Raw genomic sequence first — 72,089 nt, 5'->3', positions numbered from 1 at the left:
CCACCGCAGTTCCACAATGTTCAACGAGTCTTCCAATTGGCTGTGGGGGTGAGCGGTGCAGATTCTCTTTCTTGGTCAATCACAGGGAAGTTTCTGTAGAAAACCATGAAAAAAAACAAAAGAAGCACACATCTAAGAGGCCTTATGTAAACTGTCCAGTTCTTCTCAGATTGCCTACAATAGCAGCAAGTCCAACTCAGGCGCTACAGTCCAGTGCAGGCCTACTGACATCAGAGCAGCTAGGACCCCCACACAAGGCTGACTTGCCCCATTTTGAGTAGTCTGGAATGCAACAGGCATCAAGATATTCTTCTTCACTGTTGCTGGCACCCCTGTGCAGGCAGAAATGCATCTGGTTGTCCTTGCATCTCAAAGCAATCTTTGAGACAAAATGAGTTTTTGTATATTGGCTTGAATCATAGAATCATAGAATCACCAAGGTTGAAAAAGACCTACAAGATCACCCAGTCCAACCATCCACCCATCACCAATAGTTCTCTCTAAACCATGTCCCTCAACACAACGTCCAAACAGGGTTGGTGACTCCACCACCTCCCTCGGCAGCCCATTCCAGTGCCTGATCACTCTTTCAGAGAAGTAGTATTTCCTAACATCTAGCCTGAATCTCTCCTGGTGCAACTTGAGGCCATTCCCTTTAGTACTATCATCAGTTACGGCCAACCCCCCAGCTCACCACAACCTCCCTTCAGGTAGTTACAGAAGGCAATAAGCCCTCCCCTGAGCCTCCTCTTCTCCTAGCTCCCTCAGCTGCTCCCCATAAGACTTGTGCTCCAGACCCGCTGAGTACAGAGGAACAATTACTTCCCTGCTCCTGCTAGCAACACTATTTCTGATACATTTCTTATACAGCTGTACACCAAATTGGTCAGAAATAATCAATAGGATTCAGGCTAGTCTTGCCCTGCCTCTGGGCATGGGCATCCAACCTTAGCATGTTGGATAATGTTGAACTCCATTTCTTGAGCAGAACCACCAGCTGTCTCAAGCCATAGTCTTGTCCAAGTCTTTGAAGAGTATGTTTCTCAGATTTATTTTTTAAATAGTCTATTCTTACACTTCAAAGTTCAGTTCTTTTTTTCTCTATTGTAATTTTGCAGGAAAAAGAAAACAGCAACAAAATCAAAATGTTTTCAGCTTAAGAGCAAAATGATCCAGGCTGCAGGCATCCTGTGGTCTTCCATCTGAACTCTGATCTGCCATGGGAAGAGTGCTCCTCTTTTAATTTGGATTTTACTTGTTACACTGCAGCTTAATGCTGTCTAGCTGAAAGCTTAAGGGAATTTTCTCCAGTCTGTCCTAATTAAAGTGCTAGAACAGCATATTTTCAGAAGATGTGCCTTATTCTTGCTTTCAGTGTTGGTTGAACAGTCTGTTTGAATAATTTTTCCAACTTCTGTAACAGTGTTTGCTCAGAACTAGACAAGTAAATCATCAAACATGTTTGTGAATAATACATCTGATAACATTTGCAATACGTTAAAATTACATTGACAAATACTCAGATAATTGTTTCTTAAAAAATAGGAGGAATAGGATATTTATTTCACCTTTTTTAATAGATTTTAGTAACTTAGAAAGGACGGATAATTTTTTGAAAATCTCTCATATTTTGAAGTATAAGCACAGTGCTTATATTTATTTTAATCGATTTTGAGCTAATTATGTATTTTAAAAAAAATCAGAGCTGTAATCATTTAGCAGCACAAAAGTGGTTTGAACAATTTAACTAATTCTTTGGTTTTGTAGTTTCCAATGAGTGTTTGAAACTTTACACTTTAGAAGAAATTCTGAATCTTACCTACTGAGTCATTAAAACACAATTTCAAGCTGTGCAAAGCTAACTTCATGTTCTTATCTATATGACATTCAGCAGGTTTTTTCAGCCTAGAGAAAGACATTGTGTAGGGAAAGAGATTTACCAGCCACATCTGTTTCCCATCTTATATTGTTTTCTTTTTCTCTATTTTGCCTTTAAATTTCTACCACTGGAAGATAGACAGTGCAGAGTTACCGTGCCTTCTTATTTGCTGTTGTCAGCAGTGAGGAATGTAGAGGCAGTTGAACAGTAAGCATAAGTAACTACCAGGTGAGTCTCAGTTGGAAAGGAAGCAAATTATATTTAAGGCATCTTTAAGCCACTCAGTAAAATAACATCATCACTTTTTGTGGGAGTGTGGGAATAACTCTGGGCTATCTCAGTTAAGGGAAACGATGTGTTGTCTGCAGAAGATGAAGACCCTGGGTTCATTGGAAATGCTGCAGACAGATCTTTTCTCACTGAGACACTGAGGTGCTGCAAAGGGAGTGTGCATCCTCTCCTGCACCTTAGGACAACACATACTCTTTACTCAGTATGTGTCACATGCACAGATAGAAGGTGTCCATGTTCTAAACAGAGTGATTCAGCCACTGTTGATACTAGCAGCCTCCTTCAATGAGTGAGCCATAGTGCTCTCTGCATGCCTTCTCTATCTGATCTTCATGTCAAGGCTCAGGTGTCCACGTGAATGCAATAAACACTTGTAATCTCCTGCAATTCAGCCTTGATTCTTGTACTGGTATTTGTTTTCCATTTGTTTCATTCCTGTTGTTCAGAACAGATGTAGGGTTCAAATCTACACAGAACAGCCAGCAAATATTTGTCAGTGTTTACCTTTGCTCGCCAATCTTCTCCCTTGACTCCCTTTGGCCCTGTTATATCCAGCCTGCTTTTACAGTTGAGCACTGCTTCTCAGAATTTTTCACTATCTTGGAGACAAAAGGAAATCTCCATTGACTTCCTTTGCAAGAGCAGACAGTGGAATTATACAATCAGTTTCTAGTGCTTTTTCATCTTCTCTCTAATTCTCTAAAGAGAACCAGTTAATTTTCTCATCCTCTTTCAAGCACACCCACTCTTTGGAAAGCTTTTTCATATGAGTTGAGATACCGTATGTGTATTTTGCAACTTCAAGCCTTACTTCTTTCTCCCCATCTACCCATCATTCCAATCATCTCTGAAATTCAGAAAGGACTCATTTAGTGAGCACTTCCTTCCAACATACAAAGCTAAATATAAAGCTGGAGTATATTTTAGATTTACATCATTTACTACTATATCTTGATATCAATATTTAGCCTTTAGGCAATCTTTAGCTATAAACTGCTATATAGAAAGATATCTTTATTGTAATACACTTTTGTACAGGCAGATGGAGTAAGAGACTCACACCCAGAAAAAGCGGTGGTGAATGACTGTTAGACCTCCTGTTGCTGAGTTTCAGAAGAACAGAATGTAGAAAACAAAGGACAAAACTTAAAAGGTAAAAATTTACTGCAGGTTAAATTCTCCTTTGGGAAATGAACTTTTGTTAACAACTGAACCTTCTAAAACATCCACTGATTTTCATGAAATACTACAATGAAAAGAACTGCCAAGTGCTTTAATAAAATCAGTGTGATTAATTCTCATCCTTTATAGAATATATTTTCACTGTTTGAAACTCAAAACCATTTATTAGTTAATTATCTTAGGGAAATGCATTTGTTTTCCTGAAGCATCTTCTCCAGAAATTTACATTTTAGGAAATTATAAAAAGTTCCCATTCAGAATGAGAACAACTTTAGAATCAGAATTTTCTACGAGTTCTGATTATTGAGCAGCTGCAAATGATTGGAATGATGCTATCACAGAAGTAACTTGAGAGTTTCATTGGAGATTAAAAAGATGTTTAGAAATTAATTCTAAGACTGGAGAACAGTCACATTCTTCCATCACTTCTGTCAATTCCTCTGATGGGAATAATAATGCTAATGTTTTTTTGCTCTAGGTCTGATCACTGAATTGTAATGTCTTGATGTGAACTGATACAAATGTCCATGTTTCAAAGAGATGAGTGCATTTGAAACGTAGTTACAGGTTAATTTTTCTTTTGTTAACAAGCACAATGATACAACATTGGCCTTGAACAATGATAGAACAATGATACAAGCACAATGATACAACAGATGAAGTTAAAAAATAATTAAATGCAACAATTAATTAACTGCATGGAAAAATATTGCTATGCTCTGAAAATCTGAAAGGACTTTGTAGGAAAAAATGCATTGTGGGAAAATTTCATATAACAAATGCTGTCTTTGTAAACAAAATATTGTTGATAGGAATACTGACCTCCAAGAAGATGCCAACAGTTGTTCATCTCTCATTCTTTTGCTGATCTAGATTTAATATTGATGTTAATCCAGATCTTGTTGCAAGTGATGACTGAACCCAACTATTTTAATGCTAGGGACTTACACCCTGCAGAAATGTGTTATTTTACATCAGCACATTTCTATGAGGTGTAGGTCAAATATACCACTGGGACAAACATCAGGATCAGTATTTTGTATATCGTTGTATGTCATACATCTCACAGCTCACTTCTGTCTCCTGCATCATTATCTGCTAAAACGTCTGCACTTGGAAATCTGCTGATTCTGGGAACCTTACTAATAGCTCATGAGGCAGAGAAAATGTTGCCTCGCTCTGCTGCTTATACAGTTTTAACAAAGGAAGGTAAAGCTTTGTTTCCAAAACAAGCAAATTCAAACAAAGCTATACAGAAAAGCATGGTTAATCTCTGATGAGATTTGCACAAATTCAGTTGAGTTAGCACATCACCAGTTACATCAACGCTTACAGTACAACCATGTAAAAAATAAACATTTACTTTTTAATTATCAAGATGGTGATTATTCATTATTGAGCATTGTGTATAATATGAATTATATATGTACCGTAATATGTGTACATATACACATTATACATATTACAAACATTATACATTTTATACATTAAATTGCGTTTACTGTTGTCAGTGTGAATTGCATGTCAGGATAATGTTTTCCTATTGTTCTGCTCACTTTACCTCACTGTCTTTGAGATGACACGCCAGAACAGGTCTCCCCTCTTCTATGCATAGATTTCAAGTTGCTTTTGCCCCTGTGCTTGGCTCTATATTTTTCCTTCTCCAAAATTTTGCTAGTGTTACTCTTTCTCATAGGCACTTGGAGAAGAAAACAACAGTACATTGAAACTACTGTTTGCTAAAATGCTTTACCAAAACAGCCTTTTGTTTTGGCAGCAATTCTGGTTTCAGCCAGGCTTCTGGGTCTAAGTGCAGGTCTTGCTTTGTTTTTGTACATCAGAAATATGAAGTGGTTACAAAGTGCCTTCCGCAAACAAATTCTCTCTTCCCTTTCCACTTCCTCCTTCTCCTCCCCTCTTTCTTTCCCAGGTTCCACTGGCAAGTCCTTTGACTAATTATACACAGTATAATTAGTACTAATTAGTATTTCCATCTTTGCTTTGAAGGATCAGCATGGTTCTTCGTGACAGAAGGAAAACAATATGGAATACACTCATTTCATCTAGAAGATCAGGTCCAAGAGAGGGGCTGAGAGAACCTCTACACCTAGACATGAGGCAAGTGACTGAGTTTGTGTGGAAAAGCTAGGTCAGAGCTGAAGAGAGGGCATTTACTGGCACAATCCCTTGCAGGATTTTATACTTACTTAAAACAAGAATTCAGAAATTCCTTGCTGCGCAAATAATTTTTGCATCAAAGCAGGCAAGTGCTTTTTATGCCTCTCTTTCCTTTGCTTTTTTGTGTATATTGCAGGAATTAGAGCTTATAGATTCTCAAACGGTCTGTAAATTGTAGAAATTCTTCCTTGTGTGGTTTGGCAGAGGTTCTAAGAAGAAAAAGCAGCAGTAGAAAGGCACTTGATACACATTTGTTGGCGTAACAGTAAATATGAACAAAACTGTTCTAGGAAACAGTTCTCTGAGAGGGGAAACAACATCAAGACTGTCCACTTCACTGATAATTTTATACTTAGTGACAAACTTACAGATTTATTTGTTTTCTGCCATACAAAGGAATTTCTAAGGGCGTGAGCTTCCCCTTTCAGCTGTTCTGTGAGATTTGCTCTGCCAGTCATCCTCAGCTGAGCAGTTCCTGAATCCCACGTGCTTATTGGCCAGAAATCCTGGTCTCTTATAGGTTTCAGCTGCACCTGGAAAGGCCTAGAAACCCACTGCTGAGGATTCTGGGTATTGCTTTTTAGCTCTGAATATTCCTAGTCCCTAGCAATAAAGCTGGCTATCTAAGGTCTTCTATTCCATACAGTGCTATAATTCTGCTCAATTATAGACACTGAGCAAGCTTACATGGTCATAAACTTTCCCAAAAGTATGTAGAGATGGGTAAGAGACTGGTGATTTGTATCAAGGTCTCTTTCATAATTGTCTCTGCTCACACTGGCCAAAATCTCTCTTGATAAGGGAACTAAAGCTGTGCAAGCTCCTAAAAGCTTTTTTCAAGAGCACATCTGGCCCAATTCAGTGAGAAGTTGATTTCCATAAAGGGAAATAAGAGTTTTTGCACCGACTGCAGTGCATGTAACCAGCTGCAGGTCTGAAACTGGTTCAGTTTGTTGTATGCGAGGAGTGTAATCTATGCCATTTCCTTTTCTTTGTAGATACGAGCATTTGCCCTCTCCTCTTTCCTATATGATAAAGGAAATCACAAGGAACACTTCTTCCATCTCACAACCCAAGTTGCTGGCTTGTGGGAGATCCATAGAGGACATCGTTGATAGGACATCACTGATACTGTATAAAACACAGAGAAACTCAAGGCTCTATAAAGGGCAGAGATTAATAATATGCTCCCTGAGAAAATCTAATTGGCATGCTGATACACTGAACACCACATGAGGACTGCCAAACTAAATTATTGTGGAACACAACAGCTCTGGCAGATTAATTTCACTTTGAGACTCTTCTAAAAGGTATGCCAGCATCTTTTGATTGATTGACTTCTAATGCTTTTAAAGGAGTCATACTGCATGCTGAGGAGAGCCCATCATAAGGATTGCAAGGGAGCACTGCCTTTCAAATTTATCTCTTGACTTTTGACCAGTTGTTAAAGAAACAGTATTTTTTCAGGACCTGGTCTGCATTGGCTAGGAAGCAGAAGTAGCAGCACAGGAAGCAGCAAATAGTTTCCTGTTCTATTTTTAACCTGTCCCTTTATTTATTTAACAACTTAATGATATGTCATAAAATAATAATATCTTTTTCCTTTATTTTTGGTTTTATTTTAGCTATTTTAGTACTATAAAGTGAATGTCCAAAATAAGCACTGGGAAAAATCTGCTTTTGCTACCACTTTCTAGAGCTGTGCAAGCTGTACAGGCTCTCTTTTATGACTGCTAAGCAGTCTTGCAACCTCCAGCCATTTTTTACAAAACAAGTCATCTCCATATCTGGAGGCATTTGTTTAGGTACTAGATTTAGTTATCAGAGCAGAGTTTTGCTTACATGATCAAGTGATTCACTGTGTATTTGTTGACATCAGTGTTACCAAGGGATTAGGGATTCTAAGACACGGTGCTTTTGATCTTCCAAGAGACATCCTGTATAACAGTCCCTTGAGAAAGCAGAAGGGTCAGCTGTAAGTTTAAGCCACTTTGATGCAATAGTAAATTCTCATATCTTCTGCACTGAAACAGGACCTTGTAGTTCAGCTCAGAAGGCTGCTGAGATTACAGTAGGCTTCCTTCCTTTATAAGAGGTCCTTCTGTCTTGAAGCTATTATCAGGAAAAAAGTGATGCAGAACTATAAGGTGTAAATAACAGTGTAATCTCTATGATTTAGAAAACTCAAAATAAGTTTGACCATTTCTTTGTAAGTTTGAATTAACCCATTGTGGAAATGCAAGAAATAAAGTGTAACTGCTGCAATAGTAGCACTAGTTGTGCTAGTTCAAAGTAAGCTGAAATTTAATTAAAAAAAAAAAAGGAAAATGGAGAATCGTATTTGCTAATTTATACCTTAAATAACTTCAGTGGGACTGGATGTGGTACAGCTTCCCCTGTGAGGAAGCAGATGGTTCAGCCACTTCCTGATTTCGCCTGAAAGCCAAGGTCTGCTAGGGACAGGCTGGCCTCCCTCCAGCATTACACCTCCCTTGGGTGCATTTTTGCCTTGCTCAAGTTCTGAGATTGGAGACATCCCTTGACTCTGTAGTTTGTCCTCTCCATTGACCAGATTTTCCTTCTTTTCTCCTGTTAAAGTAGATATATTGGCCACACAGTTCATCGCAACAGACATACTGAATCTGCAAGGGTCTGATTACAGCTGGACAACTTTTGCACTCTTCTGCAGGATTGCAGGCGTAGCAGATCCATGCACGTTAAATGGTTCACTCATATTGTACTGCTTTGAAATCACAGCTTTCTTCCTTGGTTTGGTTCCCAAACCACAAGAGTAGTTACAGAGCAGGAAACAGGTGGGAAAATACTCCATGGCTTCTTAGACTTGCTTTGCACAAATCAAGATGCTGGCATGTGGAAGAGCAACTCATTGTCCAGTTATTGTCCACAGTATACATCCACTTTCTTCAACCACAAGTGACCTATTGTATGCTTTTCTTAGCAAACAGCTTGAAAACATTTTTTTTTTAATTGCCAAAAGAACATAAAGGTTACATATATGAGTCTGCATTCTTGGAAGCGATGGTGCATTGTGAATCCCTCACTTGTTTCCAAAGGTGGCAAGTGCAACCTGTTCCCTTTCACATAGAAAGAAGTGCTTTATAGGCTCTGAAAATTACCTTGCCAAAACTGTGCAGATCGAAGTATAACATGAAGGTGTTGGGTGCTTGTACCAAAAAGGAGAGGTGAAGAGTAAAGAGAAAGGAAAAGGAAAGAAGAAAAGATAATGTTCCTCTTTAAAACACTTATTTTGCTTGAGTTTCTCTCTTGTGTGCTTCCCTGGGACTTTTCCCACCTTTAGTCAGTCAGTGAAGCCAGCTCATCCACTATCCAGTGAACCAGCTCCTCCACTCATCTTCATCACCATGCAATTTTTCAACAAGATTAGAAAAGGCAGATTGCTTTTATGATAAATAATAAAACCAATCCTTTTATGATATTATTGTTGTTTATTTTCCCCAGTGGATATCAATAAAATAAAAAGAACTCCCCTGAGCAGCACATTCGAGAAGATGGAATGCTTTTAAGTGCAACAGGTTAGAAGGGGTGCTTAGACATAATGTCCAGCGCTCTTTAAAAATAACTCCTTGGGGGAAATTCTACATAATTCTTCATGATTAAAAACTTTACAATTTGCTGCAGTAAAATTAAAATTGCTTTATTACATCAGTTGTTGAAGCAGCCTTCTGTTATACTAAGCCATCTGACTGCTGCTGTTTCCCTTTTCTGCTCCACTGGCCCGAGGAGAACTTGTCCTAGAGCTGTTGTAACGCTCTAGTGAATAAGATCAAGTCTTCAGCTATGTAGCTACTTGTTGCAGAGACTTTTTATTAACCTCCTTTCTTCACTTTGTTTAGGGAAAGAATTCTCAGTGGGGAAACAACAGCCTGCAGTTAGTGATTACTGGGAGGAGCAGGATAGCAAAGAGAGAGGGGAGACAGCTTGTGTGGCTCTTGTCCTTCTCCAGCTGCTTTCCCATTCTCCTTTAGCTGGGCTCACACACAGTGTAGTCCCCAGATCTGGATAAGAGTTGGATCCAGCCCTGCTTGTGTTTGTTATGCACTGGTGACATTCATTATTCATAATTTATGCACTGTATCATGATAAATGTGGGGAGAAAAGTGTAGCAACAATAAAAATATATTCTGATTAAATGCTTTCTGTTACGTAAAAGGTACACAATGTAAACAAAGCCTTCTGGGAGCATGAAAGAGAAGGTGAATGTGAGCAGTCAGCATAGATTTACCAAAGGTAATCATGCATGACCAATGTGATTACCATCAATGGACTCCATTTGTGGTTTCTGAGGTAAAGGAATACCAACAAAGATTGAAAAGGGCTGCTCAAACTAAGCTAAATAGAACTCCCAATAGTCAAGACGAGAAAAAAATGAACAAATGAATAAATGTCTTATAGATTCCAAAGGTCAGTACAATTTGTTCCTGTATTAGGAATGTTTATGGAGGATAACTCTGTAAAAAGCTTCCTGTATCTCTCAGGAAGCTACTGAGATTGACAGCATCACTGCACACTGTGTTTATGACTAGTTGTCTTAATTCTCAAGCTATCTCCAAAGCTATTGCCTAAGTTATGTAGTCAGCTTTCTGCCAGCAACCTTTGGCCAAATGGGCAAGTGAGTATTCAAATAACAGTAAACATATGAGGGGCTGAAATTTTGAAGTGCAGGACAGATTTTAAAGGGAAGTAAAGATGGGAGCTCTTACACCTCCTCTATGAAGAAAAGTTTGGGTTAGGTTTATTTAGCTGGGAGAAAAGTAGGCTGTGGGAAGACCTCGTTGCAGCTTTCCAGTACTTGAAGAGAGAGCTCACAAGCAGGACAGGGACAAACTTTTTAGACAGTCTGATAGTGACAGGATAAGGGAGAATGGCTTAAAGCTAAATGAGGAGAGATTTAGGTTAGATGTTAGGAAGAAATGTTTTACTCAGAGGGTGGTGAGGCCCTGGCAAAGACTGCCCAGAGAGGCTGTAGATGCTCCCTCCCTGGAGGCAATCAAGGCCGGGTTGGATGGGGCCCTGGGCAGCCTGAACTGGTGGGTGGCAGCCCTGCCAACGGCAGGGAGTTTGGAACTGGATGATCCCCTCCAACCTAAGCCATTCTATGATTCTATTATTATGTAGACCTAAGATACCTAATCTCTGTTCTCAGCAGAAGTTCAATTCCTCATATCCAATTTTATTCATTTTTTCCAGAAACTGTTTCATCATACCTTCATTTCTACCTCCATGCAAGAAAAAAAGGAAAAAACAACAACAACAACAACAACAACAAAAACCAGGAAAAATAATAACAGCTACTGCAAAACAGAAACAAAGAAACAAACAAAAAGACTTTTTAAGGACATGCACGCAAATAAGAAAGACACAATCCTTCTCTACACTTGTTAACCTCTATTAGCACATGCATAATTCAGACAAGTAGTTTGTGTTTGTAATACAAATTCTCTGGGAATTAGCAAAACAAACAGCACTACCTATATTGAATTGGGTCTTGACACTTTGAGACATTTGCATGTGTGATGTCACTACTCCTGACAGCAACAGAGGTCTTGAGGAACAACAAACACAGTTTGCCCATGAGTTCAGATTAAAAGTAATTTATGTCTCTGTCATTGCTGGAGTGTCTCTAGATACAATCAATGAAGATGATCTAGGAGAAAACAGCTTACAACATATACTTTTGAGGAAGTAAAAGCTTCTGTGGCAATCTAGAAATTCTCTTTTGGTACCCTGGAAGACATACGATACAAAAAAAAAGAAGTTTAAAGCATAATAGGTCAAGAAAAAAGGAACCACAGCCTCTTTTTTATGATTGTAGCATATTATTGTGGAATGGAAAGACTCATAATAGAGCACGCCATGGTCTCATTCCAGCCATAATTAGCAAAGAGCATTTCAATTATTTCAATGCAATGTATTTTAGATTATCATGACAGTATCTATATTCAGTTTAGGAGTATAACTTGGTCTGCTTTTATACAGTGGGATAAAGTTGGCATCACATATAATAACTATTTGCTCAAATTATTAAACATTAAACTCAAGTTCAAATATATTTTAGTGATTTTTTAATTTTATTTTTTTCTAAACTAATGATTTTACAGGGTTGGGTTTTTTTTTTTTTTGGTGCATTTTAGATGAGGTGGTATAGACTGCTTTAAAATGTAACTATTTCATACCAAATATTTTTAAAATATTCTTTTACATTGTGCTAGATGTAACACTAATCTGGAAGGCTCTGATGCGTAAGTAAGAAAATTAGATATGCTTCAAATGAAGGCAAATTTTGTATTGAAGTGATGTGGATTTGCATTCAGGACCAATTAAGGAACCATGCGTACATGTCTATGCCATAACTCTTCAGTATTTCCTTTGGAACAAAATTAGTCCTGACTCACTGACAATTATTATTAACACACATAAGCAAGAGCAAAATGGGATTGTAATGAAAAAATGTATCTGATTAGGTTATCCAGTTTCCAGTGAGGAATTTAGTGGCGCCCCTGCAATAAAGATGGAATGGCATTTCAGCTGGCCCTGGCTCAGGACTGGTGCCTGCTGCCCATCTGGCAGAAAAGTGATAAAGCAGCAACAGCTGCTAAGGGCATGGAGAAATTAATTTGAAGAGGTATGCATGCCTGAAGTAACTGCTTAAAGAAGTAATACTTGCCTGCTACCCCATGGCCATAAGCAGAATGCCAGGAAGGAGACAGTGGAGGATGGAAAACAAATGGACCTCCTGGTGTTACTGACTGGAAAGAGGAAATAAAGGATGATGTTAAGTGTTACTATCAGGACCACACATAATAGTGAAAGCTAGTATTTTCCTACTGATGGAGTGGTATGAGATATCTCAATGTAAGTAAAGAATGTTATTTCAAGAAGGAATACAACCTTAGAACTATGATTTCAGGACATCGTAAACAAACTGTAAGAAATAAGAAGAAATTCTGGGGAAGTTCTCTTGCACAAACCTTCTTTTAAAGAAAAAACTTTTCATTTTTAAGTTGTTAATAGAGGAAAAGAACTCACAAAAATTTGAATTTTTATAATAGAAGAAAAGGGCTCCTAGGATTTCAAATCCCAGGTTTGGTATTAACTACCTATCATCTAATTGAACCCCTCTGCCTTATTTCTGATCACAAGAAGTAAACAATCCAAACACATTACCTCCTACAGAGAAGTTTTATAAAGATGGCCAGCTCAGTGTTGGGGAAAGTTTTTAAGGTGCTCTTTCAACAGAGAAGAAACTATCTACCTAAATTAGGACTTACTACAGTGGCTCATATAATAGTTTGTGTTATTTTGGGAGAAATAATGTGGACTGTATTTTGTAGCTGAGAACATTGTCCTGGGCTATCTTTGATATGCTGTAGATGGATTTATTTTCTAAGAGCAAAGCTGGATTTGCAGGGTGCTTGCTTGGTTTGGTGACTTGGAAAGCACTTCATAGCAGATTCATTCAAATGTATAATATGTTTGATTTAACGTGTGCATATTTTATAAAGGTAATTTTAAGTGCTCCAAGGGAACGATGGAGGCAACGAATCCAATCCAAAATGCTTACATAGTGTTTTGAGGATGCAAAGTACAGGAGCACCAGACAGTTGAAAGATTTGTTGTAGTCCAGTGAAAACTGCTGAAAGTTGAAATTGTTTAAATAAAGTTTGAGAAACAATGGTACAGGGGGCTTAAAACCCCAAAACAGCCACCTTCACAAAGTCCAAAGCCAAGTGAAGATTTGAGCTGAAGAAGAGATGAGCTGTAAAAACCTCTGGGTACTGTCAGGTTTTGTGGATGTCTATGCCTGAACATGTCTACCAGTGACATGTACCTTTTCTGTTTGTATACTATGTATATATGGAGAACATCTCCTGCTGTGTACAATATTCCTTTGAGTTTTATTCACTGCAGAAAGCAGAGTTTTGCCCAGGATATTGTAAAAAGAGGGCAAACCAAAATGCCTCCTTATATTACTAACATTCATGTGCTGATAAGCCTTTGCAAGATCAGGTTTAGTGTCCTTCTTTGTTTGTTTGTTTGTTTTATCTAATATCACTTTACTAAATAACCTTAGTTTGAACACATGCTGTGGGTTATCAGTGCAAGAGATGTTTAAGTCGATTTTGAAGTCAATAAGCAGTTTCAACATGTCTTAAGGTTGTTTGAACACAGCTATTCTGCCTCTGCTAACCCTGGTAAGAGATGCTGTTTGGTAACATTTGTTCCAAAAGTCCATGCACCTGGCCTCGCACTTGCATAAGCTGTGTGCCTTATAGTGATTCGCTCAGTATGCAAGTTTCATATTTAGCAAACACATTAATCTTAATTACTGCCTGCAAGAATGTCTCAGGCTTAGAGGTTCCCCCTCATTATGGGAAAGCTGCTCTCAAGACCAGAAAAGGGGATGTGGAGGTTACCCTGCACAGAGCACTACTTGGGCTGGAGAGAGAAACACAGCCCTATCCTTCTTATTCTTGTAGCCTCTCCTGTATAATTCCATTTAAGCAGTATTAACAGGCATTTCTGTGTTTACAGCACCTCTTGCGACTTGAGAGGGTAGAAAAAAAATCTTGAAAAGAATACATGGCCCTTTCTCTCATGCTTTTTTAATCAACATCTTCTCTTGAAGTCCTGTCATCTCTCATTCTCTCATCTATCCATCATATTTGTTTGTATTGTGCGTCTATCAACTATGCTGCTTGAAATGAAGCACTGCTCAGGAGTTCCTGAGTACCTGCTAAGCCTGCCGAGGACTTCTGAATCCTTCAGAAGAAAGAGAGGACACATCAAGTGCTTGGTAAAATCTTTATTGTGGGTCTCATGGTTGCATGCCATCTCTGCTCTCAGCTGCCAGAGCGCAGACAAAGCAGGAAAGAAGTGGAGTTTTCTGCAATTTCTATTTCTCAGTCTTAGCACTTAAGAGGTGAGATCAATTAGAAGAGACTGGCAACCATTTTCCAAACTCAGTCGTAATTTGCCACTGTTTTAAACAACACAGCTGCCTACCAGACCCTGACTTCTGGGGTACTAGTTCAGATGCTTGTTCACACGGGGATAGGATCATAATAATTAGAATGGGAAGCAAATTAGGTGTCAAATCATGTTTTCACTGGCATCTAATGGAGAATATAAATGTTCCCTCAGACAAAGTTTGAAACTTATTAGTTTGTCCATCTGGAATCTAAGAAAAGTAAATATTTTAATAGCTGTACTACAACCAGGCTTGTAAACATGTAGATTGATAACCGTGCTTTGTTGCAGCAATAGTGCCTGCTATAAGATTACACTTCAACAAGAATTCTGCTATTGATTTTAAAAGTTGGAATTCATTCAATTCTCGTTGTTCTTCAGAGGCATGAAAACAACTCAGTGTCTGCTGGCATTTACCACACTGTGATTTTTCAGATAAAGGAGTAATAACAAAAAAGGTGGGAAAGAGCTGCTCAAACTTTGCTTTGTAAAAGATAATTATGAATCAAGACAACATAATAAAAAAAAAAATTAATCCCCTGAGCTTCTTTCTGATCTTTGACTGCTGTAACTAAGATCAATAGCCTGCTTTATACCAACAAACTTTTAAATGTTTGTTTATCCAACCACAAACTCAAATACGATGTTCTGCTTCAGTGCTGTCTTGAAGCTAATGTTAAAGCTGCTTGACAGTGCTTAACAGCAAAACTCAGTCAAATATTACTGTGCTGTTAAGTCACTGGATCTTGAGTTAATTTTTAATGTCAAATACTTTAACTAAAACCACCAATCCAAAAACGTTCTGAGAAACTGACCTCCAGTTGATAATCTGCTAGAGCTCTACCCTTGCCATGGAAACAGCAAAAATGCAATCTGCTTTGCAGTGTAGCATGCTTTAAAGGGAGATAGATATATATTTCACACATGGGATTGGATTAAGTGTTCCAGATGTACCAAAATGAATGTGATAAGTTGTTGAAACAGATCAGCATATACTGCTTGAAAGCCACGAATGTGAGGGAACACAATACTAAGGATATGCTAACATTACTGTTTTCTTAAGCTCCTCCCATTTATGGCATCCTTATTATAGTATACATTTACATATGTTTCTTGTTTTAGTCACTTTTAAGTGGAGAATAGACTCCATGCAAACAACCTCACTAAATTACTTTACTGAAACAGTTCCCATTTCTTAAATATTCTTTGCTCACCGTGCATTATTTCATGACATCCAAAACCATTTTGAAAGAACACCTTCTGAACAAAATAGCATTTCTAAACAGTAGCGTTCTCAAAAACTGCATCAGATGTTCTGCTGCATGAAAACACAGATTCCCAATTTGTGGCCCCAGTAAAAGTAAGTAATCCCGTGGCTGTCATTTTGAGGTACATCCCACCTTTGCACAGTGCAATTTGGGAGAAGAATACAAATATAGTATGTGGCATTTTTTCTACAGCTTACCATTTCCTAGGGCTGCCCGTGCTCACCCAGTCCTCAAGATAAATTTTATGATTTTCAAACTTCAGGCTAGCTACACTACATTGCACCAATTGCCCCTGACTAATGGTTTTTTTTTTGGCAACAAAGCAATTCTGTCATGGAATGAAAAATACATGGAAATTTATTCTGTTAACATAAGGATATCATTTTGCAAGGAAAAATCCCACGTGAATCTTTTAGATGAATTACTATAAATTTTCCATTACTGAGACAGCTGAAAGGTGTACCAAACATAGAGCTGTATGTTTGTTTCACATGTAGGAAAGTATTTCTCATCTACTTTTCTGGGCTAGAACACTCTAAGGAGTATAATCCTGTAAACCATCACAAATTTCCATAGTTCCACTACAGTGGGCTTGTTTAAGGTGTGTCACTATCTGTCTATCATCTAACACCAGTGATATCTCAGAATCAATGTAAATGTTTCAGCACCTTGCTTAATGCATTGAATTTTCTTTCATGCCTCATATATGGTTCTAATAAAATGTGGTTTGCTTTTTTTTTTTTTTTTGGTAAAATTGTTGTATTAACCAAATCTTTTATGTTCAAACATGTACAAAAATAAACACATTAATTTTTTGAACTGTATGAGTTTTGACTACTGGAGTCCTAACATAAATTAGTCATTACTCCTAACATAAATTAGTCAATTTTGCAGCTCCTACGAAAAGACTTTCACATTAATTCTGACAGAATGAAGCAGCATAGAAGCTAATTGGAGCTATGGTGCTTAACACTATCTTCTTAGAAAACTCCTGCTTCCTTCTCACAAACTGTAATTCAGAGATAACTATGAGAAGTTCTTTGCAGTTCATAATTCAGAATTATGTTGGTTTGTGAGTTGTGGCTCAGTGTATCCTACTCCCCAGCTTCAGCAGCCCATTCAGCATGGACCAGACACATGGGCCTAATCAAGTCATTCCTTCATTTCAATACCATGACTCACACACTTTGCTGCTTGTACTTCTGTGCTAATATTCCTTGAAATGAAAAATGACATAGGAGAAGCGGACTTTCAGAATGCAGAAGAGCATTCCTTGGATCAAAGACATAGTCTAGCTCTATAACATGGACCTGACAGAGCCCCACATGATGAAAATTCCAGCACAACCTATCTCATCATGAGAGCACCTCCCTAGAGAAACATCTTTTCTTGAAGCAGAATAATCATCTGGCTGTCAGCCAGTGCTCCTCAGGCTTTAGACTGACTTGCTGGCAAATACCAAAATAAAATATAGAGACAGGGAGGAATTTAATTCAAATAAGTTTATAAAGAATCCAAGTACCTGAGAAAGGAGTAGTTCCAGTTGGTGCAAATATACACTTTTATATCAATTACTTATATAGAGGGCAAGAATTGTTCTTTTAAAGAACAGGTTAGACAGCATTTGCTGGAAATTACTAAATCAATTGACTTTCTTGGAAGAAAAAAAAAAAACCAAACAAAAAAGCACTATCTTTTGGAGCACAAAGTGTTCCTCCAGGAGCTCAAGAACTTGCCTTATTTTTCCAACATGTAATGATTGGTCTATTAAATTATAACTGTTTTTTTACTTACAGATCTTACCTTATCACCAGTGCACTGCCATTGCATCACCCACAGTATGGGAACACTTCATGATTCACTGACTACTACGTATGAAAGGTGGACCATTTTTTCCAGTTGCTGGCTGCTTTTCAAGGGCGCGGCTGCTTTTTGACCCCTGCAGATGATAAGCAGGCAGGCATGCTAGCAGAACTCACAGAAGCCAGCTGTGACCTTGCCTTTGTGGCTGTTGGCTCTGCTAGCAGGAAGTCTCTGCTGGATGCCTGCTGAATCCCTGTGGTCTCGCCAGAATGTTTATCCATGAAGCTGCAGCTCCTGCTTCATGACCATGCTCCATGTCACCCACAATCTGACTGTGTGTTGTCCTTGCTTCCCGAGCTGTTGCTCCAAGGATCTGTAAAACGACAGAATTAGCCTTTTGTGGGGGGAGCAGGTAATGGATGAGACAAATGAATTCCATCCTTCATCTTCCTAGGAACAGCAGAAGAATCTCCACTAAGGTACTAGATAAAATAATTTTGTAGGTTGGAATCTAATGTCAGCACTGTCACTTTGATGGACCGTTGTGTTCCTCATACCCTTTTGTGGAGCTTTTCAGATCTGCTTTTTGCAGTTACAAATACAGAACTCTGTAACATGGAGGAGTGGCAGCAATGGATCCACTCCAGCTCTGAGCAAAGGGTTATGCTCTTTACACAGAGAAAAGTGAGAAGCATAAAACATACAACTGTGATTGATTTCTCCACTCAGGCTTTGTCACTGTCCATGGAAGCAGCCATACTGAACAGAAATATGCACAATCTGAACCTACCTGTTATAAGCTATAAGTGTTCTTAGTATAAAAGCAAAAACTAGTATTTTGTCCTCTTGTTCTACCAAATGTACCTTATCATCTGCCCATCATTTGCTGAAATGCCCTGCTGAATGTGTAAGCAGGCCCATCATCCTGCACCAGCAGGGATGCTGAGCTTTCTTGCCATTATTATTATGGATGTACTGTGTTTGCATTGTGAATAAAGAGCTCACACAAAATCAAATAATTGCTTTCAGATACAGATAACAGAAACAAATAAACAAACAAACAAAAACAACCAGCACTGATTGTGCTGTAGGTATTCGTCTGCAGCTTCCCTGAAGCCAGGATGGCTTCACTCAGCTGTCACTTTCCTAGGTTGATTTGTGGGATTGTGCAGGCTATAGCATTTCTAGTGGCATAGTTTGCAAGTGAATGCATCCGTGGTATGTTCTTCAAGACACGTTCTTCATTTTGAGATCTGGGTGGTTTTTTTTATTTAATCATCCTTTAACCTTTACAACTCCCACACATTCTCATTGTATATGTGCTTGCAAATTTCCCAGCAGAAGAATAAAACTCCACCGGAGCATATTGTACTTTTAAATGCTGTGAAGAAAACAGAACCCTTTCTGCATTGTGCTGCTGCTATCATTAGTAACACCAGGACAACAGAGACCTGTGAGAAGAAGCATGGCTTCTAACACTCTCTGAAGAATGCCTCTGCTGCTTATTCAGACCTATCCATTCTTTCTAGCAGTGGCTCAAAATTCAAGCACAAATCATCCCAAAGCATGCCTGAGCCCAAGGGTGCAGGATGAGTGGCCAGGTGAGCCAGGCTGCCCCACTTTCTGTAAGCAGCATGCAGTGGCTGAGCAGAACATTGGAGTGCCCAGACCCGGGGCTGCCACCTGCACAGCCTGTCAATAGATCAACAGGTCAACAGGCCAACAGTCCCAGGTTGGGACTGTTGGGACTTCGCCATCACCCCCAGCCCCATGCCTAAGTGCTGACTAGCCGGGGTTTCTCTCGCTTCTGGAGATGCAAAAAAACGGGCCATTTGCGGAACAGCATTCAAGCACAGGAAGACGAGATGCCAACAAGCCACTGGGGACCGGAGACGGCCGGCCAGACAGCGTTGCCTCAGCCTCCGCTCTGGCGGAGCGGTATCAAGCACCACCGCTCACTCCCCGTCGGTTAAGCCGCTTCCCCAGATAAGACGCTCTGAGAGTAAGGCAGCAAAACGGCGCGGGCGGGCAACGCGGCGTCGTCCCACATAGCGTCGCCGCACGGAGGCACCACCCCGGCCCCCGCTGAGGCGTAACCCGCCCGCCAAGGAGCGGGGCGGGCCGGGGGCGGGCCGCGGGGCCGCATTGAGCCCCGCACCGGAGCAGGGCGCTGACGCCGCCGGAGCGCAGCCTCCTCCCCCATCCGCTGTGAGCGGCGCCCGCGCTGCCACATCGGCACGGCCGCTCCGCCAAGCGCTTCCCGGAGCAGAGCGGGAGCCCCCGCGCGCCGGGAGATGGAGCTCCGCTGCCGCGCTTGCTGCCGCCGCCGCTGCCGCCCGCCGGGACCCGCGCTCCGCCAGGGCCGCCGCTGCGTCTGCCGAGCCGGGCAGCGCGGCGCCGCCGCCTAACGCCGCAGCCGAGGGGGAGGCCCTCCGTCCGCAGAGCCCCCTCCTTCCCGCCCTCCCGCCGCCGCTTCCCCGCCCCCGCCCGGCGCTCGGCGCTCGGCCGGGCTCCGCCGCCCGGAGCGGGCCATGGCGGGGCGATGAGGGAGCGGCCGCCCCTGCCCGCAGGCTGCGAGGGGAGGCGGGGAGCGACGGGGCCGGGCGGCTCGGGGGGATGTGGGGCGCGGGGGCCGCGGCGCTGCAGCTGCTTTCCCGGGCCGTGAGGCAGGGCGCCCGGCAGGAGCTGGGCCGCTGGCTGTCCCGAGCGGCCGGCACGGCGGCGGGAGGCGGCGGCGACCCCGGTGGCTTCGTCCCGGCGGAGGCCGGCGGGCTGCTGCTGGGGCCCTACGCGGAGCAGGGCGGGCTGCCGTCGGCAGAGCTGCTGCTGTGCCCGCTGCCCGAGGCGGGCGGCGGCGGGCCCGGGCTGGCCGAGGCCCGCGGCTGGCGCTGCTCCTGCTGCCTGCTGGGCACCTGCTGGTGCAAGAGCTGCCTCAGCGTGTGCGTCCTAGCGGCCCTGTGCTTCGCCTCGCTGGCCCTGGTGCGCCAGTACCTGCGCGACCTGCTCCTGTGGGCGGAGAGCCTGGACAGCCTGGCCGGCGTGCTGCTCTTCACCATGGGCTTCATCGTCGTGTCCTTCCCCTGCGGCTGGGGCTACATCCTGCTCAACGTGGCCGCCGGCTACCTCTACGGCTTCGTGCTGGGCATGGGGCTGATGGTGCTGGGCGTCCTCGTCGGCACCTTCGTGGCGCACGTGGCCTGCCGACGGCTGCTGGCCCGCTGGGCGCTGGACAGGATCCAGGGCAGCACGACGCTCAGCGCCGTCGTCCGCGTGGTGGAAGGCGGCAGCGGGCTCAAGGTGGTGGCCCTGGCGCGCCTGACGCCCATCCCCTTCGGGCTGCAGAACGCCGTCTTCGCGGTGAGTCCCGGCTGCGGGGAGCCGCGGCCCTGGGTTTCTTTGGCGGCGGGGAAACGACCCCCTGCTCGCTTCTGGTGGCCGCCCGTCCCTGTCGAGGCAGGTTCTGAGGCATGTTTTTCAGTGGCATTAGTCTGCTCTCGGACTTTGAGGACTGTCAGAAAGATGCATCAGGATGCTCTGTAGCAAAATGCACGGGAGAGCTTAGTGATTTTAGAGCACCTATATTTCTGAAGCGATTAGAGTGGAGGACAGGTTGTATTTTCGGGCATCTTTTGCCTGAGCTGCTCTTTATAGTAGTTAGTACAAATGTTTGTATTGGAAAGAAGGTAGAGGACAAAGTCCTCCTATATGAAAGGGGCATCGTGTTTTGGGCAGAGAAGTCAGGTGCAGATTGGGAGCTGTGCAGTATACCACCAAAAGTAAGCTCAGTTTGAGGCTGGTGAGCACCTGTTTTTCTTTCCTACTTCTAGACAAATATACCTACGTAGTTTATTTTAGAGATACAGTATTACTGTTTTTCTTATCATCTTAAAGGAGAAAGTAAGGAAGGGCATGCAGTATACCATTTTGAGTTTATGCTGATGATGGGGTGATTTGTTACTTTACAACATAGTAAATAAAACACAGTGCTCAATTTTTAATTAAGAACGTGTAACATGAACTACTACGTTACCAAAAAATAAGGATGTTGCATCAAATCTAGGTGAATTCCTAGTTTCTCACAGAGAGTGAGGTTTCAGCTAAGTGTGGAATTCAGGGTTCTATCAGTGCAGACTTAGCTGTGCTGATTTTTTTGAAGTCTGACTTAATTTAAATCTTCAAATGCAAGGGGGTTTTGGGTATCCTAACCATCCACCCATTTCCTGTGTTCAGAGCTCACGCAATAATTTTGAGATGATTTGTTCTTAATAGTAAAAAACAGTAAACTGAAGTCTTGAGAAAATGTAAACATCTTGAATTTTCCAGCAGTCTAGTTTATGCTTGTTTTATTTGTGCATGTTCGTAAGTAAACTGAAAAGAAAATGAAAGGGAATATAGGAAGTGACAATTGAGGTCTAGGAACAAGGGGTAGACTTCAAGTGAGAGAGAATGGATGGGTTTCTCCAAGTCCTTGTTTCATGATGTGCATTTTGGGAATTGCAGGGGAATGTAGAGAGAGAAGGAGGGAAGGGAGTGTTCTGGCATTTGACTAGTGACAGGGTCACATATTTCCAAACTGCATTAAGAAGAAGATTTCTTTTTAAGAAACAGGAATTTGTTTGTTTCTCACCAGCCAGTCACCAAAGCCTTGCTTCTTTAGTCCATTCTGCAGCTGTTTGTGGAAGCACTAAGTGTTGGGAGCAGTGGAGTAATGTATTCACATGCCTTTCTAGAAGACCTAGAAACCTGCAAGGTGAAAGAATGTTTGTACATTTTTAAGTGGGTTTCACATATTTGTTGGTCCTCTAGCATGCTGCCAGCATGGCCAGGGCAGTGCTGATAGCCCCAACTGAAGAGTTTGTTCAGCCCTCTCCCCTTTGCAGCTCTGAATGTTTTGAAGGTAGGTCTGTAAGGAGGCACAGCGTGCAGGTTATCACCTCATCCAGCTAATGGATCTCTTCTGCTAGGTTTGTGCAGTCTGATTATCTCCAGTCCCTGGTGTAGCCTAGATCAGAATTTATAACTTACTTTTTCCTTTCTGAGAGGGCTATTGCGTGGCAGATATAAGTGTACTAGAAATTTTAGTACCTGAATGTATGCCTCTGCTTTCAGAAATAAGTGAAATATTGTATGAGTAAGTATTTCTGGAATACTGCTCGGTGAAGTAAGACTTCCAGAAGTGTTATGTGCTTTGCAGCAAGCTGCTTATTTTCTTTGTTGGGAAGTTGATAGCTATAATTCAGTTTCTTTTATTCTGCACTTTTTTTAATTTCTTGAGACCAGAAAACCATTGGAATTGTCTTTTGCTCTCAGTTTCCAAACCTACCTGATCTGAAACACGTGGATTCATAAATTCGGGATAGAGAATCCCCCAGAAGCATGTGACTCCCAAACAGCGTCCTGGCATGAAGTGTGCTTTTTGACAGAAATGAACCAAAGGGGTCAGCTGTAAAGAATGCACCAAAGTTTTATCAGACAAAGCCTATCCAAAGCTCGGTGGGGGAGTTTCTGGCTAATGCTCCCGTTACCACAGTAGTTAGTTCTTAGTTTATTTTAGTATATTGCTGTGGCCTGTTACACAGTTGTATTCATGTTTGCTTTGGGATTTCACTGTTATTTTTCCTGACATGAGCTCTCCCTAGATACAGAGTCCTGTTAGTCTGTGTCAGTTTCGCAGTGTGGACTGCAGTTAGAAAGACAGGTGAAGTTTTATAGAAGGAAAGATAAAGGAAGCTGTAGGTTTTACTGAAAATTTGTCGGGTTACTTAGCAATAGACACCATCTGTTTCCTGACCCTTCTGGGGGAAGGGTTACCAGCGTAGATTGAAAACCCACAAATAAAATCTTCCTCTCCTCTTCTTGGGTTTCATCTTAACGGAATGCAGAAGGCACCATCCAGCACGTTCACTGGCAGCCCCTCCTTCATTTGAAAGCAGTCTCTTTTGTGGACCAGTTACTTTAGGACAGATCAGAGTTGCAAACGTGTGCCTCTGCTGCTAGTGTGTCCTTAATATATATTCAGAAATGAAAGAGGTGCCTAGGAGTGTTAAAACGGTTTTTGGAAGTTTCCCAGTTCCATTAGATTTAATGACAGTGTCCTACTTAGGAAATCTTGTCCCGGTGCTAGCATTTCAGAGACTTTTAATAGCAGTTCCTTCATTCCCTTGGCAATAAGAGAAGTTTCAGTTGTGCATCCTTATTACATGGCCCAAATTACTATGTTTTTTTTTTTTAAAAAAAACAAATCTTTTGAAAGTATCAGTCAATTATGAAGTTCTGACATGATTGTGTAGTGCTTTTTCATTACAAATCTACATTAAGCTTGCACAGAGTGAGAAATCTATTATTTGTATTACTGTTATATATTTAAGTCCATGGGAGCTGTCATTTGCAAAGTGAAGATTGGAATCACCTTATTGGATCTTGTTCCAGTGAATTACTCTTGATCTTTATGCTTCATTGCATTTTCCTCTTCCACTGCCCTTCCTTCTCCCCGAAACTTTCCTCTGATAATGCTTAGAGCTGCAAGAATCCAACAGTGTGACTCTCACAGTAATCAAAGTTTATTTTAAGAATAGTATGATGAAGTCAGTAACTTTGCTGCTATTCTTTTGTCTTCAACATTGTATAAAACTTTCAAGGTCAGTAATCTTGTAGTCTCCCAGCGTTAGGAGCTGTTCTTAATTAGTACTTGTTTTACTATTATGTGATCAACTGAATTGTCTAGAAAATGCATCAGACCTTTTTCATAGTCATTTTGTTTTTAACCCATTGTCTCCTTCTGATTTCATTTTCCTTTATAAATGTGTTTTGAACTCCTGGATGTTGAATTTAAAATTTCTCAGTGGTTGCTGTACTGAATTAGCTATGTAAACTGTACAATGTAAACTGTCCCCATACCGATAAAGAAGAGAAATTTCTTGGAAAAGAGGGGAAAATATCTTAAAGTATTCGTCATCTTTTTTTCCAGAAAAGATTAAGAAAAGCTATCGTTGTGTGTATTGTTTTGTTCACTAATCAAATACCAAATACCTTTGGCCGAGAATCTTCATGATGCCTGTCTACATGGGTTGCTCTGAAAGTGATGTCTCCTGCTTATTTTCATGGAAACTACAACAGATACAAGAGCGCAATAACACAGTGTGATGAAGGAAATTCTCAGCTACAGTTCACTATTTTTCAGCACCACCATTAGGTACGCATTTTTGCCAGAGATAAACAAGGGCTTACATGCTGCAGTCATAAAAAATCTATGCCAACAGAGGTAACCTGCTGTTTCACAGCTACTGTGATGGCGTCATTGCTTGGAAAAGGTTGCCCGTGTAGTCCATCTTTAATCAGCCCAAACAGGTGGGAGTCAGAAGATGCCAAATCTGGATTATATGATGAGTGTGGTAAGATAGTCCAGCTAAGATTGGCCAAGTGTTCCATGGTCTTCAGACTGGTATGAGGCCTGTGTTACTGTGCTACAGTAGAAAAGTTGTCTCCTCCTCTGGCCTGACTCTGGAAGTTTGAGCTTTCAGCTAGGTCTATGTCATGATGTAATTATCAGATTTGATGGTCTGGGTTCCAGGAAATCCAGAAGGATCATCACTTTCCCATCCCAAAAGGCAGTACTCATCACTTCAACCACTGAGAGCTGCATTACGAACTTTTTCTTAGATGGGGAACTTGCATATCCTCAGTCTGTCATTTTGACTCAGGTTCAAAATGGGGACAACGTGTCTCATTACCAGTAATGATGCAATCCAGGAAACTGTCACTTTCAGCCTCCTATTGATTAAGTAGGTCTTGACAAACTTGCTTATGGTGTTCTTTCTGTTCTTGTGTGTGCACAAGAGGGACCCACCTGGTGCAAACTGTGCAGTATTCAAACATTGCTACCACCATTTCCAATGCACTGATGGTCATATTCAGTTCTGTACACAGTTTCCATGTTGTAGTCTTCCAATTTGTGTGGGTGAGCTGATGGAGATGCTCTTCATTTTGTGGTGTGACAGCAGTGTGTAACTGGAATGTGACTCGTCTTTCATGTCACTGTCGCTACTTCTGAAACACACCACCCACTGCCTCACTGTGCTCAGCACTTCTTGGTCCCCATAATGTTCAGTAAACATCAAATGTCAGTGGATGCCGTTTTTTCTGCATAGAGGAGTTCAGTGACACACCTTTGCTCTATGTGCACTTCTGTCTCAGATGCCATTTTGTCAGACTCTGCTGCCATCTGTCAAACAGCAACAACATGTAACAGAATATTGGTGGGAAGGTTCTGCCTCTACTGCCATACCACCACCATCTACCTCTCCTCTTGTGGGCCAACTAATAGGAGACATTACTTTCAGAGCAGCCATTGTATATCTCTGTATAATTGGTATATATCTTAATGAGCTATATAACTTCCTCTGCAGAGGCAAATTGTATCTGCCTGGCCTGCCACACTGCCATTCTGTTTACCTAGGTCATATTTAATACAGCAAAATTTTGAACGATTGCCTTTTGCTTCTGTATGTGCAAAACCCAAAGTAAACAGGTTATATTTGTATCAGTTTTTGTTTTAGGCTTTCACTTTTGATAAAATACTTTCTTCAAGAAATTCTCATGAATTGCAGGGCTCTGTTCACTATAAAGAAGTAAATATTTTAAATGAACATTGTGATTACATCCTTAGTTAAAGACTTGCGCAGAGATGCTGTATAATGTAAGATGAAGCAAAATAAAATACAGTAAATTTAAAAAGACAAAATGAAAACTAGCCACAATACCGTTCTGTTGTATCACTGTAGGTTCACTGACAGTGAAAAGTTTAAGTGAAGGAACAAATTATTTTTGTTTTCTGGCATAGATGCCCCATCCCTGAAGGTGTTCAAGGCCAGGTTGGATGGGGCCCTGGGCAACCTGGTCTAGTATTAAATGGGAGGCTGGTGGCCCTGCCCATGGCAGGGGGTTTGGAGATTCATGGTCTTTGAGGTCCATTCCAGCCCAGGCCAATCTGTGATTCTAGGGAAGGTAGTGTAGTTGGCTGTGCATGTGGGTTGTGTTGACACGGTATGGCTTCTTACGCATTTCTTTTTAACTTAGGTTACAGATCTGTCACTGCCCAACTACCTGATGGCTTCTTCAGTTGGGCTGCTTCCTACTCAGCTCCTGAACTCATACTTGGGAACTACCTTGCGCACCATGGAGGACGTGATTGCAGAACAAAGTGTTAGTGGCTATTTTATATTCAGTTTACAGGTATGTGAAAACAACGGTTTTCATAAACTTTGAGATCAGTAATGTTGCTATTATGACTCTCTTTATGACTTTTTTGGTAAGCAGTGAGTATAGGATACAGTCTTCAGTTTCAGTGTATATTTTGATCCCTTCATTTTTTTGCTCATCTTCTGTACCGATGAGATTTGAAGTAGAATTTTGCTTCTGGAGATAGTAGGGAAGCTTCACTCCTGTAGCATTGCCTCTTCAAGTAATTGAATCTTTACTTCGGAGAGTGTGTGCTCCTCGAAATGTGTATGAGGCGTACAAAGATTTAGCTTTGCAGTTTCTTCTTTTAGATTGTATCATTTCCACTCTAAAAGAAGTGGGCTGCAGGAGGTTTGAAGGGATGCTTGTTTAAGTGTTAAGAGCTGTCGCCTGGAGACATAATGACAACTTAGTCTGAGGCAGCCAACCTCTTGTAGTCTGAGAGCTAAGCAACTGTGGCCGAGTAGCAGGGGATTTAGAAGTGTTTGATTTATAATGTTGGTATTATCACTAGGTTATGTAAAGCCTATGATACTAATTTTTCATAGATTTGTGTGTAATGACCGCTTGATAACCCAGACAAATGAGTTTCCAATGTACTGTTTTGCTTCAGTTTTGTTTTCTTCTGTTTTTAATTCTTTCATACTTCATGTGATACAAAACAGAACTTACTTGGTGCTTTCCAAGTTCTGTCCCGTTACCCTCTGTAGTAATCTGTTGCTGAAGTTTAGACCGTTAAAGCACCCTTACACTGAAGAAAATGGGCTCTTAGCTGTAAAGCAGCGTGCTTTGGTTTCTTAAACTCAGAACCTGTGCCATGTTCACTGCTAACACTGAGCTCTCACAATTATGCTAGGTCTTTAGGTGCTGTAGAAATATAATATTACTAATGCCTCAATCAAAATATCCTATTTTTGCATGGAAACGAGTTTGTGAGATGCGTCTAGTACCTTTTCATGAGCTTTGCTGATGAAATAATTAGTCAGTAAATCCTGGGGACAAGCCTTAAGTTGAAGACTGTTGTAAGCATAAAGGTGAAGAATATATCAGAACAAGATTATATATTAAAACCTCATCTGACAGTGTTGTCATTTCCATGCTGTGTTTGACCAGCAGTTGATACGGTTTGCTGATTTCTAGTTCATTCTGCAGTCATTTATCTTCCTCAGTGTTTACAATCACAAAGCTGATGTTTAACAACACTGATATACAAAACTAACTCCTTTTAACCCATCACTCTCCTGTAACTTGAACATTCTTAAACATTTATATGTAATTAAAAGGTTTAATGAAAAAGGCTTGAGTATTAAAATGCCTTTGTGATTGTCAAGTAAGCAACCTCAATGCATATGGTTGAAAGTCAGTGTTTACTTGATCAACTTATGTTTTGGTTGTGAAATGTTATTTTATGTGTTAGAATCATAGAATCATTAAGGTTCAAAAAGACCTCTAGAATCATGTAGTCCATCTGTCAATCTACCACCACTATTGCCCACTAAACCTTGATGCTCCACAGCTGGCAACTGTATGTCAGCAGAGATGGCATAGAAAGCCACAGAGCTGAACGGTTTTGCAGGTTTTTTCAGCTGGAAATTGAGAGATTTGTGAAATTTGGAGACAGCAGAGACGAGTAGCAGTGTGGGAGCTAAAGCAAAGAACTGGGCTTTGTTCTGCCCAATTACAGACAATTCTAGTGAACAGTGAGGTTAGCAGTTTTTAGTGGTCTTTCCTCTTTTTTTTTTTTTTTTCCTTTTTTTTCCTTCCCCATTAAGATTTCTTAAAATGACACTGTAGTGTTAACTGTTGGTCAGGTAAGCACCAGCTAAAAGGGCTGAATGTCCAAATAGATGTACTTGCCACCTTGACAACTGTACATAAGAGCTGACTGAGTGAGTCCATTAGTGGAGAAATTGCTTGTGTTCTCCCAGTTTCTCCCAGGCATCTGTCTGGTGCTTTGCCTGGCTGTGTGGCTTTGACGGGACTTTGATTTAGTAAACAGCTGTAAAAATTAATCATACTTCATGGTTGCCAACATGTATATATTTTTAAATGATTTGTCTAGGGAATGTGAGCCTACTGCTAGTAGCATTTCTCAAACCTGTCAAGTTTAAATATTTGGGTAAGCTTTTAGAATAGGATTTTTCCTGTGTGCTCAGAACATGATGTCTGCAAGTGTATATTTGACTCTTACATCAGCAGCCTTTTGAGGCCTTTAACGAATAGCTTTTATCGCAGGCAGTGGAGCAGGCTGCTCAGAGACATGGTGAGATCTCATTCTTGGATGTTTTCAAGACTTGACTGTATAGAAGTCCTGAGCAGCCTGGTCTGATCTGTCAGCTGACACCATTTTGAGCAGCAGGTTGGGCTCAAGACCTCCCATATGCCTTCCAGCTGCAATTATACTGATCATACTTGTTGCTGATTCTGGTTGGTTTCCTAAAACATTTTTTAAAAAGGCAGAATAATTTACTTGCTTTTAAAGGGACTGTCATTATGAGACAGCTCTATTTTCTTTGAAGATTTTTTTTTTTTTTAAAGGAGGATCTGTGCTGAAAACAGTAACCGATGTTTTATTGAAACCAAAGGCTGCCTCTGGAGAATGTAGTCCGTGCTAATGTCCTTGAACATGTAACTTCTAAGCAAAATGTGTCCCAATTTATTCTTGTTAATTTTAGTGGTGAAACTTTAAAAATTCTTAGTAATACAATTCAGAGCAAAAAAAATAAAGTCCTACTTTTAGATAGTATTTCCTCCTTAAGAAAATAAAAAGCATCCCCAGAGCCATCCTCCAGAAACCAAGTACAAGCTGCTGTAAGTTGTTCAGAAATTGTGGTTCTGCCCTGTTTTGTCCTGACCTCTGAGAAGCACAACAACGCTGCTGCTTTCTGCTATCTTCCCTGCTAATGGGGGAAAGACAAGAGGTTTTATTTCCTTTTTTCTACATCATTCTGCCTCTGCTGTTTGGCAAATTGCTAATAACCATTAAAATGTTAACCTGTTATTCACTAGGGTACATGGAAACAGCTCTTGTGATTTCCACTGCCATCAATCCATTTCTGTGCGGAGTTATTTTTGCTAAGAGATGCAGCAAAGCGATTGCTTTCTTACAAGTACGTGAATGTCAGTGGGAAGAAACAAACTGTATTTTTAATTCAAATTCATATTTAAGTTCTATAGAATTTTTGTTCTTTTTGTTGGTATGCTAGTAGCAGTATGTGTTGACTTGTTTGTTAGCTCATTTCCCTTTTCAATATGTTGCCTTTGAAGCATTAAGTCAGTAGGTGCTTCCATGAGTCTTTACACTGATGACTTACTCTTTCATTAAAAACAGTTGCTTTGTATTCAGTTGATATGGCCTACATCACTCCTTTGTTTTATTTGCAGATTGTTATAAGCATAGGACTTATGTTTTATGTTGTTCACCGAGCTCAAGTGGAACTGAATGCAGCTATTGTAGCGTGTGAGATGGAGATGAAGACATCTCTTGTTAAAGACTGCCAGCCAAGCATCAGCGGTTCAACAACGTACTGCAACAAAAGGACAGTGGCGTTCTCTGGGGGAGGTGTCAATATTGTGTGATTTCAAGTATTAATAAAATAAGGTTTTTGTGAACCGAAGCTATTGCCTAGAAATGTCTATGGACAATTCAACTAGCTTTTAAAATAATATTTCAGATGGTTACAGGTTGTACTATGGCACAAACCAACTGACCAGCTCTTGAATTGCACACGGGGTGACTTCGAGCAAGAAAAGTAACACGGTGAAGTAACTTGAGATGTAAATGCAAGTTTGGCTGCACCTTTGGTCATTTATTATGCCTATCATGGCCTGTAGTCTGCACTTTAGTTTTTTTTTCTTTGTTCCTATAAACAGAAAAATGCTTCTATAAACTGAGAAAAGTAGCACAGAGGTAAATATTTTTCTGCTTAGCATTATTTATAAGGCTGAATAATTATATACAGTAGAACTTTATTACTGATAAAGATGAATGAGAAAGTATGCAGTTCTATGTACAGTATTCTTGAATGTGCTTTTGCTTCCAGTCCTTGGAGTGTATTATTTTGGTAACGGTGGGACCATTTGGCTTTTCCTTCATTTTTGATTTCAGGGGTTGAGGGTGGGGAGAGAACCCTATATAAATTTTTGGTTGAATGTATTTTTGTAAGTCACTGAAAATGTTGCAGAGCCATGCATATGTAGTCACACAAGCTTAAATCCTACATGGTGGGACTGAAGTGCTCTTAAATAACATTTTAAGTTACACTGTGTAATATGCAAAGGAAAAGGGAAAGTGCAGATGTTATAATAGATTGCAGTGAGGAGCTTCTGTTTGAAGGAAACTTCAAGAATTAACCAGCTGTTGCATTGGTTTTACCACCTTGGTGATTGTAACAAAGGGCTGTTCCATGTTAATCCTATTTATAAATAGTTTAATTGGAATGGTGTTTTTCAGCTCACATGCCTGCATATAATAAGGCTTCCAGACCAGGGAGCTAAATCTCTCCCTCAAATACAAAATGAGATAATAGCAGACTAATCTTACATGAAGGTGGCCTTTATTTTGTAAGTGAATCCCTCCCTCCCGTTAAGAAGCTTTAAAAATCAGTTGATATGTTTTTTTTCTACAAGTTTTACATTTTTTTAAAGATGCAATCTATTATAAATTTCATCAGAGTGAAGAAATGAGAACTAGGGGTTTTCTTTGGAAAAATAAATAGTAATGTCTCTGAGGCTCAGGAATTCTGACTCCATTTTTGCAAGACAACACTGTATTAGATAACGCTCCTTTTACATGTGCTATGGACTGTTTTTTCACTGCATTTGAACAGACTAGATAACCTGATAGTATTTTGTGTGTGTATGTGTGTGTATGTTTGTGCAGGTAAAAGGAAAACAACAGCACCTGAAGGTGACATCTTGTATGTGTGTTTTCTGTAGATACACATGCCAACATTCAATTGCTCAAACAACCACGAGTCATCTGATACAGAAACGATGCAATGTATTGCTTATTTTGTATTTATTTTGTGTAAGATTTATAGGATGCTTTCAGTCTTCAAGACTGTGTTATTTTCTAACAGAACACAACTGTGCCTCCTTCTTGTAAGGCTGTTTGTAGGGTCCAAGCATTCTTGCCTTGTGACGTATAGCAGGAGAGCAGCAAGTCTTCAAGGTAGTTGGGAAGCAGAGATTTGATAGCCTTTGGCAGTCTTACTGCGAGGATGTACGGTAACTCGACAGCTAAGCAGTCCTTGGTAGTGAAGTTCAGTTTTGCTCTTCAAATGCTTATCCTTTGTGGACAGCTGTTCATGGGTCTTGCGACCTAAGGAACCAAACAAGTTACGTAACAATGTTCAGATTGTCTCCTCTTTTATCATTTTTATTTCGTTTGTTTGTTCTTTTTAAAGGCAATCCGCATATACCTGGAAGTGTTCATTTACACATCTCTGCCTCTGACAGCTCCTGTGTGAAAACAAGAGAGCCAGATAACTTTTTGATGGCGTTATTGTCATCGTAGTATGATTGAGCCCTTCCTTAACTAAACATTTAAAATGTGTTTTATTTCTTGAAACAGAACGATCCTTGAATAAATGTTCCAAACTTTGCTCTATCTTGCTAAATCAACAATAGTGTTTTCAAGAGGTTATCTCTTCTTGTTTTGTTTTGTTTTGTTTTTTTTTTTTAAACTAACTTAAGGTCGTGTTGTTTATTAAAGAACATTTCCCAAATATGTATTTTGAAATGCTTTTATTTCCATGACACTTTGTAACAAGAGTAACTTCACTATATGAACACTTTTGTAGTATGGAAATAGTTCTTAAACCTTTTGCATTTTGCTTGATACTTGTAAAATTTGTGTACAAGTCAATGGGAAATGTGCATTAAAAGGAACTTTTCTGTACCATGCCAACCATAATTTTATACAATAAATTTACTCAAATTTCTTTAAAAAAATATGTATTAAATGTTCAGGTTGCTACACAGAAGTAGTTGGAAAGAAAATGCAATGAGGTGTCGTCTTTATACACAAACACAAAGATACTTGCCTACCTTGAAGAAGTAACAAGTTAGGTTTTCGGAATGGATTTGCAAATTGTGAGTTACTGACAAGGGGAAGACATTTTCTATGAAATGGAAAATACTTGCTTAATTCTGTTAAATACTTTTGAGATTGAAAGTCTCAGCTGCCTTTTTGCAGTGGAAGAATAAGAGCATACATGTGTCAGTGAGAAATGTGCCGACTAACCAAAAGATTGATGTTTAAGCATAAAAGTGATGATCTTTTTTTTGTTTTTTTTTAAGAGTCTTCCTACAGTTAAAAATGGTACGAACAGTTTGACTCATACGTAACAAGTCACATTCATGCATGCTTTTGTAGCTGCAGTGATGGAGAGATTACTGCTTTTTGTGCATGAAACACAGGCCTAGTCTAAATTGCAAGTCATGTAAAAGAGGAAATCTTAGCTATGTGGCAACACTTCTTCCTTACTGTGGGAAATGCAGCTGTGTAACAACTTTACCCAGATCTAACTTTATAGTAGCTGCCTGCAAGGAAAACATCTTTTTGCCCAACGGCTTTACATGCTGTTTTTATGTTTGTTTTCTGCATAACTGCAGCCAGCATTGAGAGGCCAAGTCTGAGGAACGGTAAGACTGCTCTTCTGTAGTAGTGCCACACAGCACTTTGTGTTCATTTTCAGTGTGCTGTGTGAGTTTCGGATTTTGAACTGACCAAGGTTTTTGGAATAGTTAGCAGCCTTGAAAATAACCTAGGATACGATGCTGAAGATGAAACACTCACTCACTCTGAGGTCATTCTTAATGACAGGAGCCAACAGCTGCTGTAGCTCTGTGCCAGGCTGCGTCATAGTAAATTCAAGATTGGTACAAGTCCCGTCCACACATTAAAATGCTTTGAACTGGAGAAAACAGGAAATGGAGTGCAGAGTAGAAGCTGATGGAAATTCCAGCCCTGATGGATAGCATGTAGCTGCAGAGGAAGGCAGCTGTCCCTGTCCTCTCCAGTCCTGCAGGGTGAGTGGTCTACCCAGCAGCATGAGATGGGTCCAGCACACAATCTCTCTTCATGGACATTAGCACTCATTTACTATTCTGCTGTATCAATTTATTTTTAATTTATATTAATTTGCTAGTGATAAGTTGAAGTAACTTGAGTACAACTGTTTTGGTCCTTCTGTCCCTCTCCTTCTTCATTAAGTTAATCTATTGCTAAATTTAAAACTAGATTTTAATCAAGTGTTGCGTTCACTACTGTAATCCAAGTCCTTCTTCCTGGTCATATGACTAACATGTGATTGGTTGTCTGGACTCTTGATTAATTTGGAAAATGATCAGGGCAGATTAGTTGAGGCGAGCAAGCCATCTTTTTCCTTCTAATTACTTAGATACATTGTCAGAGAAATTAGTAGGGTAGATTTCTGAGACAGGCATTTTTGTTTATTATTTTTTTTTTTGCTTTGTAAAAAAAGGAGTTAATAGCAAGAGCAGAAAAAAGATCTGAATTATGCTGGTCCTGGGATAAGAATATTGGGTGTCATTTTTTCGGGGGATACAAGAGAATTTTGCCTAGATGTAGCACAGTTAAGTTTGGGTGACACAAGGTAAATGAGTAAAGAGGCTGTAAAGCCTGCATCTCCAGGCCAGAATGGCAAGTCCAGTTTTTATTTTGCTTTGGCATTTCAGTTATATTTCTCTAATTAGAGCAGTTTAAATTTGTCCCAGTAACATTCCAAGATCAGCTGAACTTGGATGTGCTAAGTGATGTGAATGCAAGGGCACCTGGCCCAAGTGAGAGCCCGCATACAGCGAGCTGCTTGCTCTGCCTGCTGGGTCCCTGTTCCCAGTCAGCTGTAGCTGCTCCCTTCAAGACCGTGGGTGGGAGGAAGGAAGGGGAGGCCTGTGAACAAAAACTGCAAGTTTTTTGCTCACTGCCTTAGAAATTTGATTGCAAGTGTTCTCCATTAAATGTGAGAAATGGTGGGTGGTGAGGGAGCAGACTAATGAATTCTTTTTGACTCTGATTTCTGAGAGGGAGTAGCAATTTCCTTTAGCGCCAGATGAGATGCGCAAGTGGTAAAGGGGTGGGGGCTTACAACTAGAAGCAAATAATGCTGAAATGACAATGATGGGAATATAGTGAGGATTGTTTGGATCCTTGGCATAGTATGACTCTCAGATGTCTGTCATAGCTACTGGAAACAGCATCTCTAAAGCAGTTTGATGGCCTCAGCATGTTGGCTTCTGGAGAGCTGCTGACTGCATACCTCTGATACAAACATCTGTCTTACCATCTCGACTAGCAAAACCCAAGCCAGCAGCAATAGATAGTTCTTGTCCGAAGGGCAGAGAAACGTTTGTTGCTGCTCTTTGGATATCTTAGCAGAAGTCTATGGTAGGTGATTTGCCTGGCTTCCTTTTTAAAGCATTGCTCAAGAGCTGGTGGAGGGAAAGCTTTGAGCTTGCTGCTTCCTTTTCCTCCATCCAGAAACACCGGGAGAAACCAGAGGTTGCTTTAAAACAGACAAAACAATCAAACAAAAAAACCCACAAAGCACGCAAACCACACAACCTATTTCCAACTTACTTTCCACAGAAATTATAAATTCCTTTCTGTTCTGTCAGGAAGTGAAGATCCCCTATATTCTCCCACAGATGTAAACTGAAGTACAAGATGTGTGCTCCCCCTCTGCGGATCTTTCTGGGGTGTAGTTCTGTGGTAACCATGAGGGTACTTGCACTTACAGTTTGTGCTGTGAATTGTATTGGATCACTGACTTCCAGGCATCTTAATGTTGCACTGAGTTTTAGAGTTTGAGGTCTATGGGAACGATGCTCACACATGGAGCTCCAACATCGCAGAAGGTAGTACTTAACCAGGGGAACTGCTGTGTTTTGTGCAGCTTCAACATGATGTGTTTGTCTGGCACTGGTTTTGGTGAGGCTGCAGTTATTTGGTGTTTTGGGATAGTGAGCTGAACTATGTTTCATTGGATTGATTGTCCCCCTCCTGAGAGGGGCACCCCCACACCTCATTGCAGTAGTTTACCAGATGCTGTATGGTTATCAGTGAGTTTGCTGCCAAACCAACAGAAGGCTCAATGCTTGTATGGGTCTTTTTTGTGTATGGCTGAATTCTTCAAGCTGAGGAATCTGTCTTTTTTCCAGCCACATCTGCTAGCCTAATGAAAGATGCCTCTCCTTGCAAATTGTGGATCCCTAGAGAAGGTGGTTATGGTGGTAGAACTGTTTCTTTCAAGCAAGCTGTGAGGTGGGAAAATGGCACAGTCTGGAGGAAGAGAGCTGAGTTCCCCAAAGCTCCCAACGTTCACACTGGGGAAACCAGTCTTGTGGTAATGAGTTCTCAAAATCTTTCCATAAAGAAGCAATTTGAGAACTGGAATTGAAAACTTAAAGGAGGAGGGGAAAAGTTGCAATTAGTGAAAGAGTATTAGTATGCTTACCAGGAGGTAAAATCCTGGCTGCTATAATTAGACAAGGTTATTCGCCCCTTTTCAATGAGTCATTCCTCTGAGAATAGATTAAATGTATTTAAAAAAAAAAACACAACACTTTTCGCTTGTTAAAAGCCTAGCAGAAAAAGGAGAGAGTTACAGAAGAATGTATTAACAAGTTAATCTTAAGAAGGCCTGAAATTGCACTGAAATGCAGAAAATGCCGACTCATAAAGATTACTGAATATTAACCCAGGAGCAAGACAGGAATTTCCTTTTATGAGTGGCAGGTACGTTTAGTACAGATTTTCTACTTTTCTTCACTATACCCACTCTGATAAGCAGTAAAGGAAAGATAGCCATGTAGTTGATGTATAGCTAGTTTTATATGATATGATTTATATTCTCTCAGGGAAAAGTCTTGGGAGGATTCTATTTTTTGGGACTGTCTGCAGTACAGAAGCTACCTGGCTTCCTGCACTCCATGCTGACTGCATGTTGGCCAGTTCTATGCCTTGGGATCAGGCACATGGGTAGTTGAAGTTTCCTCTTCTCTATGCCTCTTATCAGATTGGATCTTGAATAACAGAAGGTTGGTTCTGCTACGGGGAGTACACCTGTGCTTTCTGATGAATATCATCAGCCTTAATGATATTTACATTATTTCAGGTATTTTTGGATGCCCTATGCAGATGGAAAGTGTGATTGTACTTGCCAAAAAGCTGGATTTTCTCCTAAAAACCTAATTTATCTAATATTTAAGCTGGCAACTTCTATTTCAAATGAAATCATGTTGGTCTGCTGAGGATCCAGTGTCTTCGTGGGTCATTGCATTGTAGAGTACTGAAGATTAGAAAGGAATGCTGGAGGCCACACAGCCCAGCCCCTGCACAGGTCAGGTCCAGCTTGATCAGGGTGCCCATTGCCACATCCAATTGGGGCCTCAGTTATCTTCAGGGCTGGAGTAACCACAAACTTGGCTGACCTCACTCAGTGCAGACCACCCTCATGATGAAAGATTTTTTCCTTATGCTGCATTGGGATTTCTTAAGTTGCAGTTTGCCATTTCCTCTCCTATCTCTGAGCACCTCCAGGGAAAGCCTGGCTCTATTCTCTTTGTCTCCATGGGGTAGCTGAAGACAGCTATTCACAATCTGCAGGGTGGGAGGTATGCAAGTGAAGGAGGACGCTGCCATAGGGATCGTCCTTGTGGGCATCTGGTACTGTGACAGGGACATGTGGCTGGGCTGGCTCCACAAGCTCAGAAGGTTGTATTCATGCACACAGCCCTGCAAGTCAGGGAAACAATTCCTCAGTTTTGTTTGTTACTTATTTTGTTCACTTATTTCCATTGCAAAGCAGTCATTTGTGGAAGAGCTTGGATGAGGAGAAAGGAATCTCCAGCACTGACCTGGCTGAGTTACAGCTAGAGAACAAAGAGGAAAGCAAAATCCCAAGTGACATCCCAGACTCATTTGGTTTTTTATGCTGCTGCTGAATATACATTTTTGCCATTTTATGGTGTAAGTCTTCAGACGTGCCCCCAAACCTTGAATTTTCAAGTTGCTTAAATTAAGTAACTGTATCATATTCTTTCATTTCTAAATTTTCTTGTAAATTTCACTGAATTTATTGAGATGTTCTTTTTAAAAGCAACATCAGTTTAAAATAATATCTAGTGCAAGTAATATCAGAATATTAGCTTTTCAGATCAGCATGCTTTTAACAGTTTCTACAGTATTTATACAGTTAATGCAAATGTCTAAAAATTTGCAAATATATATTTTAGGTAGCGCAAAGTTGCTGTGAGGCATTTGAAGCCTTGTGCAGTCCCAGCAACTGTTTCATCTAGAAAATTGTTTAGAGGTAGTGGAAGTTTAGCAGTGGCAGGGCAATAGTAGTTCTGCCAACCCAATGGGAAAAATATTGAAGTCTTGAACTTAAATAATAATGAAAATAAATGAAATAAATCTTCTCAAAGGATACTGGAAGTCCTGTTATGCATAATCAGTGTTAGATACTCAGATGTCATTTTTTCTACCCTATTGAGGAGCTGTGTGCCACAGGTCTTCAAAGCACTTCGGTGCCTCATAGCACCGAATGGTTCTGGGGTATGTTCACCAGAAACAGTGAAGTGATCCATGTCTTTGTCCTGCTGGATCCATGTCTCTGACCTGCTGTATTCCTCTATCACAGTGAGGCACAAGAGAGTCTGGTAGGAGTGTTATGGCATCTTCTGCAGAACAGCAGCTTCTGATTCTCACCGATTTCTGGACTTGAAGAGACTCAGGAATCTTTGCTCATGCTGAATCAAGATGCTGTGATAAAAGAGTCCATGTCTCTTTGAGAAGGACTGTGTTTTGCTTGGTTGCCGCAGGCACGCTCACCACTAGACTGGGAAAGGAAAATTAAAATTTGATAGACCTTCCTTGGAATTTTGCCAAACCCTGATGTACCTGGACGTCATTCAAATGCAAACTGCAGAACCAGCTGAAAATATTTAATTTATATTATATTTAATTTAACATCAGTCACAAGCAATGGATGTCAAACATCCTTTCCTTGTATTGAAACACTGGACTGTGAACCAGATCTGCTCCTCAGGAACATCTTAAACTGCCTGAGCCAAATCATGTGGGCTGTAGCATAATGCAAAGCAGAAGCGCTGTTTGCTATATATGGTCTCACTTGGCTCTAGAGATCTCTCAGCATATGTCTGAGATGATCTTGAAGGTAGGGCTGACACATTTTGCTTGTACTCTTTGTACCGTATGCAAGAAGAGAGAGGAGTGGTGGAACAAAGAGGTTAAGAAATGAGTTGTTCACATACACGGCTGCAGATTAAGTAGGCTAACAGCCTTGTGATCTCAGGCACGCAGGCATTTTGGATTTCAAAGTACATTTCTTCTTGATTTGACCAAGGAAACTTAGCAGCAGTGCAACTTTAATCTGTAAAGCAATTTTGCATAAGGGATCTGTCGGACACTGTGCCTGTGTGCACAGCCTGGAAGTCATAGACCTCTTCTGAGATTCATTCTGTCCTCAGAAAATCAGCCTGAAACTCTGGCCCTGGGACTGCTCTGAGATGCCGTCTGTGAGGGGAAGAACATCAGGAAGAAATACTGCTAAATCAGGCTTTGCAATTGTATTTGGCAGCACCCTGGTTTTACCCACCCTTCAGCACATTACTCTGATTCACAACAAGGGTGGAAGCACTCGCTGTTGAAAGCAATACCATTAGCTAGCAAAGGTTGTCTTGGAATAAAGTTTTATTTCATGTGGGTATCATTCTTTGCAGCAGACTGCAGCATGAAACATCAGACTTCAACTGCTATTTAGAAAGGCTGAAATTTTGCAGTGAGACAGTAGTATGCTTTATTATCTTGTGTCAGTATTCTTACAATATTAACTTCACGTGGATTTCAAGAATTCTGTGTTAGGTTTGGATTTGTGTCCTCTGGTGTATATTTAACAGTTTGGGGATTTAGTAATTAAAATACTGATGGTGCCCAACTAGTTTGGTGATCTCATTGTAATGGAAACACAGCAGATAAAAGTAAAACCAGTTGTATTTTATGACTTAAGTAAAATTGAATAATATACGTTTAAGATTACTTCATCAATATAGTCATATATAAACGCATGATAGCTCTAGCTTGCATTTAAAGGCTTCAAATATCCTTAGGTAAAAAATTAGTGTATTAAGTATACAAAATCATGGCGTGAGAGATAATTCCTCCACTGTATCTGCATTCTCTCTTGGTTCTGCCAATCCAAACCCCTTCATTTTCCATGTGTTCTCCACATGTTCAAGGAGTTTAGGTCTGACAGATCTATTAGGATACAGGAACGTTGATTAAAACATAAAATCATATCATAGATCATAGAATGGCCTGGGTTGAAAAGGACCACAGTGATCATCTAGTTTCAACCCCCCTGCTATGTGCAGGGTCACCAACCACCAGACCAGGCTGCCCAGAGCCACATCCAGCCTGGCCTTGGATGGCTCCAGGGATGGGGCATCCACAACCTCCTCGGGCAGCCTGTGCCAGTGCTGCAGAGGCTGTAAATAAATTCAAAACAAAAAGAATAAAAGAATAGGAACAATTGTCTTTCCCTTTGCCCCTCCTCTCCCTTCAGTATGGGGGTGATGCTCCCAACAGCACCTCTGGAAAAACCTCAGGGTTTTGACTTGCTGTAATAAAGATCTGAGCTGAGCACACAATCCTTTCAATATTGAAATACCGTCCTTTTAATAATCATAATAATATTAAGTGGAGAAAAGCTGCATAAGGAATAAGCAAAAGGTATGTTCGTTCACCATGAGCTACAGAAGGCAGATGCTTGTATCCACTTCTCAAGGAACAGTATAGTAGTTGAGGTCAGAGTGAAGGAAAAAATGCTTTGCTAAAAATATAGGGACATTTCTGGGTAGGAACACAGGTTCTTTTGGGCAGACTGACAGCCTTTCATGCAGCTCTCATTCCGACCAACTTTCTCCCTTCCCCCAGTTCCTACTCTCAGAATGGACTCCTTGTGCTGACAAGGCCAGTACTTGCTACAGATTTTTATTTATTTATCCATATATTTCTGGAAATGGGCTGGGATTTCAGGGCATTAGGAATCACTGAGACTCCCATGGCAGCAGGGCCTGCTTCCCTCTCCCTTGTGGAACTGCTGCTCTTTTGCAGTTCTTTCTGCCTGTGCAGTGCTTTCAGCCTAGCTTTTCACTCACAGCAGCAGAAAGACAAAGAGCTGGGCATCTGCAGCATACCCTACATTTGTCCTCAATAAGAGAACGGATGCAAGGCTGACCATGTTTTTTCCTTTCAGACGGATGCTTTGGGGTAGAAAACTGCTTCATCTTCTGTTAGTTTGACCCATTTTTGCTCATAGTGCTAATGATGTCTCTGGAGTTCAGCAACAACAACAAAAACAGTAAAAACTAACACAACCAACCCATCAAATAAATAAAAACACCTCTGGGTCCTATTAGGAGCTTCCTGGTGTTGATTAACAGTGCAGCTCATTAATGGCACACAGCCCCAGATCGATCGGTGCGGTCAGGAGGGGAGCTCAGTCCCACAGCCTGTAATCTCCTGCCCACCTCTTCTCAGGCAGGGATTTGCACAGGAAATCCAATGGTTATTGATTATAAAATCCTTGTGGGCTGTGGCAGATGAAAGAAGCAGAGAGAATCACAGCAAAAGATTTTTCCTCTCTTTGATCTCTTTTGCTAATGATTTATTTTTACCTCAGAATCACACAGAATCACAGAATGGTTTGAGTTGGAAGAGACCCTTAAAGGCCATCTGGTCCAACTCCCCTGCAATGAACAGGGACACCTACAGTTACATCAGGTTGCTCAGAGCCCCATCTAGGCTGACCTTGAATGTCTCCAGGGATGGGGCTTCACCACCTCTGTGGGCAGCCTGTTCCAGTGCCTCATTGTCCCCCCTTTAAGTTTGATACCATCTCTGTTTGTCTTATCACAGCAGAACCTGCTGAGGAGTCTGTCCCCCTTTTTCTTATAAATTCCCTTTAGATACTGAAAGGCCAGTGTTATATAAAGAGGAGTGATATGGATCAGGGCTGTGTGGCACTGAGACATGGTGTCATGAAACAGCCTATGTCCATGCAATTCAACCCTTCTCTTAAAGAGGACAAAGACCTCCAAACTGCACGTGGGATGGGTTCACCAGCCAACACTGTCTATAACTGGGAACCTTTCAAAGGCTGCTCAGCCTGGAGCCCTGCTGATCCTGCTTTGCTTCTGCTTGTAGAATGCAGATCTGGTGCAGGGTTCGGCCAAACCACTGATGCACTGATGCAGTGTGCTGTGCTGAGTGAGGAAAGCAGTCTCCTCTGGCAGCCGTTGAGGGAAAGCAGTGTGGGCTGCAGCACTGTTGCCGCAATCTCAGCTCAGTGGTGCTGTCCCCGTGATGACTCTCACATTAAAGCCACATTCAGATACAAGTTCTCCTGCTGACATACTCTCTGCACCTCAAACAGTCTCACTGCATGGTGAGCTTGCAAAATTCAGGTCACCACAAACCTAAGATATGTTTAAAAACAGAAAAGCAGGAAGGAAAGGCTGACCTGTGGCAACAGCACTGTATGGGGAGCAGGAAATCTGAGGATGAGTCCCCTGTGGTCTGGGGGAAGTGTCTCCATGCTCTGTTTCTTATCTGTAAATAGAAATGGTTTCAGTTTTTGTGTGTGCTGGGGCTGTGGCAGCACAGCTTGCTTGTGGTGCAGGCTGATACAGACAGACTGCAGAGGGGTCCTGCAGCTGCCTGACACCTCCAGACTTGTCTGCAATAGTGGAACACATAACCGGGTTGTATAGGGCTCTCCGTGGTGATGATGGAGATTTCCATTCCTTAGAATATACAGAAAAACCTCCCTGGAGTGTAAGGGCTGTGTTCAGTTTTCATTCCTCCATTGTGCAAGAATCCTTCTCAGGGTTTGAAATTAAGAAGGGGATGATGGTGGAAGTATTGCTTGAATACAAGTAGAAGGATGGGGGAGGTCTACAGCTATGCACTGGAATCCTGCAGGCATACATAGCTGTATCCAAAAAAAATGAGATGCCATTTCTAAGTGTGCTATGAAATATTCAGCACTGCCTTCCTGCTGCACTTTGAGGCATGCTGCTGATGCTGGGTAGCAGTATCTTGTCTGGCTTTACACCCAGTGCAGCTTGTGCTGGATGAGGTGCCAGCAGACAGCTGATGACTGTCAGTAGCTGGCTTGGGGACTGGGTGGTGAGGAAAGGTAATTGAAAGAGTAATTAGATTCCAATTAGTAGCTGTTAAAGCATCTGCCTTCCTGAGCTTGTTTTCCCTCACAGCATAATGCAGTCTTCCTAAGTGACAACCCACAGGCAGATTTAATAAGCACTGGGTGTTTCAGATGACTTGAAGTTTCATGCTTCCATGTTTTGTTGACTTTCTGCAAACTAAAGCATCCGGAATTTTGGCTGTGACACAAGAAGCACATAATGAGTAATGTCAGCCATGTGTAAAGCAGAATACACTTTTAATGATAGCAGCATTGCCTTTCAGATTGTGATATTGTCTGAAATAGCCACAGGTATACAAAGGGAACAAACAGCTGCTCCAGCTTCTTCTGATGAAATGTGAATATTTCTTATTTTCCAAATGTTTGAAACTGCATGAGGTTGCCACACTGATCGGTAGAGTATCCTGAAGCCCTCATGAGCATAGATCTACCAGTCAAATGCCTCATGTGACTGCAAGTTTGAACCTTCAGATCAGTCCCAATTAAACCAGATCTGCGCAGAGGCACGATCTGCCAAATCTTTACTTTCCTTCTCGTTAGCATAAAGCATGCATTTGTTACCTGACTGGTGACTCAGTTGAGCTCATGTATATACATTGGCCTTCTCCAGGCACTAGCTGCAGTGATCCTCCAGCTACTGTGGCTGAGCTCACCTTCCTTTATGCCTCTAGTTGTTTGGGTTCCCAGATGGAAATTAAGATGCGATTTGTCTGACCAGATGAAAATATCTTCCTCGGGATTGAATGAAGAAATCCCAGAGCTCTCCCTGCTGTAAGCAAAAAGCTTCTGGCTCTCTACAGCACTGCTGAAGGAGCTTGTGGCAACCTGGTTCATGCATGCTAGACATGACACACATCTGATCCAACAAGTCCCATCCCTTGCTGTCTGGAGCTTCAAGAGAATAAGCTCAATAATCACTATCAAAGCAATGATTTAAAGTTTCTGAGCTTAGCTAGTGACTGCCCAGGGCAAACACGAAACTAGAAGTAAAACTGCTCCTTTTCCCTCTTTGATCTATGTTGATTCAACTCAATTTCTACCTACATTTCTGAACCCTGTCTTTACTGTTCATGAGGCACTTATGAAGGTCTTCAGTGAGCCAAAATATTAGGCTTTGCCATCATCATAAGCAGGAACTCTTTAATGTTCTAAGTAAATGCACTGTGTTGTTTGCGTTTAACTAGTCTCAACTCTAAATTGCAAGCTCTGAACTCTAAATATCCCTAACAGAGCAAACTGTCCTGAAACTTTGCTGCTACAGCTACATTGCTAGCTTGGCAACAAATTCTTTCATGTGCTCAGACTCCAGTCACTCAGAAATTGCCCAAGAGTTAAACAGGCATGGGACAAAAACTCTCAGATGTAATGAGAGCAGCAAGAATAGTAACATAATTATTTAACAAAAATTATACTTTTGTAAGCACTTGCTTAGAGGATTGTAACGCTTTTCCTTAACATGGTAAGAACTAAATTCCTTTTTTAGTCATTTTGTCTTTATATTTGCAACAATGCAGTCTTCGTCTGCTGGTTCTTAAGTTGCTGGAGTGACAAAATAAGAAGTTGCAGCTAAATGTGTGGTTACACAAGGAAGTCGTTCTTGCAGCAGAAAACTCTTTCTGGAATCTCTCAGAGCTCCTCCATCTGCATGGACAATTTATCAGTTCGTATGCTGCTTGTGTTTGCCAACTGCTCTTAAAGCTCTGCAGCTTGCATTCTTGTAATAGTTCTAGCTTCAAGTGCCTGGAACATCTGACTATGTCAGTATTCGTCGCCTCAACATATCTGGGAATATCCTCCCGCACAGAAACCAGCTGACCCAGAATAGCCCATGTCCAATTGTTGGACTTTTTCGGCCCCCAGAAAAGGATGCCTGCGTCCAAATTGCCTGCAGAGAATAATCACTATGTAAGCTGCCTCCTGATTTGTACCCCTATGTTGTTTGTGAATGTCCTTGTTGATCCAAGTCAAAATAACCTTAGGGGCTCAGAAACCACTGAAAATTTATTTCTGCTGCCTGGGAATTTTTCTTAGAACTGTTTGATTTACCTCTACAGATACAGCCTTAGTTACTGTTGGATTTATTGGCTGCATTCTAACCACAGCAGTTTTTCTGACCATTAGCAAGGTGGTATTGAATCTAATCTCAGAATTTATCTTCATTGATAAGATGATAGGCCTTGGTTTGGCCTGGAATTTATTTATTTATTTATTATCTTAACTCTGGACTCCTTTCCTAAAGTTATGGATAGCACTGTGAGAGCCCTTCCCAGTGAAGTCAACAAAATAAACTGCTCTGATTTTTCTTTCAAGGTCGCTTTCATCACTTCTGATTTGAACTGTTGTAGGTTAAGTCAATACCAAGCCTTTACAGTATCTTGCTTTTGTATACAACACTACTTATTACTTTTAAAAGCATGAGATAACTTTGTGTATAATACCACTGTATCAGATCTTAAGTTCAAATTCATTGCACTTACTCCCTCAAAATCCTTAACCATGAATAAGTTAACTCATTGTAGAACTTCAGTTCCCTCTTTAGGCATTTCACCTTTTCTTCATGTAAATGATTTAACTTTTGTTGAAGTTCAGTCTTTAGGAAGACAACTTTTATCCCTGCTCTTTTGCTTCAAGATATGACTTTGTAATTCTTTTCATTCACTAAGTCTCTTCGGTTCCAATGTTGTGAAACTCCAGCAACTACGGCTTCACTGTCTGCATGTGCCAGCCAGCATGAATTTCACTGAAGCCATTGAAGTGTTCTTAAGACAAAAGTCAAAAATGGAGAAGCTTGGCACAGAGTGCTGAAACAAAGTGCTGTTTCTGTCTTGTTTTTGATAACTGGCGGTGGCTTTCAAGTCCAAATATCTATGAGTACTTTTCAGTATGGATATGCCAAATGGTTGGGAGAAGGAATAGTTTTTTGAAGGGTTGCACCTGAAGACTGTTTCCATCTTGGTATTTGTTTTTAAAAAATTGTTTAAAAAAAATCTATTTATGAAAATAGCTTGTTTTGTATAAAAAGCAGTAAGAACCCAAGGCTCAGACCATCAAAGCTATCAAGTTTCCTACATCTGCCTCAATTTTTTTTGAGTCGGGAGCCAAAGTACCTGTAAGTATGTGGATGGATGAGGATGAAGGAGCTCTGATCATTATTGCAACATGATATTTCTTTATATTCTCTGTATGTAAAAGTTTGTGTGCTTGTAATGGACTCCATAAATTCTTGACAACACAGGGGAAAAAGAAAACATGAAACTTGTTTGATTTATTTATTTTTTATCTCTTTTTATGGAACAGTGAAATCTGGCGTTGCGGTCTTCTCAGTGCCCCAATGTTGTCATCCAGGGAACAAATAAGGAATGTGACAGCTTCTTTTATTATCTTTTATAATAATCCTCTGGGAGTCTAAATCATGAAGGCTCGAGAGGAAATCACAATAGATTTACACAGACTGGGAGGGATTAGGCAGCTCAATGACAAAGCAAGATGCATTTGTATCAAGGTAAGTCAGACAAGTTAAGAGAAAAAAAAAATCGTACATAGACACTGGTTCAACTTTCATAGTCAGATCTAGGTCAAAACATGAACTTCTTTCAAGTAGTGATTCAGAGATCTGTTGTTTCTCTCAAACTCTGAACCTATAATGGATTTTTTTTCCTGCATATTTTCAGAGTAGATGGGTCCATTGATTTTTGGTTTTTTGATTTTCAGGCTGAAAATATTTGGACTTCAGTGTAGTACATTTAAGCCTAATTTGTTTTCTCATAATTAAAGGTCATGCTTCTTTTTAAATAGTTTCTGGATGTTGTAGAATGAAAAACATTGTTCCAGCTCATTGCCTCCTGGCACTCCTGGTATCAGGATGTTGGTACAGATGTATTGTTATCTGATCGTTCCGGTACAATCTATTTAAACTAAAGGCTGTACAACCTGTTAAAGTAGCTCCAGTCTGAAAGAGAACTCTTCAGGCGCAAGCGTTACTCATTTTCCTCAGGGTTTGTGGAATATGGGTCAATTTAAGACATACAGGGAGACGTGGGACTCGGTAGCTTCTTATTTCATAATCTGGAATAAGCCTTTGGGGGTGTCTAAAATAGGAATGAGTTATACTCCAGTTTTTACACAGGAAAGCAGACTTTTCTTTCTCCAACTCCAGTGGGACTGTGCTGACTTTGTGTTTGGTTTTATCCCATCTGAGTATCAAGGCCTGAAAGAATACTGAGATGAACAATTGGCAAGACAAATTTCCTACTGTGAGATTTCATACATGGAACTAAATTAACAAACTAATGGGACAAATCACCCACACAGAATTAAACACGGTCTCATAGAGGCATAGAATATCCAAGGCTGGACCGGACCCACAAGGATTATTACAACACAATGCAAGTGTTTGCAAGATCACAGCCAAATACTGATTTCTGGAATGCACTATTTCATTAAAGAGTAGAAAATAACAAGCAAAACAGAAGAATATTTTTCTCTTAAGATTGTGAGCACTTTTTAAAATTACACATCTCCACTGACTTATGTTTATGCAGGTGTCTGTGTAGCTACATTCTCTTTTCTGATGCATGAACATACATATGGGCAAAGTCACACTTGATACCACCCACTGATATCTCTTCTCACAGAATAGCTGCATATTTGAGGATTATGTGCGTTAGATATACGCTCTGTGGAGTTAAAATTATTTTCCAAATATTAATACCTAAAAAGTGGAAAAATAAATCTAAAATGAATTGAGAGAATTAAGATGTACAGGAAGCTGTCAATAAGAATTATTTTGTCATTGTTTTTGTTTTTTTCTTCTGTACTTGCCTTTGTTTCAGAACTTCAATGTACAATTGTTGTTCTCAGAAAGAGATGGCAAATTCAATTATAAGGAGGAAGGTTACGTAAGCAAAATTTCAAGGTTTGCTTTCAAACCGTTTTCACAGTTCAGTGAATTGAGGAAGAACATTTACAATGCATGGCACTTAACACTGATGTTAGAGAAATGTGCTGGAGCAATACCTAGCTGACAGTTCTACGAATTGTGTTCTTCCATTTTACAGGTAGAGTTATCTGTTGTTAGCTCAAAGAAATAAACAAAAAATGGAAAGTGAATTTTGATAAACATGTTTCTTCACCCTTGGAATCAACAAAAATGAGACCCTGGAGGTCACTGTGCAGTGCTAGCGGTCTGTGTTGGACCACACAAACTGGCAGTAATTAGTACAATAATGTCATGGAAATCCTCTGGGCCATCTGCTCCAGCAGGGACACCCAGAGCAGGGGCCCCAGGCCCATGGCCAGGCACCTTCTGAAGGTCTCCAAGGAGGAGATCACACAGCTTCTGGCAATCTGTGCCAGTGCTTTGGCACCGCACAGCACAACAGTGCTGCCTGGTGCTCAGAGAGATCCCCTGTGCTCCAGTTTGTACCACAGCCTCTTGTCCTGGTACTGGGTACCACTGGAAAATTGGAGTACAACTTGCTTTTTAAGTGCTGCATTCAATCTGACTTGCCTATGCACGTATTCTATAATAAGCAAAATCTCACCTGGAATTAAGTGTTCATTTTAGGACATCTCTTTGATTCTATTCACGTGTTTCATGAATATCTGTAATAGAGAAAGTCTTACAAATTCATGTCAAAGGCAGTTCCTCTGCTGAAAACCAGGAGCCAGTTTGAAGTACTGAAGTGTCAGCAAAATAGACTAGGTGACCTCTAATTTTTTTTTTTTTCCATGTGTACTTTCGAGTTCTCTATTAATGATTCCTCATTTCTTTAATGCTTCGATTATTTTTGATTTAAAAAAATGTTCCTCTCATTCCCACAAGAAGTCTGGTCCTTCTTTCATCTTCCAGAATACTATTATTTTACTTGCAAGTTTTGCTGTTTTCTAGGAACTGTTACCTGATTTATTTTTTTCTCCAGAGTCCCACATGCTTCTTCTGAGATGTTTCTTCCTAATCCAAAATGCAATTCATTTTGCATTTCCTGTCGAGTTGCTATGGAATTCCCATGATGTTTTTGTTGACTGCGTGGACAGCATCCATCAGAGAAATGGAGCAAGGATATGCTTTTACAGGTAGCTCTACGAGCTTCTCTTCATAACAAATTAAATTACTTCTTGGGGGAGAAAATCTTACCTTACATTTGCCATTGGAAATGAAGTGGCAGACTTTCTGAGGAATAACGTTAAATTCTCTGCCCAGCCTCTGCAGTTCAGCTGCTGTTGTTATACAGGTGCAGTTGATAACGTGGGACCTGGACATTTGTGAGAGAAATTGAGAGAACAGAATCAAACTCTGCATGTTAAGATTAATGTGTTTTGCTCTCTCTCTCTTTAACCACCCTCATGAGTCATATTTCACAACCACAAGGTTTATTTGTTCCACTGTGTTCTGTCCTTGGCTGTTTTTTATGGTCAGTAAACACCTTGGATAAGATTTTCATCACCACTTCTTCAGGCTTTTAAGACACGTAAAACAAAAAAAGCATGAAGGTGCTCTCAAAACCTTGGTTCCAGGTTGTAGAGGGGGGGAGGGAGGAATTTCTCTTCTGTAAGCACACAGAGGGCAGTGCTATCGCTTGTCTTTCAGGAATGCCCTGTGGGTCCTGTGTCTGTGGGGTGCAGATCTCAGGCACAGCACACCCTTCTCATCACCTGTGCAGTGCATCCTGGCCATCACCACTCAGAAAGGCCCAAACAGACTTAAGATACTCAGCAAAGCTTTGCACAGCTTATCATGGAGGCATTAGTGTTGAAACAGATCTGTTTGGAAGGATTTCCTGCGTGGAAACAGGGCAGATGTGCTTGTGTGAAGTGCCCTCCAGGAGCAGCCTGAGGATGGGAATCACCAGCTGACAGCAGCAATGCCATGGCACCCACTGGAGCTTCTGCCCTAATGACTATGATCAGTAAAAAAAATGGCTCATTACAAGCCACATGGATACTGTAACATTACTACACAAATGTTGTCTATATTTCTATTCACTAATTGCATTCAACTTACAGAAACTCTCCATGCAGCTGTCACTAGATATGACTGTGCATCCCGATAGATACTGCTACGTAACTTAGTCACTCTGTAAATGAGTGCTGGGGCTGTCACTCAATTGAGTGACTTGACAATGAAAATAGAATGCCAAAAACCCATTAACACTACAAAGGATAGTGTACAATAACACTGAGTTATATAACTGAGTACATCTCTGCATATTATAGTTCTGATAAATTGTTCTTTAAGTCAGTCACTATAATAGAAATAATCCCATCAAAAGGAGAACCTACTCTTGTAGCGGCTGAAGAGTGAACTTGAAGACTGACTGGGAAACTGTTTTCACAAAATCAGTATTTCTCTTTGTATTTTCTTAATGCTCATGAGGGCTTTTGCACTTTATCTGTGGCAGTGTTTTTGCTCTTGAGTTATTTGTGAGTACACTACCTCATCTTCCAGGGAAAGAAAATATATGAGTAAATTGGAGGTGCTGGCTTCTCTAAATTCTTGCAGGTATGTAGATGTTTAAAATCTTGTTTTTGACTGCTGTCTGTCTCTGATATGGGTGTGCTTTGTACATATGCTGTATTTATATCAATGGTTTCCTAATGGTATGGCAGCTGGCTTCAGACAGAGCCTTGATGTGCCAGATAGAGATGGAATGGGGCTGGCCATAAGCTGTGTGGTCTGGGTTTGAGGGAGGGTAAAACAGGTGGATGAAATAAAAGGAAGGATCATAACATGAAAAATACATAGGGTAATGATTAAATGAGATGTTTTTGGTTAATGGTCTCTGAGTTTCCTGCTTGCCCGACTCCTGAGACTTTCTGAGCATTGCCACTGAGGCTTGTTACTGAACCTGGACTGTATGTGTAATGGTAGGTTAGGTTTACTTTGTAGAGTGCCTGACTAATATTAAACCAAAATAGCTATTCTGTAGTTTTCTATTGCTCATCTGCCATTTGTAGGCAGCAAAGGAATCTCTGTTTTCCTCTAAAATTGCTTTACTTTCAGTGAAAATGAATATATATTTGAATATCCGAATGTTCATTCAAATATACATTCTCATTTCTTCTTCAATGCAGATACAACTTCCTGTATACATGCTCTATAGTTGCAGGGAGCAATCACCTTGCCACTAAGAAGACTTCTCTCTGCAGTTTGTGGACATCTGACACAACTTTGCTTCTCAAAAGCTCACCCCAAACTACTTAAAACAGGTAATAGAAAACAATTAATGCAGAAAGTATGAAGTGCTGTAAGATTACCTTTACTGCTCTGCTTTCACAATACTACTTTTTTACCCCAAAAAGTGCATTTGTGGAGATATTTGACTGTTGGTGAAGCTCATCCAAGAAGCATATTGCTCACTGGCTCCGTTTAGGTAGGTTGGTAGGTTGGTCCACTGGTCCATTGGTTGGTCTGTTGGTTGATCAGTTGTTCAGTAGGTACATAGGTAGGTACACAGGTTGGTAGGTAGGTTGGTAGATGGGTGTTTGGTTTCCGGCTGCAAAGCCACTATGCTCAGTACATTGCTCAAAATGCCCAGGTCACGGCAACAGATAAATGCCAAATCTGCAATCAAAAACAATTGCTTCCTGGTGTTCAGGTTTCTGACAGCTGGAGCAGAAATAAAGGCAATAGTCCCGTACTTAACAAGTGATTCATTTGGTGGTCTGACAGGTCTTCTCCAGCACTTACCTCAATTAAATGAAGGCAGTTCCTCTGCTCCTTTAAAGGAACAAAAGTTTCCTGTTAACCAATCTGAGGAAGAGCCTGCTGTAAAGCCATAAACAGAGTTAATTAACAGATAACAACAAATAACAAAAGAGAGCCATTGAAAAGCCAAATTAATGCTTTCTAGTTTAGCAAATTAAAGCAATGCAAATTACTGAGAGGACTGAAACAACAGAGAGCAGCAGTCAGCATGCAACATTCTGGCAAGGGTGACAACAAAAGGATATTCTAATTTGATACCAGCAACAAAGGACGTCAAGCTTCCTACTATGGCAGAGAGGAAAATAGCAGAGAATCAGCAGAAATTCAAATAGCAGCTAGAGAATGGGTCAAAAGGTGAGGGTACTATTGCTCAGTCAACTGCAGAGAAATAGTGAATTAAGCAGTATTAAAAATAAAAATTACAGAAATCGAAGTGTTTTTTTTTCCTTGGTCATTGTATTGGAAAATGTCACTATTTTGCCACAGAACTATGGCTGTTTGGTTTTCTTTGGTTGAATTTTAGCTGCGGGGAGAAACTGTGAAGTTGATTTAAGTGAAGTTTATGTACGTTATCTCACAGAATGGCATATCTCTGGAGTAAAGTATTAATCAAAATAAAACTATTTTGCCATCTTCCATAACCAAGGAATGTTAATGTGTATTCCAGAGAGGCACTGACTGCATATGAAAAAGTAGTTTAACATTTCAGCTCAAATTCTGAATCTTCAGGTGACTTTTTCTCTGTGTTAATATTCATGAGAAAATCCAAATACCTGGATGTTTTTCATCCAGCTGAAGTTTGGCAGTATTTCAGAGTTGCCACAGTAAAGATATATTGGTAAAGATAGAACAAAATTACTCGTGATGCTGCTGAGCTCTCTGGTAGAGCTTGAACATTTAGGGTTGGAGAAGTTGTCTGTGAGCTGGGAGAGTGCTTAGGAGATGTTTAGGGGATTTCTACAGGTCAAAGAAGGAAAAGACATGTAATGATTTCTCCAGCAGAGGCACTGCACTATGTAAGGGTCTCCACTCTCAATCGTTATGCTAAATTCAGTGAATTTGGTCGGAAATTGGTAAGAATAGAAATGGGCTGTTAAAATGCCTTCAAATAAGGAGAAACACTTCACACTTTAAGAATTAAATGGTGATACACCAAAGCAGAATGCAGTGAAAGAATAAACAACCCACTAACTTACAGAGATTTTTTTAGACAGTATGAAATAGTTCTTGTAAATAATAAAGTAAGAACTGTGAGGCGCTGTTTAAGGGGTGATGCGTAGTCCCCATGGCTAGTAAACTCTATTTAGAACAAGCTTGACAAACAACTGATGATGTGGATGTCATCTAAAGCCTGTATCCAGGCAGTGATCCTGCTTTGGCCATTTTGTAGTCCAAATGACCTCTTGAGATCTCTACCAGCACTATTTTTCAAAGCTGACAAAGTTCTCTCTTTACCACCCACCCCATTATTGGCCAATGGAGTCATCGCTCAGATTTATAGATTCAGCTTATGTCTGTGTTACGGTATTGGCTGGTTGTGTAACAGCCCACTGAGGCACTTTTGGTTTAGCACCAATTCTTTACCAAAATTGACTGCAGGAGGCAGGAGGCGGTTGCTCACCTGGTCTGTGCCGGTCCCATGAGCAGCATGAGCCTGTGGGGCTGCCCAGAATATGAGTGCAGGGCTGCATTTCTCCCTTTTGTCTGTCCTAAAGTCCTATTTTGCCTGTAGCATTATATCCAATTAGTCTATTGTACAACACATCACAAATACATGAAACCTTCCCTTTTTTGCTTATTTCTAATGGTAGGAAAAAGCCCTTCTGTGCTGGAAGGCAGCAGAAACATTCATCACTGAGGGAGGCCTCTGCTGGAAGATGGCAGCGGGGCAGGAGGAGATAGAAGCAGCTTGCAAACGTAATAACCTGGAACAAGAAGCACTGCCAGGTTAATTATGTATGTTTGATACAGTTCCAGGGTTATGCAGGTCGTGCAGCAGTGCCTTGATGTTTGCCCTGTAAGTTGACTTGCTTTCATTCCTCATCAGCTGCTTGAACAGCTGAGCAATGGCAACAGCACACACACAGCCAAAGGAGGGCACCCTGAAAACCTGTGGAATTCACTTCTGCTGCAATCAATAGCAGTATGTATGTGAACAATGGTTTGCAGAAATTGTATCTTTAGTGTCGGAGCAGAGACACCAAAATCCATCACTTTGTCACAGAGAGGGAGAAGGCTGGGCTGATCGTCTCTGACAGCTCCATCATTCGTGACAGTCTTTAATCTCATTTCTGATCACAACAGGAAATAGAGTAGAAGATTAAATGAGGAAAGGGAACAGCTTTGGAAACTGTGATATAATCTGTTATAAATGGAGTCCCAAGCAGTTTTGTGAGAAAACTTTGTTGGGAGAGGTTGCAAAGGGGTTGGGTGCCACCAGGAGAACACAAGCACTGCAGTAAGGGGATGGCAGCAGATTGAAAACTCTGTTGCCCCAGTGGTAAACCACTCTGCTCTGAAGGCTGATTCCCTTTTGTGAGTTATCTCATTGGATAACATGGATGGCTCACAGCGACAGCCCATCTCACCTGGAACAGGGATGTTTCTGAATGATTTGTCCGTTGCTCTGTGTTCCAACATAGTGGCTGGAATTCAAGCTGAGTGGTGGTTGCTGTAGACAGATTGGTCCTCTGGCTGCTTAGAAGTACAAAGAGGGAAAAAGATGTGCTGATTTATGGGGATTCAAGGAAAGGGCAGTGAGGGCTGCTGGTGGCTGCACAGGCTCCGGTGAGAGCTGGCAGTTGGCTGGTTTATGCACTCAAACACTGAAGGAGATTTTGGTTTCTGTAGCCTACATGGTCCAAAAGCAGCTTTCTCCCCTTTTCCCACCTTGTGCCCTTAGCTTGCTGAGGCTGGGTAATCTTATACGGCATAACTAACTGTTATACCTGGTTTAGTGTAGTAATAGGGAGGGGTGATTTTCTACACAGCCTGGAATTGAATGAGACAGAGACAGGGGAGGAACGTACAGGAATACAGTAATTACTCATTTATTTTCAAGTAAAATGGTAATGCACCAAACATCATCACCTTATTTGATGGTATCCCAAGCTATCTGGTACTATAGAGCACTGCCTCAAAACTAACAAAAACAGTCAGTGCATCTCATTTCTATATACATTTATTGATTATTCTCATTCAGCATGAGACTGTATTAATAACTGAACTTGCTTAGAAAATGGTTTTTATATTGCAACATCTATTTCTTAATGACAGATAGAAATGGCAGAGTTTTAAAACTGGACCAACATTTCAATATTAAGGACAGCTCGTTGGAGCAGTACCTCAAATTGACACACGATGGCAGGAGGATAACATCTTTAAGCAGATTTCCATGAGAGCGTTGTAACCATAGCAACAGTTTGAAATGTAGTCTTTAAAGTATGTTTTGCAGAGGAAATTTATTTATTTCACTTTCCATTTAGAAGTGCAAATGGTATTTCGTTAGCATTTAGGTCAGCTACATCATCACGGCTAACTTCCTAAAATTTGATTGGAATGAAAAATTAACTCAGTACCTGGAGTTTCTTTAAGAAAAACTCAGTGCAAATAACTGAATGTTTGGGCAGTGGTGGGTTTTTGTTTGCTTGTTTGGGATTTTTTTTCTTCCCTTTTTTTTCCCTTCCTTCCTTCTTCCTTCCTTCCTTCCTTCCTCCCTTCCTTCCTTCCTTCCTTCCTTCCTTCCTTCCTTCCTTCCTTCCTTCCTCCCTCCCTCCCTCCCTCCCTCCCTCCCTCCCTCCTTCCTTCCTTTTCTTTCCACCCTCCCTCCCTCTTTTCTTTCCTCTCTTCCTCCATTTCTCCCTCTCCCTCCCTTTCTTTCGTTTGTTTCAGGTCCTTCCATTCAGAGAGCATTGTCTTATTACATCACAGAGGACTTTTGCTTCTTCCCAGGAAACTGAGTTCCACATCTGTAAGGAGGAGGCTGTGGGCAGCAGAAAGGGAATACTTTTCATTTGCTCCTACTGAAACTCTCCTACAAATCCCAAAAGTTTTGAGCTAGATGTCAATCAAAAGGCAGCAGCTCTATGCCACTTATATGATTTCTGAAAGAAATGTATGTTTCTTACAGTGGGAAAACAAACAAACAAAAAAACAACAACCTGAAATGGATTTGGGAATTTTGAAAGGCTGAATTTAATATGTAGCCTGTGCTACATATTGAATATGTGCTACAATATGAAGCCTGTGCTGTTTGTTAGCATTCAGATAATGTACAATTTCTTCCAGAAATCAGTGCTTAAAGCAATACAAGAAGCTGTAACAAACCTTTGTATTATGTTTTATTGTTTTCCTCTATTTGACAGAATAAAGTGATATGGAATGTCCTTCTGTCACAGCACAAAGCCAAGAGCAACTCTTCATCTTTCCTCGGGCCGATAAAAGGGAATAGGATTTTCAGTGAAACCTAGATATTGCTGTGGGTAAATGTGTGCATTTATTAACATAGATAATGCTGGAGGACTGCAATTTATACCTGCAGAAGCTGAAATAATTAAGGAAGGTTGGAGATTTTTCGGTATTTATAGATATATGTTTTGAACAATCTCAAAAACTTCTTTGTGTGGAAAATTAAAATGCTTAATGATATTGAAATATCTCAGATCATTGCAAACCTCATGTTTCTAACATTTTAACTGGGAATCACTTTCATAGTCTGGCACTGCTGATGCTGCCCCTTCAGAAGCCAGAAAATGTCAGATATCTCTGTATTTTCAGGATTCTTTTGTTCCCATTCAGCCTGACAGAAAAAAAGGAAGGTTCTGAGGGAAGCTCTTATTTCCTCCCTTCCCATCTCCCTTTGCTCTTGCAATAGCACCACTGTACAGAACCATTATGCCAAAATTCATGCATAGAGACAAATTAGCCTATCCCACACTGTCATTTTGACAGTGTTTTTAACAAAGATGTATTTTCTGAAGATTGTGTTTGAAAACAAATGGCTTTGGCTCTAGCACTAGTAAAAGAAGAAATGCAAATCCAAAGAATCCACTCATTGAGTTCAGAGTGGCTACAGGGGAATGCTGCATCTTGCTTTTTAAGCAAGATCTCCAATTTTGTTTATCCAGAACAGTCTGTAACAGCTCTATGGTAAAGCTGCTTTGAGGTTTAGTTTTGAAGTTTACTGCTCCCAGTTTTCATTTATTCCATCACACACATGCATAAAACATTTTTATTATTTGGATAGTAATTTGCATGAGCACCAGGACTTTATCTCAAATGCTCATGAACAAGACCGTTCTTCAGTTGGATCAACTGAAAGTTATTCTGCTTTACTACAGGGCTTTCAGTTAATTAAATTCAAAAAATCTGTTCAACTGCTAAGGCCTGTTATACTCCAGATAAGGAAAAAAATTACATTTTTCATCAGTTTATGGGGACAGGCACTGCTGATGCTCCTCCTGAGCTGTAGCCACAATACACAGTGAAAAGGAAGAAGAATGGCCTGCCCAAAGTGTTTCAGTGGGACATAGACATCTGTGATGAACACAGAAAGGACATCTGAATACAGATGGATTTGTTATATGGAATGAACTACATTTCTGATCTTCTAATGCAGTGAATATTGTGCTCTGCGAATAATATAATTAACATAGGAAAAAAGAAGAGTGAACTGCAGTTACAGTAGAAGAGAACTTTACCTGAAATTATAATTTCAGAAAATGTTATAAATGTTGGTAATTATTTTTTCTTTTTTCCTTGATTTCTCCTTTATTTGGATAAGTAATAAAATTAGTTTTGATTCTGCACTTTGAAGGAGAAACCCTATTGGCCACATTCTGACTTTATTTGAACTAGTGTAGGAGCTCATATGGAAAATTATGTGGAAATCAATTAACAGTTGCCCCAGGCATTTGAAACTGATACCAACCAGGAATCCCTTAGTTCTGTATGATCAGAATGGTCAGAGATAAAGAATACAATAAAATCAAGAGACTTTTCTTAAAAGAGAAGGTAGAACAGAGATGTACTTCATAGGCTATGCTGTTGGATTAAAGAAGGCCTGAAATGAAAAGGTATGTGTAACAAAGGCGTGAGACAGGTGGAAGGCTTCTCTTTTCTCAAGGCTGAGAGCTTCCAGTCCTTTTTGCATTTGGCTGATTGCAAAATCTGAAATCTCGAAGGATCACAATCATCTTCAGCTTTTGTTGGTGAGAGACACAAAGCAAACCACAGTGCATGTTGCTCCTGCTATAATAAGATGTCACTCCATCAGAAAGAGTAGATAGAAGGATAGATCTTTCCTCTTTTCCTCTGTTTTCCCTTGGCATATAATGTTCATAATGTTCAGTTTCTCTTTTCTGTTTTCTACAACATCACAGGACCAGTTCTTGCTTTGAATGTCAGTAATATCAAGTACCTTCCATGTAAATGGTGCTTGAGACATAGGCCTCTGAGAAACCAAGACCACATGGAAACTGTTTTCCCTCAGTTCTGCCACTAACATTAGACTGTGCATTGCTTTCCCAAAAAGAACTGCTCTGTATCAGAAGCCAGCTTTGTGCAGGGGTGATGGTTCCATGTAGTCTGTGTTTAAGGCTTTGACTGGGAGAGAGCAGTGCCTCTAGCAAAACACAGAGTTGCCTATCTTCTAAAACACGAGGGCCTCTTTACGATGAAGGAAACCTTAAATCTGTGCCCATATAATTGCAAGCTGTACTTTACTAAGAAACTTTGTTCAGCTCTTCATCTTTTCACTTTAATAGCTTGTAAGGCCCTTTCTGGGGTACTGCGTCCAGGTCTGGAGCACCCAGTACAAGAAAGACAGAGAGCTGTTGGAGAGGGTCCAGAGGAGAGCCACAAAGATGATCAGGGGTCTGGAGCATCTTCCCTACGAAGACAGGCTGAGGGAGCTGGTCTTGTTCAGCCTAGAGAACAGAAGGCTGTAGGGTGACCTCATTGCAGCCTTTCAGTACCTGAAGGGAGCCTACAGACAGGAGGGGAGTCAACTCTTTGAAAGGGTAGATAATAGCAGGACAAGGGGAAATGCTTTTAAGTTGAGGGAGGGAAGATTTAGGTTGGATGTCAGGAGGAAGTTCTTTACAGAGAGAGTGGTGAGGTGCAGGAACAGGCTGCCCAGAGAGGTGTCCCTTGGAGGTGTTCAAGGCCAGATTGGATGGGGCCCTGGGCAGCCTGGTCTAGTATTAAATGGGGAGGTCCCCTGTATGTGGCAGGGAATTTGGAGATTCATGATCCTTGAGGTCCCTTCCAACCCTGGCCATTCTGTGATTCTGTGATTCTGTAACATCTCTTCACCTTGGTTTCTAGCTTCTCCCTTTCCCCACGCCAACAATTTGCACAGAAGTTGTTTTTTCCACGGTCAGAGCCTCTTTTGACATTTTTGCATATTACCTCCATCTTATTTCTGAACTTCTCTTTCTATCCTTGTCCCTCAGTGACTGTGTTTTTGCATACTGTAGAGGTACTCAATGCTTTTTTTTTCCTACTCGCATGTCCTCATTCTGTTCTATGACCTCTTTTGTGCTGCCCTGTACTCCAGGAGTGCTGAGACAAACAGGCTGGGACAGAACACATCTATGTGCTCTTACTGGGAGAACATTTTATTCCAGAAAATTTGTTCTGCTGGTCTCACCTATATTTCTTCAATTGTTTAATATTAAGCACTTATCCAGCAGTGTGAATTACAATTAGCATGAATTATACAACATAGCAGTTTCTGCACTGCTTTTCTCTCATTTACATAACTGCTAGACTGTAATCACATTTTGTCTTCCAGACAGAAGTCTTCCAGACTTCTCCCAGGTTTAATTGGAGGTGTTTTGTAAACCTTTGATGGTTAAGGACACCAGATTTTGGAGTGAGATGCTGGTGTACGTATATAATCTTCAGTTTTATAAGATCTAGAACTGACTTCATGGCCACTTGTTGCATCTTCCTGTTGGTGAGGATGGTTGATAAGGTGTGGGTAGTTAAAGAAGAGCAAATGAAGCATGCTAGTTCATAGAGCCGAAACCCTTTGTGCTGGGGAAAGAAGCTGGTGCAATTGTGACTTTTCTTTCTGCAAGCATCATAGAGGCTGACTTTCAGATAATGTAAATGTGTGAGGACATGTTTTGTCTCAGGAATCAAGCTGGAGTCTAAGTCTGACATCCATTACTGTGCTATGCATTGCCACAACACCAGAAAATACTCTTCCAGCAATTTAATATTTCACTTTCACTTTCAAACATCATAATGCTGGGTCAGTACTTTCCTTTTCATTTTTAGGTGGTAAAATTTTTATTTTCTCCTCTACCTAATAAAACACATGCTGCACTCAAAAATCTCTCTTGCAAAGATGATGTAGTAATGCTGTACATATACCACTCTTGATATCAACGTCATTACTGACATGTCAGCCCTTGCCTGTGTGATGCTGCTGTTTCATCTGGAGGCATCCTTCTCCAAGCCATATAAACACACTGGAAGAGAACACAGTGCTGTGCTCTCTTCAGCCCTTAGTTGATTGTATAACATTTTTGAATGAGATGTGTTTTGTGTGTAGCCTGTGAAATCAGTTTGTGCAGCAATTTGCTGCCTTCCTCCAGCGCTGTAAGTCATTAATGTAGTCATTATCCAAGGAAAAAGATGAAAATATGCAGATATATTTCTTAGTGTGGATGTAATTATAGCATTTTGTAAGACTATCTAAATAGTACTTGTTTGGCATAGTGGTTGCTATTTAGTTTTAAGCAAGATGAAAGGTAGATCATTTTTGCTTATTTTTGTTCCAATTTAATTCAGTGCTTATAAACTAAGCAAATTTACGATTGGAGAGAGTGAAGTAATAGGATGATTTGAAAAACAGCAACAAAATAGAATGAAAAATGAAAATAATTGTTGGTTTTTTAGAGGTAAAATTAAAGTAGCAAACAGCAGTAAAACCATACCTGCCTCTAACTTTTTCATCTGCTTCTCTTTTTCATCTGAAGATCCCAGAAGCTTGAAAGCACAAAAGAAACAGCTTGTGGAAAATCTGTGAAGTCCATCTATTTCTACAATAGGATTATTCATCACCACATGTTTTCCCCATCTGGAAGTAAATGGACAAAATGCTGAAACCACCACCGTCTCACTTGCAAATTGCTCCACAGTCTAACCAGTCATGCTATTGAGAAGATATGCCTGCAGTTCAACCCAAATTGTCTGTAATCATGTTGCTTCCTTTCCCTTGTTATCCTGAGTAGTTCCTCCCCACCCATGTGTTTAACCTCTCTGAAATATTTGTGGATGGCAATCAGATCCCTCTGAGTCACTGCTTAGCTAAGCTGTATGCATTTTCAGCATCGTTCTTTTCTTGTGTAAATCTTCTCAGATATTTAACTATTTTTCTCCACTTTCCTGTCAAATCCTGAGCATTTACTGAAGATGTTAGAATGATTGCCCCTGGCTGAACATGGGAACGGAACATGAGCCTTACACAGATGGTCCCTTTAGTGGCCTGGGTACAACTGCAGTGGGTCGGGATGCTCAAACACTCCCTTACCACGCCTGGAACTCCTGCTCTATGAATCATGGAGAGCTATCAGGGCTATACGGTCCGGGGAGTATTGGAACTGTACAGCTGGGAGAAAGTCCCAGGTTTGCTCCACCTGGACTGTGGCCACAATGGAAAATTTTCTGGTTTAAGTCAATTATTTTGCTGTCCCATAAGTAAGGCTCCTAAGCAAAATGTCTCTTGATCTCTTGATGACTGCAGCTAGCTGTGATCCCTGATCTGCCCCTGGGCTGGGAACCCATCAGAGTAGGCTTCTAGAGATTCAGTCAAAGAGGATCCCTTTTTGTGGCTGATCTTGATCATGTGCCAAGAGACGATGAAAGGGAAGGATGAGTAGCTCACTGAGGAGGGGGCAAAGATAGAAACTTCCCCTCCAGTGCCATGCAGTAAGTCATGTGAACCTTGCCATTTTCAAACCTGTAGCTAAATTGCTGTATTTGATTGCAACAAATTCCACTGAATCACCGTGTTAAATTGGCTGATGATTAAGTGCTGATTAAGCGCTACAGAGAATCATACAACCTAATATTGTGATTTATCACAAAAGTATTAATAAACCCTAAATTGCTGCAAAACCATAGCTGTGTAAAAATCATTCCACAACAGTGGCTTGTGTGTGTCTGGAGCTATGCTTAGATAAAAGAGGGGTAAAGTCCCACTCTGTACAGCTAATTCCCACAATCTTAGAAGCTGCAGCATAGCCCAACTTAATCACATGAAGCAGTGCAAACAGTGTGAAGGAATACCATCTTACAGATTTCAGAGGTAGAACCAATGCATAGATTACTGGATTGACCAAACATGTGAAATAGGCACAGTTTTCTAATTTTCCACAATGATTTGGAAAAACAGTTGGGAAATATGAAACGTTCATGGAATGTTTTTAGTATTTTTCCTTAGAAGGACTAGTGTAAGATTGTGTTTTTTTAAAAAATACTGCAATCAAGAAACTGACTGTTGGCTAATGCAGGAATCTAGGAAGAAAGAAATATTTGCAGCTGGTCAGTGATTTCCACCTCTCCCTTCCCACTGAGGCTAGTGACCAAAAATCCATTCTGAGGGCTATGGAGCACTGGCCTCCCTGCCTATTTTCTATCAACAGTTTTGACAGGTCCTCACTGAGTGTTGTTATTAAATCAAATCTATATTTACAGCCAGAAAATGCCTGTCAAAACATATCTTTAACAAGCTGAAATTTAATTCTTCAGCTGTCTCTATAGTAAGCATGTCCATTACAGGAAATATTTAATTCCTCTTTCCATTAAAATATTTTCAATTTTGCATGCCAAAAAAGCCCTATCTCAAAGAGAAAAAAAATAGAAAAAAAGTCTTCAGTAGAGCAAGTAGATGTATAAAATCACTTATTACCTTTGGCTCCCAAACTAATCTTAGAGTGAGAGAGAGTAGTGCTAAAATGCCTAAGAAAAGTGAGGAGTTTATAAGGCCAAACAACATACTCAGACTTAAATAATAATAGTGATAATAATAGTAATAGTAATAATAAAAAGTAATAATAACAGTAATAAAATAAATGAGATAAGTTATTTGATATCTGAGCTTGTTATCTGACAAGTATATATACAAATTAAAATGACAACACTGGCAATACTGTGTGTCAGGTGAAGTAATTGCAGGGAACTTCTGCAATCCCATTAAGATCACCCAACTCCTCTATCCTGGCAAGGTAGCAGTATCTGATAAGCTACTTGGAGAACATATTACTAAAAATCAGTATATCTATTTAATTGGCTTACATTTCACAGAGGTCATAGCTCTCATAAGAAGATCTAATGTCTTTTGTGTTTCTGCTTTGTTTATCTTAGGAACTGCAGCCAAGTTTTTGCTCCTAGCTTTGCTTAGAGCTTCTCATGGATCTGGGAAAAGTGTCCTGGCAGTGACAGACTGGGACTGAGTGTAATTGTGAGTGCAGAAAGGTGAAAGAAAGAGGGCAATATTCCAGTGTCATGGGATCAGTGCTTGTAAATGGACAGAGGGGAAAGTCTCGTGTTTATTTCCTTCGTCACAATTCAATAGAATGAATATTTTTCTTTGGTGGTATATAATCAATGCTAAATTAATGAACTACATTGTAGCTGCAGCATTTTATTTATTTATGTATAAGTTATTTTTCATATCTCTTTCCCAATAGAGTCCTAGCATCTTTGAGGCTGGATAAGACCTTTACAACCATCAAATCCAACCACCAACCTGTCACCACTGAGTGAATCACTGAATCATGTACCTAAGCACCACATCCATGTATCTTAAATACCTCCAGGGATGAGGATTCTACCACTTCCCTGAGCAGCCCGTTCCTGTGACTGATCATCCTTTCCATGAAAAAATTCTTCCTGATTTCCAACCTATATCTCCTTTGGCACAACTTGAAGCTCTCTCCTGCTTGTCACTTGAAAAAAACAGTGTAACACCTTACTCCTTTCAGTTAACCATAGAGAGTGATGAGGCCTCCCATCAGCCTCCTTTTCTACAGACTAAACAGCTCCAGTTCTCACATGCACTCCTGATAACTCTTATTTTCTTGTTCTTTCACCAGCTCTGTTGCTGTGTTTTGCACATGTTCAACAAACTCAGCGTCCTTCTTGCAGTGAGGGGCCGAAGGTTGAACACAGTACTCAAGCTGTGGTCTTATCAGTATCAAGCATTGAGGGACAAGCAGAACAAGTCCAAGGGTATGAGTATCCTTGAGACCCTGGAGCGCCTGCATCTACAGAAACTGTCCACAAACACCTTTCCGGACCATATTTTATTGTCACTGTTTCTGGACAAATGTTTTGTAATGCTACAGTGGAGTCTATCTTGCCAAAGCAATGGAGACAGATAGCAACGGAGCTGTCAATTACCTACCTAAAATATTCAAAGAGCACTTTGTGCTGAAAAGCAGGCTATTCGAGGCAAGAGGGGAAGAATTTGATCTTGCCTTCATTTGTTGGACAGGAAGAGAAAGGAGCAGTATTTTGTTCATCAAGTGAACACAGCACTTTAAAAATTCAACTAAATCAATATAGAAATACATTTAAAATGTATTCACTTTCAGAGAAAGATTTCCTGGACTGACAGAACTGCCAGTGGGTATGAGTTATTGCTTAGCAAAAGTTGATGCAAAGGATGCTGTACCCATCACCTGTGTGAAGGGATCAAGTTGCTAAGGAAGTTATGGAACTTCCCTATGGAAGGTCCAGCCTTTGACTCGTGCTTTGGTAACTACGTGTGAGGATAGCCTGCTGTTATTCTATTTTAATTCCTTCTTTGTCAGGGAAAATGGCAGTCTGCTGACAGTGTTCTTGAGAATAGCAAATTCATTAGGTCCTGTTGGTAGAGTAGAAGTGGAAAGTCCTGTCTGATAATGTGCATTATAGAATCACTGCTCCTAAAACTGGCAGTTCTGCTAAAACCCCGAACATGAGCACTTTGGGGATGCCCTGGTAGAAACTTAGGTCAGTGTTGGCCTTGGGCCACCCAGAGTTAGATGTGAACTGCCTGGACTATGGCATTACTGGGCAGTAAGATTGTCTGATCCTTTCATGATTTCAACTTCAGATCTGCACACCTTATATTTACCCCTCTGAGTTCTAAGTAGCACAGTTTGATATTTATGCTTTGACTTACTTTAATACAAAAAGAACCTGGAGAGAAATAAGAGGAATAATTCTGAAATCTGACAGCGTTTGGGAGGGGAAATAGAAGTTACAATGCTGATTATTTTACTTTATTCTCCCTACTGAATGTGATTTTTTTGTTATTTTTCTTTTTCTTTCTATGCTATGTATGGATGATACCAGGCCAGTTCCTATCCAAAGACTTGCTTAACTGCCTTCAATCTTACTTACTTACCTTTCATCTACAACAACAAGGATTCAGTTGTGAGTAAAGCTCAGCATGTTACTTTAGTTCAAATGACTTCGAATTGGAATATCAGTGAATCTTTATCTTTGGGTCATCTGTACCCTTTCAAAGGAATGGATTTCAGTAGCTTAAAAATGCTCAGAGTTTGTGAATTATAATGATAACTCATTGCTATGAAATTTCCTGTCAGTATGCACACATCTCCCTAAAAAAAAGTAAAAATTGGTTCCAAATAACAGGTTTTTCTATTTATAAGATTGGTAATTAAAAATACAGTAAGGAAACCCTCATTTCAAAAGCAGGTGTATGATATCTTTGAAATTTCCTGCTTTTTTTCTTTTCTATATACATTTGAGGCTCCTGATTGTCTAATGAGATTAGGATAAATTTGAAATTAATTTTATCTTGTATATGTCTTTTAAATAACAGGCATAAAGCTACATTAACTTGTTTCCATATGCAAAAGCAGCCTGCTTCTCTTGGTACTTAAATAACTTCATGGTTACTAAAGTCTTACTTATAGCCTTTGAACTGTGTGGGGAAACCTTGTGTTCATGAAGATGTTCAAGAAATCTCAGCAGCTATGTTTGCAGGTAGATGAGTGAAGCTGGCATTTAAATTCTTGAAGATTACATAACAGCTACTAGTGTTAAGAAATTATAGATCTGATGAAGGAAGAGTTGTGAATTAACATTTAGAAATTAACCCAGCTGGGTTTTCTATGTGAGTGAAAGGTGAAGGAGAGATATTTTTAAAGCTATTATTGTATATCAGCAAGTTGTGTGTCATTAACTAATTATTTTCAGAATGCCTTATTAAGACAGTAGTGGTAATTAGTCTTTAGGTTTGTAGAAGGAATGAGATATATTTTTTTTAATTGGGAAAGTTTTCCTGCCTCTAGACGCCTGCCCTGAAGTGGGGAGGAAGGGAGAGCAGAGGAGAGGGGAAAGTAGGAGGAGAGTGAAGGGAAAAGGTGAGGAGGGAAGGAGACTCAGTGGACTTTAAGAAATGTCCATCCTTTTCGAAAATAGTCAACCATGCTACTGAAAAACCTTCTTTCTGAATGACATTATCCTATCCTAACATTAATTAGGAGTTTTCTATCCATAGATGAATTCTACATTCATTAATGTCAGCAAGTCTTTTTTTCTGGACTACTGAGACCATCTTTCTTGTGAATGACCTTAACAGCTGCAAAGGGAAAAGATACGATGACATTACATTAAAACACACACTATGGTAATTCTCTGAAAATTTGGGGATTTTGTTAGGTTTCTGGCTGAGTTTATGAATTTACTGTAGGCAAAGCTGCAGTATTTCTGCATCTGTAGCAACGGATTTTTCAGTTCCCTCCACTAGTTCCCCCAAACCTCAGGTTATGAGAGAAAAGCCAAAAATTCAGGGCAATGTCAATTATAGGATAGCCAGAGGCATTATGTTCCCCTCTCCCAAGCTGTTCTCAATAGTTACCTATTGCCACACTTCAGAGAATAAATTAAGATGCTCTGCAATGATGGATCCCAAAAACTTGTTTGTCCTGAGAGCATAGGAAGAGAAAAAGGTGTGGCAAACAGAGAATGCACCAGAACAGATGAAGCTAGGGGGATGTGGAACTGTAATGAAATACCCAGTCTATCTTCCTTTTCCTGGCCCTAACAAGAGAAATAAAATCAGTTATGTGTTTTGACTTTTTGGGAAATGGAGGGAGATTTAGACCTTCTGGATTCAAGGGAGGGAACCGTGTACATAAGAATAGCTGCTTTTCTTCATTTGTGGTCTTGGAGATGAATAAGGAATGAGTGACAATGTGTATTCACTCCTGAATATAAAACACAACTCCTTGAGAGAAGAAGGGATGAAGGTTTCTGAAATCTACCGGCTTCCATGCACTGGGCTAGTTTTGCAATGTCTGTTTTACCACTTGTGAAAATAAGCCTTTGTGTATCTGTGTAATTCAGCAGAAGATGTAGTCAAATTATTGCCTTTTTGTCTTTTTACTCTGAATTACCTCCAGAACTAAGGTCAAATAAGGAGAAACAATCCCGGAGCAAAGGAGAGAAGAAACAAAGAGACATGCTGGTTAATTTCTTACTGTCTGCTAAACTGTATGAAGTCTAATTGAAATCTCTGATCTACACTAGCATACCAGCTTCAAAAAAATCCACAAATGCTATACACTGCCACTAGAAAAGTAGGCAGCTGGGTTAAACTTGTAGATAGTGAGTTAGATTCCAAGGAAGACTGAGGATGAGAGGAAGAAGAGAAACTGCAGGGCTTTTAATACAGAACACTGGCAAAGTTAGGGGACAACAGAGGCAAAAGTTCCCCAGTCTACGGGTATTTGGGATGTGAATCCCCTTCATAAAGGTAAAACTGGTGCCTGAAAGAGTCACGTACAGATGTCAGTGCATTAGGCTGGTGAGTGTCCAAGAGGAAACACTCCTGAAGGACAGCAATACAAGAAGTTTATGAGAAAAGAAGGACAGAACATAAATTCTTGCCACCCTTTAAAATTTAACAATATTAAGCATAATCGTATGGCAGTTCACTTAATCTCAGTGGCAAAAATAACTGGTTATAAGTTATTATTGAAGATTAAAATCTTAAATATTCCATCAAGGCTGGGAAGAAGGGGAAGGTGGTAGATATAATTTTTGTCATATCAGGCTCCTAATGAATTCTACAAAAAAGAATTCTTATGAAATATCCTCTCCATTCAGCTATTATCTTTGGCTGTAGCAATTACTCACTTGCTCTAAACTGAAATCCAACAACATCAAGCATAGCTATTCTCTTTCAAACTAAAATCAGTATTGGCAGGATGGCTAAAACTATTTGCTTCCATTAAAGGCAAAATATGTCCTAAGTGGTCACAAGTGTGCCATCTTTCTCTGCTGTCAGTCCCTAATTTGAAATATTTAATTTAAAACATTTTTAAAGCAGGCTGGTTGTCTCTGTTATTCTGAGCTTACGTCTCCTACATTCTATTTCCAATACCTGCCCCCAGATCCATTTGCTGCTTCTGATGTGTTAATGCATTTAGAAATGTGATTTTCCTCATCTATGCTAGACAGAAAGTCCTATGCAAGATCATGCTGGTGCATTCATTCTAGAAAACTATCTTAAGTCCTAGTTTAGCTGGGAGAAGCAGAAGAAAGGAAACTGAGCTCCAATTACTGCTCCAGTATGGCCAGCAAGATGCAAAGGAGTGAAATTCTGTACTCACTTTGTGGAAGGTGTGTCCTTCTTTCCGATCCTCCTCAGAAGGGCATCTACATCACAGCCATGAGAAAGGAGTCCCAGAGAGAACCTCATAATTCATAGAATCATTAAGGTTGGAAACGACATCTAAGGTAACCTAGACGATCACCAACCCATCCCCGCCATGCCACCTAATCACCTTCCTAAGTACCACATCTACACCTTTTATGAACACCTCCAGGGGCAATGACTCCACACCACCCTGGGCAGACTGTTCCAATGCATTAATACTATTTTGGAGAATTAATTTTTCCTAATACTGAACCTGAACTTCCCTTCGCGCAACTTAAAGCCATTTTTTTCCTATCACTAATTACCTGGGAGAAAAGGCCAACCCTCATCTCACCACAAACTCCTTTCAGGCAGTTGTAGAGGGCAATAAGGTTTCCCCTGAGCCTCCTCTTCTCCAGACTGAACAATTTCAGTTCCCTCAGCTCCCATAAGACTTGTACTCCAGATCCTGGATTAATCCTTTATGCACTTGAGTAAAAATGTAATCTCTACTGAAATAAAACTTTTCAGGCAAAGAGAGGACAATTTTGTGTACAAACAACAGTAAGTGCATCAGAGACATATTCATCCTAAATTCTGAAAAAAATGCCAATAATAAAGCTCTACCTAGAGAACTGCGGAAGGAAAAAGATTTTTTGATTTTTTTTCCTGAACAATTAAAGCTGAAGCATTCAGCATTCTGGATCCAGTCTAAATCCTCACATTCCTGGGCAAAATATATATATATATATTTTTCTGTCAGCAAATCCTTAGTTTCACATTAGCTAATCTTCCACCTTCTGTTTAAACCCACACAAGCTGTCTCTTGCACCTGTGGTGTTCCCTTGTGGCAGACCTTTTTTCTTCCTTTTTTTTTTCCTGTCAAATATGCAGAAAATACCTTTGAAAATGCACACAGTGTTCACAATAAATGGAAATCACACAGATGCATGTGTGTGCACTTATGGAAGTGTAATAATTCTGAGAACAGTACTGAGAGCTCAATTAACAGACTACAGTAAACGATGCCAGTTTACCTAAACCTCATAATCCCCAAAGGAAGGATTTTAGACCGCTTGTTGATGTTCACAGTGGCATGAACTGTGTCAGCACAAAGCCCACATAACGGGTTTAAATGATCTATTGACCTCCAACAGTGATTATGAGCATGGGTATCATCCTTCATTGTTAATAAAAAAGGAACCAACTGAGACATTTTGATTCTTATTTGTCCTGCTTCAGAGTTATTCAGACCCTATCATATTGGGAAAGGATGAAGAGATGGCAAGCAGTTTCTTTTCAGTGTTTCTGAACTGGGGATCCATTCTGATACGAAAGATTCCAAGTTAAAGATGAAAAAAGTGGCCCAAATGAGCAAAAGTTGTTGGTGGTAGGAAATTAGCTGATGCTAATTCATGCGGCTCAGAATATTTTCTCCAAGATGCTAGGTGGGGGTGTAGCTAGTTGATCCCTTCAGAAAGCCCAGGAAAAGCCCAGGCTATTTCCACAACCTCTCTGTGAAGCCTGCTCCAGAGCTCTATCAACCCAAAAGCAAAGATTTTTCTCATGTTCTCATGGAACTTCCTAAGATCCAGTCTGTGCCTGTTGCCCTTTGTCCTGTCACTGGGTATAACTGAAAAGAACCTGGCTCCATCCACTTAACTCCCACCCTTTAGATATTTATAAGTTGGTAGAATCCCCTCTCATTCTTTTCCAGGCTGAAAAACCTCTAGTCTTTTAGCCTTTCCTTATAAAGGAGATTCTCCATGCCCCTAGCTACCTTTTAGGCTCTCCTCTAGACTCTTTCCAGCAGTTCCCCATCTTTCTTGAACTGCGGAACCCAGAACTGGACACAGTTCTCCAGGTGAGGCCTCACCAGGGCAGAGTAGAGGAGGAGGATCACCTCCCATGATCTGCTGGCTGTGCTCTTTTTAATGCACCCCAGGATACTGTTGGTCTTGTTGGCCACAAGGGCACACTGCTGGCTCATGGCCAACCTGTGGTCCACCAGAATACCCAGGTACTTCTCGACAGAGCTCCTCTCCAGCAAGTCAGCTCCTAACCTGCACTGTTGCATGTGATTCTTCTTTCCCAGGTGGAGGACTCTGTCCTTGCCCTTGTTGAACTTCATCAGGTTCCTCTCTTCCCAAATTTCCTGTCTGTCCAGATCTTGCTGAAGTGTGGCACATCCTTCTGGTGTGTCAGCCATTCCTCTCAGCTTTGTATCAGTTTCATACACAGAAAATCTTTGCAATGTTTTTTCTGTGATTAGTTGTATCATTAACAAAATTTTAAAAGTAATCCCATTAAAACCTGATAGTTCAGTGAAAGTTAAAAAAAGTTGCATTTCTTTTTTAATAAGGTGATCGATCAGGTTAATTCTGGCACCTGCAGAGGAGCACACCTTGTCTTACAGTAGTGAAGCAAGAATAATCATAAGACATAAAGTGAACTGTGCAGTTTTGTTCAACCTTTAGGATCTGGCAGTATTGTTCTTGTTTTTAGTTATTGTACAAATAATCCACTGTAATTTTCTACATTTCTCTAATCCACTTTCTACATTTTCACATTAGTATACAACATACCACTTACTTCCTCGCTTTTGTTCTACATCACTTGGATAATACTTTGTTATAGTACTTTCAAAATAACCTCCTAGTGATTGTTATTAAATCAACTCTTACTATTACTAACATTTTTTTTCCAGTTAATGGAAAAACCTTGCATGAATTTACCCGGGCATCAGCAATCTGCATGCAGGTGTAAACCATGAGTCTTTAAGTGCAGTGGTAATTGTATTATTCATCCTATTTCACATGTACAGAAAGCTATCTGTTTTTACAAAACTAGTTTTGCAAAATTCTACCCCTGGGGATTAATTGCTTTTGTAACAACCACGTTAATAACACTTCTAGCAGACTTTTAAGACTACACTTTCCATTCTCAGATGATCAAACAGAAGTGGATGATTGCGTAAGCAGAGCTACACATAACCAGTTTTTATTATTGATGTAAAGTAATGTTGGTGACTGCTCAAAGATTTAAAGAAAAAAGGCTGCAAGGAATAAATATTAGTATAAATTATAGCAGAAAGACAAAAATATGTTTAAAATTATAGTAAATATGTACACCTAGAGTAGAACTCAGGTTAGTTAATTTTAGGAGAATGTGAATGTGGCCATACAGTGCCAGTGCTTATGCTAACAGACACAGAACATCTACATAGCTTTGGAAGCATGATGTGGGTTATACAAGAGGCCTTCACACTTCTGAAGTGGTAGCTGGAAGCCAAAGGGCATAGCTAGTATTGTCAAATATGCTTGTAGACACTCTGCTGAGGTATCTCAGCTTTTCCCTTTATGCTGAATCTGAGCTATTCACTCTTAGGCTTCCTTTAGGGTAAACAGGGAGAAAGAGACATCTCCAGAGAATAGTTTTTCTCATCTTCAGATTGGATAGATGAATTCAATCTGAAGCTGCCTGGTCATCTCTGGTGATGATCATTTTCCTAGAGTGACAACTCAGACACTTAGATATGTAGGCCCTCTACACATTTCTGTGCATTTGAGCTTCCAGTGCCATGTGA

At 40.4% G+C, this 72,089-nt stretch overlaps 1 protein-coding gene and 1 long non-coding RNA gene across 4 annotated transcripts; both read left to right on the top strand.

Annotated features, from left to right (window-relative positions):
- Positions 1–19,729: 19,729 nt before the first annotated feature.
- TMEM64 (transmembrane protein 64) lies at positions 19,730–32,802 on the top strand. 2 transcript variants are annotated; one of them, XM_085221386.1, is made up of 4 exons: positions 19,730–20,228; positions 20,318–20,967; positions 26,686–26,841; positions 30,232–32,802. In XM_085221386.1, the coding sequence occupies exons 1-4, from the start codon at positions 20,153–20,155 to the stop codon at positions 30,424–30,426; spliced, it is 1,077 nt and encodes a 358-aa protein (XP_085077512.1). In that variant the 5' UTR covers positions 19,730–20,152; the 3' UTR covers positions 30,427–32,802. The 2 variants fall into 2 exon arrangements, with proteins under 2 accessions (XP_085077512.1, XP_003205219.4); XM_003205171.4 differs by having other exon boundaries at positions 19,731–20,967.
- A 12,104-nt stretch (positions 32,803–44,906) lies between these two features.
- Positions 44,907–61,965, top strand: LOC104910401 (uncharacterized). Of its 2 annotated transcripts, XR_014882611.1 has the most exons (5): positions 44,907–45,029; positions 49,046–49,199; positions 50,572–50,625; positions 51,198–51,332; positions 60,822–61,965. It is a non-coding gene; the product is annotated as an uncharacterized LOC104910401 (long non-coding RNA). The 2 variants fall into 2 exon arrangements; XR_014882612.1 differs by lacking the exon at positions 50,572–50,625.
- Positions 61,966–72,089: the final 10,124 nt, after the last annotated feature.

The sequence above is a fragment of the Meleagris gallopavo genome, chromosome 3 (assembly GCF_905368555.1).
Source record: "Meleagris gallopavo chromosome 3, MGAL_WU_HG_1.1, whole genome shotgun sequence".
Classification (NCBI taxonomy): Eukaryota; Metazoa; Chordata; class Aves; order Galliformes; family Phasianidae; genus Meleagris; species Meleagris gallopavo.
Note: the sequence above shows the minus strand (reverse complement) of the source record. Positions and strands in the feature narration are given on the sequence as shown.

Excerpts from the sequence above, each read along its gene's own strand:
- TMEM64 (XM_003205171.4), top strand. The coding sequence starts at position 20,227 with ATGTGGGGCGCGGGGGCCGCGGCGCTGCAGCTGCTTTCCCGGGCCGTG. Across the intron at positions 20,968-26,685 it reads TGCAGAACGCCGTCTTCGCG|GTTACAGATCTGTCACTGCC; the intron begins GTGAGTCCCGGC and ends TTTTTAACTTAG. Across the intron at positions 26,842-30,231 it reads ATTTTATATTCAGTTTACAG|ATTGTTATAAGCATAGGACT; the intron begins GTATGTGAAAAC and ends TTTTATTTGCAG.